This window comes from Polyodon spathula, chromosome 34 (assembly GCF_017654505.1).
Source record: "Polyodon spathula isolate WHYD16114869_AA chromosome 34, ASM1765450v1, whole genome shotgun sequence".
Lineage (NCBI taxonomy): Eukaryota > Metazoa > Chordata > Actinopteri > Acipenseriformes > Polyodontidae > Polyodon > Polyodon spathula.
In genome coordinates this window covers 4,905,291-4,977,379 of record NC_054567.1, presented here as the reverse complement: position 1 = coordinate 4,977,379, position 72,089 = coordinate 4,905,291, and the positions used below count along the sequence as shown (strand labels likewise).

Genomic DNA, 72,089 nt, shown 5'->3' with positions numbered 1-72,089 from the left:
TGGCCTGGATGCCACATCACAAATTGCCAGCAGAGCAAATTTTAAGCCAAAGGATTTTGAACATCTAAGCTCCTGAGTAATATAATTCTTGGGTAATGATGTCATACCTAGGTGGCAATGCTATGACAGGGTGCCCAGTGACGCATAGTTCCAACAGTGCCACCTTCTTCCCCTGGAACTACTGTGGCTGTCTGCTAATTTTCATTGCTCTGTGGTGAATGGTTTTCCCCAGTAATATCTAGGAACTGGTCAAGAGACCTTTGTAAAATTGCAAGTCAATGTACATCATACAAAGCTGAATATAAAAGGGCAGCATTGATGCTGATCATGTTACTGAATGCTAGTTTTCAGAAATCATTACTAACTTTGTTTTACATTATGATGTAATCCCCTTACAGAAAGTTTTGGGATGCTGTTTGTTTTACTTGTTAGTTTGACCAATACTTACCAATAGCTTTAAATCTATAAATAAACAGTAAAACTAAGCGCCATACTGGTCAGTAGCACATCACAGTGCATCATTTTTAATGCACAGCATTATGAAATGCACAGAGCATATACAGTATGTGACAATATACAGATCATTGCTTCTTTTCATATCCTTTGGAATAAATTGGCATACTGTATATTTAACTTGTTTTTAATATTAGTTTTTAGGAATAAAATACAGTTTGCTATTTAGGAATCTGTTCATCTGTTTCTAACAGACAGTCTTTGCTTCCCTAATCTCCTTTTTCACAGCATTATAAATAGATTACAAATAGATAAATAGCTCAACACATGGTAAATACATAGATCATTGCATGTTAAATGTGGGGATAGACAGGCTAACATTGGAGATGAAGATGATTTCTGGTTATGAGGTATGGTATGGTTGCTGAAAAAGTAAGTATCCAGATGTGAGTAAATATGAACCTGGGGCTGAATTTAAAAAAGTGACCGCTGAGAATGGAGCACACCCAGGTTCACCACCCAGAACAAAGATCTCTGTAATCATATATATATATATATATATATATATATATATATATATATATATATATATATATATATATATATATATATTGTGACAGCTCATTGTGTGCATTTCCTCTCCCAATCAATTTGGCGTGCTCCACTTCTACTTCTTTGTTAAGCAGCCTGGTACAGGTTAAAGGCTGTGCCCTGGTTTACACTCTTACATTCCAGCTTGTTAAACACCACTTTGTTGATTCCCTGCTTTTCCTCAGCTTCTGCTGATATCTGAGCATAACTGAGGGGAGATGGATGGTGCACTAATATATTCTCCTAATCTCCAGTGACGCGCAGAGAGAGGAGTGTGATGCTGCTGCAGCAGTAGAGCTCTGATAAGGGAGAGATGAAGTCATGGAGTAAAAGAGAACACTCACTGAATATCTCTGATATCACCTAGAAAGTATCTAGATTTAGATCAACAGGGTCTATAATATTTCAAGAATGAATCATCCATTGAGGAAATGACTTCACAGAAATGCAATACGAAGAATGAAACTGCACTTTTAACTGACTTTATTTTAAAAAAAATATTTTTAAACTAGAGCCAAAAACAAGGAAAGAGCAAAGCTCTTGCAACATGAGTAAAACTGTTGTGTGTATGACAGTCCTGGTTTTACAGGTACAATGATATGATTAACTGCTTCAGGGTCTAGGTGGAGGTTTAATTGGTTCAATTAAACAATTTAGAACAGGGTTGGAACAAAGACCAGGAGTGGAAGGGCCTGGTGTAGGGTGACTCTTATTGTATAAAAGATCTTGTGCAGTTCTGTCCTTAAAAAAAAAGTTTGCCACCGTACATTTGCAAGGCAATTCTGCACAGTAATTTTGCAGTTTTCCCAGAGCCCACTTGGCCTTTACCACACAGGACGAATGAACTTATTATAAATCATTAAAACTGATATTGTAGCAAGGAACTACTATTAAAACATAAAAAGTGTGACATCTGCAGGAATTTTGACAAACCCGATTCAGCTGCCGTGATTTTATCTCCATGTTCACTCGATGTAACCTGTATTGATTAGCTACATATGTTTAAAATGTTGTTAGACAATATATTTATACATGTTTGTTATGCAAACAGTGCAAGAGAAAGTACACTCTCAATTTGATTAGAGGTACATTAGCCATCAAACACTTATACAAATATTATAAAACAATAAAATCTAAATAAAAAAAACAGATGAAAAGCTGATATTAATGTACTTAATCTGTGCGTGTAGAATTTGATGCAGTTTAAATGTTTAGATTGCTTTGTCATGGACATTCTAAGTGCGAGATCTACACTCAGCAAAATTACTAGATGCTGCTAATAGGGTTACAATGGGGATAGAACGTAATATATTCTAAACATTTTTGTTCAAAACCTGTTAGCACTTTGAAAAACAAACAATGCCTACACAGACGTCAGATTCACTTGAAAAAACAAACAAACAAAAAAAAAACAGGTTAGACCCCTTGTTGTCACCTGCTGGAAAGAGGTGGACGACTCTACTTTCCACCGACGGGAAACAAAACGAAACCACACAGCGTGCCTCTGGAACGCCCCAGATGGACTCACTCTGCATGCGACAGAGAGGGCTGCTCCAAGTAGGAACAACACTGTTCAGCAGATTCTGCCCCGTTCACAGCCAGACAGCATCAGCCAATCATGTGATGTTTTGTAGAGTCACTCTGCATTCCACAGCCCACTGCTCCCTTTGTACTTTTGTTCTCAATTTTTCAATCAGGCAGAAGACATTAATGACGGGGGGGGGGGGGGGGGGGGGGTATTTGGACCAATGAGTCCCATGGGAGTGAGGAAGCAGGGTCCTGGGGGAAGGGTTTTTTTAATGGTATATGAGCACTTGTTCATCTTACACTTCTAATGAACAGATGGCTGGTGCGCTAAGCTTCTAACACCCCCAACCCTCACAAGCTGTATCACCTGAAAAGAGCTTAGAAAGGCAGGGCATAAAACTATTAAAAGATCTGCTCTGAGGAGACTACAGTCACTCATACTGCCAGGTTCAATGGCGCTACAGTACAGCCAGGTTCAATACAGCTATAGTACAGCCAGGTTCAATACAGCTATAGTACAGCCAGGTTCAATACAGCTATAGTACAGCCAGGTTCAATACAGCTATAGTACAGGCAGGCTCAATACAGCTATAGTACAGCAATGTTCAATACAGCTATAGTACAGCCAGGTTCAATACAGCTATAGTAGTCAGGCTCAATGGCGCTACAGTACAGCCAGGTTCAATACAGCTATAGTAAAGCCAGGGTCAATTGAGTCTCTTCTCTAAAGCTCCTTCTGAATGGTGGTTCTTCCAGTTTTGTATATTGTGTTTATGAAGAGTCCAGGAGCTGCTCTTCACTTCTAGTTGCCTGTCTTAGATATCTGTAGACTAGATTAGTCAAAGTGTCAGATGTACCATGTGAAGTTCTAGATGGTAAACAGTACTGAATGGATTCATTTTAACACTGCTCAAATGTGTTTATCTAATCAAATACTATAGAATCTATACTATACTGTAATGGTATAGAGCTAGTATATGGACATGGTGGATATTGAAACTTACAGTAATGTCTGACTAGTTTACATGACATTGTATAGATTGTTTCACTGTTACCTAAAATCTATGACTTGTTATCTGTTTCCATTTATTTTATCAGGAGATCACTTTTCTGACCTCGGCAGGCTCAGCTACAACAAATCCCAACCTCTCAGTGCTGCAGCCCCCACCCCAGTGCCGGCATTATAGTGACTACTGAGCTACTGAACCAGAGCAAACATACAGCGTGACACGTCCCCATGTGTTGCTACAGCTGTCATTTCTCTCTTCATTGCTAACATCCTGACTTTAAAGTCTGTTTCAAAGCTCAATATCCACTCTAGTGCACTGGGGTTTGAGATCTGTCCTCTAAATCACTGCAGGAAGAGAGATCATTATTTTTTATTTTTTTAAAAAGCATAACAAGAGCTCTGGCTTTTCTGTTCTGTACCACATCATGGCCTGTTATTGTTGTGTTACCTGTTTGTCAATGTGGGCAATAATCCTTACGGTATCAATGCACGAGAGCGGACATTTTGAAAAGAGCTTTGAAACAGACTTTAAAAGTTGTAAGTGTAAAAAGTCATCAGGTTGTTAATGAAAAGAAAAATTTGAAGCCGTTGTCCACTCTTACACCCTAACCCTTAACCATCTTTATCCCTCCTTACTTGAAAGTGTGACCCCTGTTATCACTCCATTAGTCATGGCCGGTAAGAGTCTAATCAGGCAAAGGCAGTGTCACAGGTAACTCGTGTCTGACCAGGAAGTAGCGGACACAGTGTGGTGAGTGAAAGGCGCTGCTGCGCAGATTCATTATAAAACAAACAGGTTGAACAAAACAAAACACTCAAAATAAATGGCATGATGGCCAAAAGAAACAGACAAACAAATACTGACCTTTGAACAATAGTGGGCCAGTGTAGAACCAGCAGGCGTAGCAGTTGTTATTTTACACAGGGTTGGGTTCTGGCCATGGCAAGTTGCATAGGTTCTGCAGAACCTATGCAACTTGCCATGGCCAGAACCCAACCCTGTGCTCTCCTGACTGCATGACTCACCCTGCACATCAGGGGAGACACTCGGGGACGAGAAGACAACTTTTTTATTCACTCAGCTGTCAGTAATGTGAAATAGTAAGTAAGTGAAGTGTTCTATGGAGGTCGGAGGTCTGCCGAAGACTTTGAAATTTTTATTACAGTACCCTTTCAAAACGAGTATTTGATGGTTATACAACACTATTTAGTTTTTTTTGTTATTGTTTTATACACTGTATTAGTTAAAGTTTTAACAACCTGGAATCAATTCAAAAAGAAATCTTTTACAATAACAGTTTTAAAACTTTAAAAAGACAAACCACATGCACTTCTCAAATTATTTGAAACACAGGCATCCGTGCCAAGGCGATCCTATCTGTGTCAAGCTAGCACTCCAACCTGGCACAGCATCAATGTGTGTCAATCCCTAAGCCTCTGACAAACCTCACAATCAATCTAACCAGGAGGGACATCCCTGTTAGAATGCAATGATAAAATGATCATCCGCATTCAGTCTGAATGTACTCTGAATCTGAAGGGTTATTGCCTTCCCTCCACCTCTGCCTGGATCTCTTCCATTTAAAGAACCACAGAATTGGGTCACAGGCTGCGGTGCTGGTTAGATAACCCCGGTAAGAAGTCCAGAGCTGATTTAGTGTACAGGGGCCTGACTGCACAGACTGCTGCACAGGCCTGATCCTGTTAGGATCATGTGACGGAAACAGGACTGGCTGAAGGGAAAGGGATCTTACTTACAGGCCAGCAGGTGCAGTGTGTGTGATTCTGACCCGTCAGTAAGATGGGCTTAAAGCTCTCTAACCACGAAATAACGAAACAAGCTTAAAACCAGGTCCCCGGTTCAAATTCCAGTTCAGCCATTGACTCACTGTATGATCCTGAGCAAGTCACTTAACCTCCTTGTGATCTGTCTTTTGGGTGAGACGTTGCTGTAAGTGATTCTGCAGCTGATGCATAGTTCACACACCCTAGTCTCGTAGACAAGCAGCATTCTCCCTAAAACGATTGTGCGAAACACTAATTTAGGTCCGGAAAGGTGTGATGGAGGTCCACGATCTAGATAACTATGGAAAGGTGCATTATATATATATCTATAATAAATATATAGTATATATATATATATATATATATATATATATATTATATTTATATCTTATAGAATCCACAGAACAATATGAGGTAGGACTGTTTTCTATTTATTTCTTATTTAGTGTAGTTAAAAACCTAAGTGACCTTTTCTCAGAAGAATGTGACAAGCAGCAGATTCAATGTTATTCTCAGCACACCGTTTTTATGTTCTAGTTTTGCACACACGAGTGTCAAGCTGCAGTAGTTTTTAAAGCTCAGTTTGTGCTGAATTCCAATGTCTGCTGGTTTTCAAACCACTCAATTACAAAGAACAAGTTATGTGGTCTGATTCCCCCTGTGCTACAAGGACTAAACTAAATTAAAGATCAACAACCCTTTCAACACAAACAGAAACACTATGGGGTATTTTATACTCCAGTCTAATTAACTCCTGTTTTTTTTAAACAGCAAACACCTCATTTATGTCCTGAGCACCTTTTTAAGTTGTTTTCCTCCCCACCAGAAAATATTGTCCAACAGTTTATAGATGCATTTATATTTGTAAATTGTGGAGGTGGGGGGTAGAGTATATTTGGCTTTACTGGTAACGTTTAGATTAACCTTTTGCTTTCCAAATATTGAAAAGCCGAGAAAAATGAGCAAAAAAGTTATTTAGCAAAAAACACAAGAGGGGCAAAACTGGTAATGAAAGGGTTAAATCCGAGCTAACCGAGGTTTAGAAAACCATTTCAACTACGCAACCTTTTATTGAGCTAAAAAGGTTTTTTATTAGGATTTCTCAGTTAAGAGTGGCTTATATTTCCAATCTAATGCTTTGGATAAACTGTTGCATTCTGGTACCTTTTCATCTACAGTGTGGCGGTCAAGAAGAGCTACTTCTTTGTAGTGACCCCTGGGCAACGTCTCCGACGGCAAAAAGCTCTTCAAATCGAACTTACCATGCAATGCTTAAGCAAAGCAATGTTGGGCTTGGTTAGTACTTGGATGGGAGACCACCTGGGAATACTGAGTGCTGTAGACTGCAAGTTAAGCTCATATGAATATATATATACAGTGTAACATTGTCTTTGAAATATCTGGATATTCCTAATTGAAGAATAAAATACAAGCAAAGAACCTAAAGATCAGAAAATCAGAAGAAAAGGGGGATCTGTAATAATAGTTTGATTTTAAAACCTTGCTTAGCTCTCCATAATTCAAGTATTTACATTGCTTGTGTCTCACAACTGAACAAGTCTGGCTACAAGCGGTTCTGTCAATACAATTAGCTATGGCTGGCATGTGCCTGTAAGCCGATCCTAAGCCAGTCCTGTAGGAGCTCCCTTGAAATGTTATTCTACCGGAGCCCTCTGTGACTTCAAAGCTAGCATGGGCTAGGAATCATATATAAAACAAAAACATTGTCCTCGCCCATCGATACTGCGGCAGCCCGCCAGACAGAAAGTGACAATAACAGCAACGTCTCAAGTAAGAACAGCCTTGGAGTGCCACGATCCTGCATGCTTTGTAGGTATCTCTTAATCATCAATTGCTAAATACCTGGAACACATGGTAATTCAGACCAATTAAGCCAATCCTTGAATCAATTAGGGCTTGGTTAAAACAAAAACCCGAAGTGTCTGTGGCACTCCAGGACCAGGGCTGCCTACCCCTGGTCTACAGGGTGTGCCGCCTGATTTAACAGACAACATCCTACTTGGTAGAATGTATTGTGTGATACTGCCTATGATGCCCTTCTTCATCCTATCTGAAATCAATACCTTTGGTGCTAGATCAGTTTTACAGCTATTACCAGGACAAACATACATCTGTACAAGCTGTACAGACTTAATTGTGAATTATTTGTAACCATAGTTATAGGAACCTGATAGAGAGCAGATCATTAGGATAGTCTCTGCATCAAAGCCTTCGTGTCTTTGTTGAACACAAACCACACTTGCTGGTGTACCTGTGACTTCCATCTCCTTCTGACAGTTAGTGTGATAAGTAGCCAGTGCCTGCTCTCAGAGTGCAACACTTAAAATTCCATTGGCTGGTCGTCAGCCTTAAGGTTATCAAGACTCATCTCACAAGCTTCCTTCATTCTTTAAACACCTTCTCGGAAGAGCAAGGTCATCCAGACATACAGCAGCTCCTCCGCGTTCCATCAGCTGAAACAACGGGTCGCTTTCAAAACGAGCGATTCAAAGAATGTTTGTGTTTATAGTCAGAGTGATAGATATTCAAGTTTGCGTTTATAGTCTTAGTGAAAAATATTCAGGTTTGCTTTTATAGTCAGATTGATAGATATTCAGGTTTGTGTTTACAGTCAGATTGATCGATATTCAGGTTTGTGTTTACAGTCAGATTGATCGATATTCAGGTTTGCTTTTATAGTCAGATTGATCGATACTCAGGTTTGTGTTTACAGTCGGACTGATCGATATTCAGGTTTGTGTTTATAGTCAGATTGATAGATATTCAGGTTTGTGTTTACAGTCAGATTGATCGATATTCAGGTTTGTGTTTACAGTCAGATTGATCGATATTCAGGTTTGTGTTTACAGTCAGATTGATCGATATTCAGGTTTGTGTTTACAGTCGGACTGATCGATATTCAGGTTTGTGTTTATAGTCAGATTGATAGATATTCAGGTTTGTGTTTACAGTCAGATTGATCGATATTCAGGTTTGTGTTTACAGTCAGATTGATCGATATTCAGGTTTGTGTTTACAGTCAGATTGATCGATATTCAGGTTTGTGTTTACAGTCGGACTGATCGATATTCAGGTTTGTGTTTATAGTCAGATTGATAGATATTCAGGTTTGTGTTTACAGTCAGATTGATAGATATTCAGGTTTGTGTTTACAGTCAGATTGATCGATATTCAGGTTTGCTTTTATAGTCAGATTAATCGATATTCAGGTTTGTGTTTACAGTCAGATTGATCGATATTCAGGTTTGTGTTTACAGTCGGATTGATCGATATTCAGGTTTGTGTTTACAGTCAGATTGATAGATATTCAGGTTTGTGTTTACAGTCAGAATTGATCGATATTCAGGATTGTGTTTACAGTCGGATTGATAGATATTCAGGTTTGTGTTTACAGTCAGATTGATCGATATTCAGGTTTGTGTTTACAGTCAGATTGATCGATATTCAGGTTTGTGTTTACAGTCAGATTGATAGATATTCAGGTTTGTGTTTACAGTCAGATTGATAGATATTCAGGTTTGTGTTTACAGTCGGATTGATAGATATTCAGGTTTGTGTTTACAGTCAGATTGATCGATATTCAGGTTTGTGTTTACAGTCAGATTGATCGATATTCAGGTTTGTGTTTACAGTCAGATTGATAGATATTCAGGTTTGTGTTTACAGTCAGATTGATCGATATTCAGGCTTGTGTTTATAGTCAGATTGATCGATATTCAGGTTTGTGTTGACAGTCGGATCGATAGATATTCAGTCTGCTATTCTAACTTTTTGGCTTAAACAACAATCTGGAAAAGTTATGTACACTTTAAATAAGATTATTTAAGTAGTGTGGGTGTTAAAGCTTTGTGTACAGGCTTCCTTTTGGACTAACTGGACCTTCACTCTCCAGTGAATCTTCCTCTTATAGTTTATCTTCCAGATTGAATACGACAAGACACATATTAGGATACATAAAATTGTGTCTATGAAATATTCAAATATATATATGTGATCTATTGTTCCCCCTATTTAAAGAAGTGTATTATTTATTAACTAAGAACTTTTTTGAAGGCATAAAACTGGTAATCCATCAAAGTTTAACATTTATTAAACGTACCTAGACTGCTGTTAGACTGTTTCATTATTATACCAAACTGGTATTTTATTTGTAAACTAACTTATTACTTAAATCTTTTTAAATAGGACCCATAATCAATAATCAAACATACCAGCATGAGGTCTATTGATTTCAGTTTTTTCAGTAGCTAGATTCTTAATTGCATCACCATTTATACAATCATTATAAAGCCATGTTAAGCCTTTATATTTGATCATGGTTTAACAGACCCAAATACTTTTCTGCTTGCCATGTTCTCAAATTGAATTCTCCAATATCCACGGTTGATTATACACAAGCCTATGGAAAGTCAGCAAGCATCAAGCCTTTGATCCACTGATTTGTACCCTGAACCCCTCCCCTTCACCCCACATACCAGCATCCTGTCAGAACTCTAAGCCTGGATGCTAGCCCCCCCCCTCCCCCTAACCTGTGACTGATAACCCTGGTCCTGGCCTCCGAGAGAGGGACTCCCTGACAGGCTTCTCTTTCTGACTGAAGCTGCTGTTCTACCTGAAAGAGTTCCACCAAGGGCAGCATCTCCAGAAGAAGTAACAAAGTCAAGGAGACAAACACAGCGGCAAGTACCTTCTTGAACAATGATTAGAAGTGTGCAGGTTGAACTCATATTGGTGAGATCCAGAATCCTATAACGTTATTCAAGCTGGAGCTTTATTGGCAAGCGCATGGATAAAAACACAATATTACTTCTTCTTATTCGTAATTGTGTTAAACTAACAAACAACAGAGTATTGCTTTTCGAATTCACTACTTATGCCTTTCACCTCTGTAGACATGGGTTGGAATGAAAGTTTTGTAGATTCAACCACCTCCCAGTGGACACAGCTCAAAAGAACACACAATTTGGCTCAACAGACACCTTCAACTTGGAGGTTAGAAGTGAGTAGCGATGTGTTCAGGTCTGGATTGAGGAGGCTCACTTGCACAGTGCTTGAGAGAGGTTAGAAGTGAGTAGTGATGTGTTCAGGTGAGGATTGATGGGACTCGCTTGCACATTGCTTGAGAGAGGATAGAAGTGAGTAGTGATGTGTTCAGGTCTGGATTGAAGTGGCTCACTTGCACACTGCTTGAGAGAGGTTAGAAGTGAGTAGCGATGTGTTCAGGTCTGGATTGAGGAGGCTCACTTGCACAGTGCTTGAGAGAGGTTAGAAGTGAGCAGCAATGTGTTCAGTCAGGATTGATGGGGCTCGCTTGCACACTGCTTGAGAGAGGTTAGATGTGAGTAGCGATGTGTTCAGGTCTGGATTGAGGTGGCTCACTTGCACACTGCTTGAGAGAGGTTAGAAGTGAGTAGTGATGTGTTCAGGTCTGGATTGAGGTGGCTCACTTGCACACTGCTTGAGAGAGGTTAGAAGTGAGTAGCTTGAGAGAGGTTAGAATGTAGCAATGTCAGGTCTGGATTGAGGTGGCTCACTTGCACACTGCTTGAGAGAGGTTAGAAGTGAGTAGCGATGTGTTCAGGTCTGGATTGAGGAGGCTCACTTGCACACTGCTTGAGAGAGGTTAGAAGTGAGTAGCGATGTGTTCAGGTCTGGATTGAGGGGCTCACTTGGCTCAGGTGAGGATTGACTTGCACACTGCTTGAGAGAGGATAGAAGTGAGTAGTGATGTGTTCAGGTCTGGATTGAGGAGGCTCACTTGCACACTGCTTGAGAGAGGTTAGAAGTGAGTAGCAATGTGTTCAGGTCTGGATTGAGGTGGCTCACTTGCACACTGCTTGAGAGAGGTTAGAAGTGAGTAGCAATGTGTTCAGGTCTGGATTGAGGTGGCTCACTTGCACACTGCTTGAGAGAGGTTAGAAGTGAGTAGCGATGTGTTCAGGTCTGGATTGAGGAGGCTCACTTGCACACTGCTTGAGAGAGGTTAGAAGTGAGTAGCGATGTGTTCAGGTCTGGATTGATGGGGCTCGCTTGCACAGCTGGGAGGGGAAGCTCTCATGGTGCCTGCTTGACTGTAGCCAGACAGGTTAAAACACATGGCAGACTTTTAATAAGCATGGCAAAGCATGCTAAAGCACAGTACATGCATAAATGCAAGCATGGCAAAATGCAAAATGCCTGCAAATGTACTATAATAAGCTTTTTTTCTTCCTGTTATTTAATCACTAGTGGCACAAACACAATAGATAGTGGACCCTTATTCCAAAACTGTTTTGTTCAGTTTGCAATTCATTCAACCTTATTTAAAAGCTTTAGAGAGAATATTATTCTAATTTTTCAAGGAACTGTTTATAAACAGTGGTCACGTTTTGGGAATAGGGCCCGCTGTAACTTTTCCTGATACTGGAACACAGAAGTCTATGTTAATGTATTAACTCAGACTGCCTGTGTTAGTATTACACTATCTGCCCCAGTGAAACTCTCATCCCCTCTGTGTTCTCTAAAACACCTGTAAATGGTTTCTTGAAAGGCAAACTTGATTCAATTAATAAAAAGGGAATTTAAAAACAGTCCTTAAATTATTCCTGAAAACGTCCTCTCTCAAGCTGCAGACTTCCAATTACGAGAGTTACTGTATACTGGATTGCATCCATAACCAATTCTGAGTGTTACTGTATACTGGACTGTATCCATAACCAATCAACCCTGAAACTGGATTTACAAACAGATTTGAAACAAACTTGGAATTAAAATGTAAAAATCAGGCAAACGTGGTACAAAATAAAACTATGTCAGAATTAGTAATAAACTAATTCAAGGTCTTGTTCTGCTAAGCTGGAAAAGGCATTTGGCATTTTCATATAGGGTGTAAATGGGTCCTCAGCCTATCTAAATTAAAAACAGTGGATCATTTTTTGCCTGTTTACAAAATAAATATACAATAGTAGCTTGCAAATGTTAATAAGATTAGTAAGTTGTAAGTAAGTTGTTTAAGAGACAGGGGGCAATACTGTCTTAGAGTTTTACTCTAAATTGTTGTTAGAAAAACAAATTCTAAAAGAAAAAACCTGCTACAATATTAAACTATTAAGAAACACCTCAAGACTGCTTTCATGCCCAAATTATTATTAGTTTCTTCCTGAAAATACTGTGCTAATGATGATTTGGAGTAATTGTTTCCGCTAGTCCTTCCTTAACAATTTTTTTTTTTTTTTTTAAATGAGAATAAAAAATTTTTTTTTAAAAATTATCAATATAACTGGAAGTCTATTATCACTCTCAAGTTTTCCTATTCTAAAATCAGCATGTATTTTTCCCTTTCAAAAAATATCCCCCATTGTTACCTCCAGAAGAAAACCATTTATAAGTAAAATGCCACTGCATTTACAGCTTTCTCCAGATTCACTTTCTTCCATTTCAAGCAACAGAACAGAATGCTGAATGTTGACTTTTTATCAGTAAACACTAATAAACCAATAATTAAAAAACGCTCCAAGGAGGTGGGTTACCATGGCAGCGTACTGTTGTGTGCTTGGATCAATAGAGCCCCTGATCTCCTGTGTTTCCCTCTGCACCTGGTCTGTGTGAGGGATTAGTGCAGGGCTCAGTAGAGCCCCTGGTCTGTGTGAGGGATTAGTGCAGGGTTCAGTAGAGTCCCTCGTCTCCTGTGTTTCCCTCTGTCCCTGGTCTGTGTGAGGGATTAGTGCAGGGTGCTAGAGACAACACTGCCAATCACTAGCGTCTCCGATGGGTTCAGACATGCTATGTCCTGTCACTACAGTCTGACTAACCCTGCCAGCACACCCAGGGGCATTACGCATTATAACAGAACAGTACTTAGTAATCTAAGAAACGCAAAAACTAGCAGCAGGACAGCATGTCCACTGTGTGTGCCATAAGTGAAATATGAAAAATAATGGGCACTCTTTTGTAAAAAGTGACAAATCAAGGAATTAACTACTTAAGTTTAACCCTTTCTGTTTCTTTTATTTGTGTGTTTTCCTTTCACAGGAAGCGCACTCCTGGTACTGGCACACTGGAGAAAATAGCTTTAACAATTAGGACTGTTTCAGTGCCTTTTGTCATTATCTGTTCTTTTTTGAAAGCCAGTTATAGGCTGTAGATCAGCATAATACAGCATTATTGCAACAGAAACAGACTGAGATTAACCCCCTCTGGCATTACCCTGTAAACCTGTAAAAACAAACAAGCTTGTGTGTGACAAACATATCATTAAACTGGAACAGGTGGGGCTAAACGTTCTCCAACAGCAATGGGGAAAGACTACCAGAGATATAGCCCACTCAGACCCCTTGCTTACTAAATATCTTTATCAGATACATTCTGCTGAGCAAACAGGCTCACGGGGTTAGAGAAGAATGTCTGTGTTTCTGTTAGCGAGGTAGACAGTTCCAACATGCATTCATCCATTTATTATTTTCCCTGACAGTAATATATAAATCAAAGACTTCACATTCTGCCTACACACATTTATTTTCTGCAGTGGGAGATTTAGAAATCTCAACTCTTACATCCTTTGCATTGGAGGCTCATTAGGTAACTTCTTCCATCAGCGTGGGCTGGAGAGATCGTGTTCTGCCAGCCTGCAATCCTAACTGGCACCGAAAGACACACAGACAGACAGACAGACTATAAGTTGAAACTGATTTGATGTCGATCGGCTGCTGATGGAAATGAACAAGTCAGATTTCAAATGTCAAGAAGACACAACTAGAGTCATCATAAAAACTGGATGAGATTTCGAATTGCCACTACACTTGTGAGATGCTCGTAGAAACCTTTTGTAAAAATCTGTTTGGCGGACCGTTATCTATTCAGGGGTACCAAGGTATTTAGTAAGAAAGAAGTCCAAGTAGGGTAAAACTGGCTCCAAATATCCCACCCCCAGTCTTTCTGCATCCATTCATCTGTCCCATAAACGAGCGACACACTCGCATAATACAGCTCCACTTTCCCCCTCAAATTAAAATGTGTTTGAGAATGGTGCTTTGATCCAGTGCACAAGTGTCTAAGCTTCATTTGCATGCCAATTAGAAAATGTCTAAAAATAGGAGAGTCTGAACCTGGTCTGAGGAGGCAGTTTTGAAAGGAGGGCTGGTGCTTTGTTTGCAATGGATATTTTTATTTTACAAACAATAAAGAAGAAGATGAGCTCATACTGTGGAGCCAAACGCAGCTCAGACAAGCGGGAGGGAAGGAGGGCTGTGGGATTCCAGTCACATTTAGACATCCACAAACAGCTATATTGAGCCAGCTCCCTCACTTCAATGCACATGTCTCTCCAGTCAGCAAGGATATGGATGCATCTGGAAAATGAGTTGTTATTCAGTATAACCCCACAACTTCAGTGAATGAAAAAGGAAATGTATAGTTAATGGAAAGGCTGGACATGAGACACACAAGTATAAGAGTAACGAAACGCAGACTGCTGGGTTATTCTAATAGAACCAACAGGGTGTACAACCTTTCCAATTCTAGTTTTGTTTCCATTTTTCATCACATCCTTGCAACTTGTGTTTAAGAAGTTTGAGTTCAGCAAGGTTCAAAACAGTGTGCTCTCTTCTAAAGACTATGACTTCTAGTAAGCTTCCCAAAAGGGTGTTTTGAGTTATCAATGTTTATTACTCTCACCTTATATTACTGAGCTCAGATAGTTTCAAGTATATAATGAAAAACAGGAATTGGAATTTTCCAACTTTAATAGTGTAGATGGTAAATTAAAGGAGAGCGGAAAAATGGTTTTGCCAGATAACCAACATTTTAAAATCGTGTGCTCTTGCTAAACCTGCAATCCCCCCAAGTTTCTTGTATAGACAAATGAAATGTGTGTACACCCCAGCACAATACTGCACATCTAAATATGTCATTAGAAATGAAATGTGCGGACACCCCAGCACAATACTGCACATCTAAACATGTCATTAGAAATGAAACATGTGGACACCCCAGCACAATACTGCACATCTAAACATGTCATTAGAAATGAAACGTGTGGACACCCCAGCACAATACTGCACATCTAAACATGTCATTAGAAATCAAATGTGTGGACACCCCAGCACAATACTGCACATCTAAACAGTTAGAGGTAAACTGCTCCTTCTGAAAGCAATCATCCATATGATCACTTCAAATCATATGAAGAATTGCATTGAATCATTCCAAAACAAAACCCTCAGAGCATGCTGCATTGAAGCTTAAACCCCAATGTGTGCAAATAAATTTTGGTCCTAGTGCTTGTTTAAGCAACACAAGAGAGTATTGATGCAGTACCCCAACCCAAAGCTTTTCAATGACAATGTGATAATTTTCTCCCAATGGCAACACAAGGGCAGTTATAGGATAGTTGTTTAGAGTTAAAGTTTAGATTATTAGTAAGATTTGTTTTTTCCCTGGTTGCTAGGTTACTATTATCAAAAACTGTATAGGTTTGACTGAAAAAACCCCAATGTATTTCTGGATCAGTGCACAGAATGCATGTAAAAAGTCAACATTTTACAATAACCCTGTTTGTTTTTGTATTCACAGTGGTTCGACCTCTTTGTGTTACACTCAATCTTATTCACATTTGGAGGTTGGGTAAATTGGAAGAAATTACATGCCAAACATTTATTGGTGGTTAACATAACATTATTATAAAATATCCCAAAAACATTATTCATGCAGAGTTTAAATCTAATCTTAACTCATATTAGCTTTACTAACATCATTATGTGTCTCCCTATTATTGTGCAGAGCACAGTTTGCCACTTATTTAAGTTCATTTGGGATATTCAAATATTTCAAATCCAAGATAGATTGCTTTGCTGTACAATAAGTCACATCGCCTGCTTCCAGCCAGACCACTTGAGTGAGTTTAAACTACAAGACATGAAGTGACTGAGTACCAGGAAGCAGCAGTAATTATGACTCCTATATTTCCAATTGAAGTAGCAAAAAATACAGGCAAAGAACTGAAAGGAACGACCAGTGCAAGCATTACCAGTGCTGACAGGAAGAGGCATGAAAGCACATTTTAAAACCATGGCTGGCACTCCTTCAATGGGACAGGATAATCCACTTATTTAAAACTCTCAAACAGACACCAATCAGATCACACTGCTGTTGTACCAGACAGAAATGTCACAGCTATTGCAAGAACAACCCTAGACAAAACACAGCCCAGCATTTAGCTGACCCTAATTTCAATATTTACAGCTGTGTCCTGACCCAGAAAGCACAACCCAAGCATCCAGCTATGAAATCAAGAGAAAGTCTTTTATGCTCGGCTGAGGCAACACACATGAACAGTCTCCACAGGCAGTAATAGAAGCTACTGCTAACTTAGAAACATGCCCTGGAAGGACACTTCAACTGCACAATAAATAAACCAGTGCAGGCACATACAGAGGGTCCACATAATCACGCACAGTACCTGAAAGGGTTATCGGGTTTTAGCCAAATGCAATACGTCTATAGCAGGCTACGGCTCTGTGACTAAGGGCTGGTGAAGATCAGGGCAGTTCTGATGTTCACCATGTAGAGTTTGATAGACAATGGAGCATCGTCTCAGGGTCCACATGGTCTAATGAGGCTCCTAAAAAGATGAGTTATTTCAAATACAACCATTTAAAGAACTCCACTATAAGCATGAAGCCACTTAGCTAGGAGTCGAAACACACACACACACGTTTAAACTTACAGGGCCATATAATAGCCACAATAGAAGTAAGGTGATCACTTTTTTACTGGAAGTCTGTGGGGGTTGAACAGCTAACTGGCCTCGCCCTACCCAAGCAAGTTAACCAGGACTGATTGCACAAGCTGTTCCTTTATCTCAACCAATGTTTGAATACAGGGATGGAAATAAGGCTCTAATTGCATAGTAGTTTGATCCATTCCTGGTTTTACTATGAGTTTAAAAAGGCACACCTGAGCTTGTTACCTGTACACTGTGGTGAATCAAGCTCCTAGTAAAACTTGGGATGGTTTCATCCACCATTTCACCTTGCGGTGCTGTGTGTTCCTTTCTGGTCAGACATCACCACTAAAGCCAGCTTGTCACACGGACTTACTAAGAAATCATTTCTTTACAATTTTCCAAATTCATTTCAGGTACACAAAGTAGCTTCAAAGGTCATTTTGATTTCTATTTTCCATGGACCTTGTTTAGTGCATGGTGTTTGCTGTCGCTGGGAGTGGTTCTGGGTTGTTCTGCCACTATTTTAATTTTTCTCTAAATCTGCCTTTACCCGGCTTTGAACTTGCACTGTCACATGACTCGAATGGAATACTCTACAGACAAGCTTAGTCAGACCAAGGCAGATTGGAACAAAAATGACGATAACTTAAGATTATAATAATAGAACCTGTCAGAATGATTGCAAACGCCACACAATATTAAAGGAAATGCAAAAAAAGAAATGAAAATAACCTTTAAAGCTGCTTTTTAACTAACGGATATATTGCACGCTAGGTTAATAAGGCATGCCACATTAAGCTGTAAATGCACTAACAGCATATCAGTACCATATAAATACTCTATGTAAGGTAATAATTAAAGCTGCTCTTAATAAAATTATACCAATATCTATGGCTGAAGCGATTCTGTTGGGTGCTTGTGACTGTGTTCAGAGCTGTGGCGGGCGCTTTTCTGTGGAGTGGTTGTGCATCATGTAGCAAGTGCAGCTGTAAATCTGCCTGGATCAGCTAGTCTGTGTGGGCTCAGCTTTCATGAGGGCAAAGATATGTTTATTGTGTTAAAACACCAACCATCCTTCCAATACCTCCATTATCACACGGCTGCAATGAGCTTACACCCCCAACTGGATTCACGACCACATGTCCGCTTTCTTATTTCTACAAAGAGAAATAGACCTGTGTAATCCTTGCCTATGGGTTTTCAGTACACTGAAATTAAGCCAGCATACATGTTGTTCCTGTGATTCTATGTTATATTTGAATATATTCAAAAAAAAAAAAAATTTTTACAACAATTGTGTAAGGATTGCCTCCTCTAATATCAAAAGGTTGATGTGGGTGTGAAACAGAAATCTCAGTACTGAAAGGGTTCATAGGTTTTAGCAGTTGTTGACACTCACTCATTGGAATTGCTGATAGTTACTAAAACACAGTTTTCATGTTTCAGGACCACAGGTTGCTCTCATGCTCCCTGCTCATTACCCTCCAGTCCATCGTTTAACGGCATGGCCAGTGATTCAGACTTTGTATGCAGCCCCAGTCCATGCAGGCCCTGTGATTCATTTCCACCTGCAGAAAACCCCTGGCAACCGAAGAACTGCAGGAATGAGGAGTGCACTTTATCAACGCACATGCGAATTCTGAACTGCAGGAATGTGGAGTGCACTTTATCAAAGCACATGTGAATTCTGAACTGCAGGAATGTGGAGTGCACTTTATCAACGCACATGCGAATTCTGAACTGCAGGAATGTGGAGTGCACTTTATCAAAGCACATGTGAATTCTGAACTGCAGGAATGAGGAGTGCACTTTATCAACGCACATGCGAATTCTGAACTGCAGGAATGTGGAATGCACTTTATCAAAGCACATGTGAATTCTGAACTGCAGGAATGTGGAGTGCACTTTATCAAAGCACAAGCAAATTCTGAACTGCAGGAATGTGGAGTGCACTTTATCAACGCACATGCAAATTCTGAACTGCAGGAATGTGGAGTGCACTTTATCAACGCACATGCAAATTCTGAACTGCAGGAATGTGGAGTGCACTTTATCAACGCACATGCAAATTCTGAACTGCAGTCAACTTATCTCTCAGTTTCTTAACGGTCTCAACACTTTGTTTAGATGCTGCAGCACGAAAGCAGCTGTCCTTACATCAACCTCAATGGAATAGTTTGGGGGAGTGTACTAGTCACACAATGTGTTACTTTGTGAGTCATCTGAAAAATGTTTGATTAGTTCAATATAACATAGTCATTAGTTCAATATATTAGTTCAATATAACATAGCCTTTAAATAATAAGCTTTGTAAATAGGACATAAAACAACAAATAAAAGTCATTAGCCAACTCAGTTTCTTATACATTTCTTGTACATTTTATCACATTGATGAACAAGCCCTGGCTTGTGTAAAAGAACACAAATACAGAATTAACATTCTGTAACGGTTATGAAAACACTACACTGGCTTTTTCCCCAAATAAAATATGAAGTAATAAAATGTCTGTTCCCTTAGAACTGGTCGCTATGGTAACTGGTAACAATAGACCCTGCATGCTGCTTCCCCCCCCCCCCTTAACTTGCATCCATTCTGAGCTAGCGGGAAACAAGTGGAATGTTTAAATAGGTCAGAGGTTATCATGAAGTGTCTTTAAATCAGGGGACACCATCACAGCGTACCCCGAGACAGCCATCACACGTACCCCGAGACAGTTTGGTACTATGGAGAAGCTGTTCCAGATTGGGAAGAAATATTAGGGTGGGGAAGTAAATACAAAACAGTGGACACTGAAGTACTGCTTTTATACTCTCAAGACCATGCTCGCCTCTTCCTATAGTAGAGCTTGACTTCTCCCTCACACATACCAGTTCAACTGTGTAAGAAAGGCACTATTTCTCTAACTAACTACGTTTCAGTAATAGTGAAGATTTTATGATTGAGTTTAAAGGGATTATATATTAAAATGTAGTATGCAATACCAGGATACAAGATACACAGTTTGGAAATATTCAACCAAGTAAAAAAAGATTTCCTCAAGCAGTGTAATACTGTTCTCAGTGAGCTTTAGTTCTAGCTTGCAGGAAAAAAATCAATTAAAATTGAATTATATATTTGACAACTTCCAACTTTAGAAATTACCTAAACCATTCCCTTCTAACTAACTAGATAAAAGCAACTGAAATGCTCATTTTCACTGCCCTTGATGCAAAAACCCAAGTATATTTAAAACCGCCTTCTCATTTATACTTCTTGAGCAATACTGAAATGTACAAAACAATGAACTGCAATAAATGCCATATTTGAATCTGTGCATTTAGCAATGAGCAGACCCCATTTACAAGAAGCCCTGAAGTAAAGAAACACTTACCCCATTTGAACATCATCATGGTAATAAGTACTGTTTTACAGTAAGAGCTGAAATACTTTCTCCCAAACTCCATGGCAACTAGAAGTGGCTGTGCTAAACGGTCCGTGAGAAACCCGAAGTTATTCCAGCAGACTGTGTGTTAGGCATGCTGCTTTGAGAGTCCTTTCCCTCTAGTCAGTAGGAGGCATGCTACAGGCACACTATGTTTTGTCACTTTGTGAGCAGCACTGCTGCGGTGGACAGAGACCCTATCCACTCTGAATCACTGCGCTCAGCCTTTCACAGAGAGCTGGCAAACACGGCATGGAGCACTGGGATCGGATGAAATATAGTGGTGGATCATTTTCACTCCTTTTTTTTAACTCCTATACACAGTTTTTGAATACTTTTTTTAAATGTGATGACAAACTTTTGCTATCTTGATTGTGCTATGTATTTTAGCTTTGCTTAAAGAGTAAGTAGCTAGGTTATGAAAAACATAGGCTACTCTAGTGCACTAGGGTTTGAGATATGTTCCTAAATCACTGCAGGAAGAGCGATTATATAATTAAAAAAAAAAAAAGCATAACAAGAGCTCTGGCTTTTCTGTTCCGTACCACATCATGGATCGTTATTGCTGTGCTACCTGTTTGACAATGTGGGCAATAATCCTGACACTACCAGTGCACTAGAGTGGCCACTTTGAAAAGAGTTTTGAAACAGACTTTAAAGTTCTAAGTGTAAAAAGTTGTCAAGATGTTAACAATGAAAAGAAAAATTACAGGATGTTAACAATGAAAAGAAAAAATACAGGTACATTAACAGCTGTAGCCACATGTGGAGACGTGTCACACTGTATTTAAACAGCTGTAGCCACATGTGGGGACGTGTCACGCTATATTTAAACAGCTGTAGCCACATGTGGAGACGTGTAACACTATATTTAAACAGCCTTAGCCACATGTGTCACGCTGTATTTTTCGTAACCTTGCTACTTACTCTCTAAGGGAACTGTTTAAAGACTTTAAGTACAACTTCATATATATTAAAATATATTTTATTTATTTATTTTTTTAACAATTCACAATTTGTTTTTATAAGAAAGCTCTTCATCCCAGAGCGCTTTACATTAAAAACTCTTGTAGCACACATATATGTTTTTCAATGTGATTGAAAAGATTCGACTGGGCCAGCAATGCTGACATGACTCGGGGCGGAGTTCCAAAGGCAGGACTGTAGCAACTAAAGGCCCTCGGCCCCCCTGATTTTAGACGGCTTCTAGGAACTACCGAAAACGACCGGCGTGTGCGAGGCAGCACTCTGGCTGCTGCATTTTGCACCAGTTAGAGCCTGACATGAAATCAGAAATCAGAAAGGCCAGCAAATAAAGCATTACAGTAATCTAGCTGAGAAATAACAAAAACATGAACCAACATCTCAGCATCTTTATCACATATAATTGGTCTCAATTCAGCAATGTTCCTCAAAGTAAACCTCTACTTCATTGGATCATATCCCTTCCTTCACTGTAAGCTGACTGCTATATCATGCAGAACACAGGGCACAGTTATTGAGTTTGTATGTGCGCACCAGGTAAAGGGAACACACAGTCCAGCATAATGTATCATGCTCGGAGTGTTCGACTGCAATCACGCTGCAACATTGTCATGCTTTATCTGAGCATAGCCACAATCGTACTGTTTTCAGACAATAAAGAAACCCAAATGGTGCACAGCCTGGGAAAAAGGTTGATTTTCAAACCCAGCCAACAGCAAAAAAAATAGAAATGCTTTTCATCAGTAGATGTGCAGGTACCAACCACGGCTTTCAATGATGCTAGCAATATTATCACTGCTCCCCCTTTACTTCTGTACAAGGCTCTTTGCATTTTTTACTTCTGTTTTAGTATGTACATATTTCAAAGACACTGCTGCTTACTCACACACCTGAACATCTTGGGTTATGCTTGGCAGACATTCTGCTCTGTGTGTTGAACAAACACTTACAAACTGTACTGCGATAGCTGTCTGATGTTAATATCATTTGAAGAGCTTGTTACATGAAGAATAACCTTTAACTACTGGGGCACATGACGTCAATACTCTCACATGACCTGCCTGGAAGACACTGTAGGAAGTGTCCAAGATAACTCATTCACTCCCACACATAGATAGATGTGAATAATGGAGTAATTAGTCCCCCTCCCCTCACAAGCAGACACACAACCACGAGAGAGCTCGGAGTTCAGTGTCCTTCTTTTATTCAGCTTGCCATTGCTTTAGTCCTCAAACTGGAGGATGTATTATTAAACTTGTTGAGTCATGTCTGACTCATGTGGTCAAAGACAGCAACTGCAATAGTTCCAAATCACTCAGAACGAAAGCAGGACATGATAAGAAGCATGGTAACACTTTGAGAGGTAGTCTCGCTACACAGAGTTAGAAAGAGAGCTGAATGTTTCCAAGCAACACAATAGGAAAAACAACCAGTACAATTGAAACTAAAACTATTTCTGACATCCTCCCTCTGCGGATTAATAACTAAGTAGGTCACAGAGTTCAAATGGGATTGTGGGAGATTTTCCAAACTTGGTTCTATTGCTATTGAAGTAAATCCATGAAACATTCCCAAAATTCATCAAATATTGGCCCATCTTCTAGTTTCGCCTTTTTCACATATCCTGCTCCATTGCTGCTTCGAGGTTTTGAAACAATCTGCCCTCCCCCATCCCTTACAGTTTAACAGCCCTATTTTCAAATCAGTGCAACTTTTACAGGGAATACAATAATTGTACTTGTATAAAACTAGCAAGCGACAACTTCATTTCAGTACAGAGCAGTTGTTCCATGCAGTTTCTTGTTGCTGCATTCCATTATAATCACTGCACATCACTACAAATAGCTCTTCATTTTTTTCATGTCTTTGTTTTTAAATGTGCAATACTGTATTGCAGTTTTTGTTACGCAAACTGATCTTTCTGGAAAATGCTATACAAATGAATTTGAGTAGTGTAAACATTCTTAAGCAGTACTAAAAAATACAAGGGGTTGATTTGATCAACCACAAGCTCACCGTGATGGAGTACTTAACACCAAAGAACACCTGGACTGTTTCAGCCACTTGTTGTTTTTATATTCCCAGGAAAACCACAGAAAGGTAGCTGATGCAATCCAGAGTGGCTGTCTCTTGGTGTAAAGTCCAGCTCTGGCTTATCCCAGCAGATAAACCAAATTAACCCAAATTTTGGTAAACACATATTTTGACAAAATGATCATCAGTATTGATATTTGTTTACTGGGATCATAAACTTCAAAATGCACTGCTGTAAAGCGCAGACCCAGGAGATGATGGCACCACACACGAAGCAGTATAACCTTCCCGTTATCATCTGCACTACGCCTTTAGCTAATCACAGTGCCATTATATGACAATTACCTGAAGCGCTGGGGTTTCCTGCTGCATGGCGGGTCACCCATCAGCACCTTCTTTCCCTGTGTTAATCTTGGCTTGCTCTGCTTTGCCCTGTCTACAGACACAAGATAAGTAGTGTGGGGGACAGGCATTGGCCCATATTCTTAACTTACCGTCTCCTGTATCGTGCCAGCAATAGTGTTTAGCTTGACAGCATTTCATCAGGTGATGTATAAATGGCATTTACCGTCAAAAACATCACTCATCGTGACGTTAGAATCATGGGATTGTTGTTAGTTCAACAAGTTGTACTTTACTAACTACAAGTAAATTGAAAGAAATATGTAGCATTTCCCAATGCTACAACCCGAGTAGTACCGATTGACAGACAGTATTTTTCAATCCAGCTGTATTAATTTCTTAAAATAAGCTTTCTGTATGGTAAAGTGCAGTGTATGAGCAACAGATCCAAGATGTATAATTATTATATGTACTGTATTGTATTTGAATGAAATGTGCAGGCATTTGCAAACTGAAGGAATACAGTAACTAATAGAAGTGTAGAGGCTTTTTTTCTGCCATTTAAGAATTAATTGTGTTTTAGTGTAACTGGGCGGTGCTGTCCGTCTGTTCCATTTCTAATTCAAAGGAAAGTTTGAAACATTTAAAATAATAACTAGAGCTTGCTGACACTCCAGTGCCTTCCATACTTTCTTGTGCGCTGGAAAGGGAATGTGTGCTAATATTAGACGATCCTTTTTTTCTCAACCAAAAGTAAAAAATCATGAACTGTGACAATTTCTATTATATATAAGCGATGTAAAAATGCCACAATGTTTTAAATAAAAAAGCATACACTGCTCCTAACCTAACCTCTCACTCTGGTAATCTGGTAATCTTTAATTACCAGAATTTACCGCCATCTTTTATGCACATGGCACCTTGTGTTTAGGCAGAATCACTGTACATGGAGTGGCTCTGGAGGAGGGTTGGGTTTTATGAGTCAGTGAAGAGTACACAGACAACGTAGGCTCTGGCACAGCTTTGGGTAATGCAATGTATGTTTACTTTGCCAGTACGATTGGTTTCCTCTAGGTAACCACAATGCATTGTTTATACTGGCTCTCTGTCCCTGCGACCACTACTCTGGCTGCCCTCCATCTTTCTGGGGGTCTTGAAAAGGATCCCACGTCACTGTTACCCTCAAAAGCCTTTACGCACTGGTCCTCGACGCTACCTTCTGTAAGCAATCATTACACGAGAAACAAACAGCGGTTAAAAAAAAGAGCAGTGATTATCTATGTTTAGGCAATACGTCAATGTAACTAGTATTTACAGCATCATTATTCACTTTTGTGGCTTGAGAAGGAAAGAATGGAGCATGTACAGTTTGAAAACTCACCGAGTCATATTTTAGCATTTACCCCCGTCCTGAATTAACTCCTAGTTCTTTTTAATGTAATGAAATGAGACCTTGAATTATATGACTTAGTTTTTGGGTACTAGTTTTGTAAAATGAACAGGTCTTTCCAATAGGAGGAGTTGTTTCAAGAGAAGAGTAAATGCATGGACACATAAGCCCCAAACGCTATCGCTCAGTTATTGGCTGCTAGTGTGTTCATTACCCTACTTACACAGCTTATAATGTGGAATCATTACCTTGTTTAAATTGGGGGTACAGTATCCACCACTCACACCATACAGGGCTATTTCAGGCAGCAGTTTATATCGGACAAATAGTGTTTGACAATCCCATTATTTCAATAACAAAGGCATAGTTTAAGCACGTTGTACATTTCGGGCAAACTCCGCTGTTTGGATCTCGTTATGTACCATGTACTTACATTTAAATAACAAACGCACTACTTACACTGTGGTAACCGCTCTTACTAATCCAGCAATTAACTGTTTTCACCTCGTTACCTTGCCAGTCACATACATTTCAATACAGTTTTAAAAGGTCCAGCACATATCACTGTTACAGTAATAAAGCTGTGCTGTACATATCACAGTGTTACAGTTTTAATCAGTCTGTCCTGTGCTGTGCATATCACAGTGTTACAGTTTTAATACGCAGTCTGTCCTGTGCTGTACATATCACAGTGTTACAGTTTTAATACGCAGTCTGTCCTGTGCTGTGCATATCACAGTGTTACAGTTTTAATACGCAGTCTGTCCTGTGCTGTACATATCACAGTGTTACAGTTTTAATACGCAGTCTGTCCTGTGCTGTGCATATCACAGTGTTACAGTTTTAATACGCAGTCTGTCCTGTGCTGTGCATATCACAGTGTTACAGTTTTAATACGCAGTCTGTCCTGTGCTGTGCATATCACAGTGTTACAGTTTTAATACGCAGTCTGTCCTGTGCTGTGCATATCACAGTGTTACAGTTTTAATACACAGTCTGTCCTGTGCTGTACATATCACAGTGTTACAGTTTTAATGCACAGTCTGTCCTGTGCTGTGCATATCACAGTGTTACAGTTTTAATACGCAGTCTGTCCTGTGCTGTGCATATCACAGTGTTACAGTTTTAATACGCAGTCTGTCCTGTGCTGTACATATCACAGTGTTACAGTTTTAATGCACAGTCTGTCCTGTGCTGTGCATATCACAGTGTTACAGTTTTAATACACAGTCTGTTCTAGTTTACTGTTTCAATTTCTATTTTTTTTTTTATTAGCATTTTATTTAAATAAAAAAAGTCACATTACAACATTACATCTCAGTTTTCAGAGGGTTTGTCTTAAAAAAAAAAGCGATTAATAGTTTACTGTATGTTGGTCTTATTATCAAAGTAATTTAAGTGACTGCAGATGGTTACTGAAAGGAAAGACTATGGGGTCAATGATCTAAACAGTAGAGGACCTAATACCCCCGCCCTGAAATGTATGAAGCCGATTCTCAACCCTCTTTCCATTGCATTGCCATTGTGCTTGGTGATGTTAGCCAAAGTATTTAGCCAAAGTATTTGTCTTTTAGAATCACTTCGTACAGTTTGTTATTTGCACCCCTGTAGTCTGCAAAGGGCTCTCCTGCATGTCTCTGTGGAAGTACAGCTAACACCCCAGAATGGAATCACGCTGGATTCTTACTGATGCATTTCTCACACTCATTAGGGGCACAGTGTTTCAGGGGACAGGAAAGTCTGCTGGACCAGCTGAATTTAGAGAGAAGACGTGCTGGAGAGGCATGCGAGACCACCGGAGAACTATGATGTCTGAAACAGAAGAATACATTAGTGAGGATAACTGTGGCAGTTCAAACCCGAAACAAGCTGCTCTTTAACGTGTTGGTTAATAGAATCACCCCTGGGAAAACACAGGCACAATTAATAGGTTAAAAGAGTGGCAATATTTCAATCTGCACTGTTAAGCGTGAACCACATGACTGAATGGCTTGTTAAATATCCCTTTTGAAGAGATACATTTAGTACAAATAGTACAAAATACCAAGGTTCCCTGATAGTGGGAATTTCACAATGAGCTTATTTCACATCAGAAGGAGACCAGACAGAAAGCTGGCTAAAGACCAGGCTCTTTCTCATTCCAGTTTCAGTCAGAGATGAAACAGAGGTCAAGAGAAAGGGCAGGAGTTTCTGTGGAATTTCTTAGCTTTAAAAACCATACAGTTCCTGGCCCCGGAATCTGAACTGCATAATCGGAATGCTCCTCCCTTCATGTTTTGAGAAAGTGTTCCAGTAGGCAAACAAACTGGCTAATGTCTTCTGTCAGTCATATCTTGCAGGTGAAGGCATTAGCTGCTGTGTTTGCCAAAACATCTCTAACATAGCCTCTTGTTTCTTGCTAGTTTTGCTATTAGAAAATATGCAGTACATTTTGCGCAGGAGGGAAAAGGTTTGAAACTCATTCCAGAAAGGGTTGAGAAAAGCTGCCTTTCAAATAGAACTGGGGAATGTGTTAAGCTGATTGACTTGGTGTCCTGCTGATGTTTAACGGGCAAAAGGCAAGACTTTTTTTTTTTTTTTTTTTTCTGGCAGGGGAATTTCATTACAGAAAGTGATTGTTTGGATCTCAGTGAACACTGGTTTGTGTTTCATTCACAAAATTGAGAAGGAAAAACATGCTTTTAAGAACAGAAACCCCAAGCTTTGTTTGCTATGACCATACAGATAACTACAGCATTACTGCAGTATTTATTTCAAAGTTCACAACACAGTATATTTTGGTGTCACTAACAAAATTACTCCAGAAATCCTGCCTGCTGTGCATTTCCATTTGCTATGTATCTCTCAAATGTAGAATTGTGAAAGAAACACATTATAGCAAACATTTATTTTCATTTTAAAACAAGCAGCTGTTTTCCCCTAAAGACAGGTGCTTTGCAGAGCGCAAAGACACTGCTGAAGCGATCGAGGATATGTAAGGCAAGCAGCTTACTGTAAAATGTGTTCCTTTCAAAACTGCACACTTGAGATCAAAATAGAAAATAGAAATGCATGGCGGGTACAATGCAGAATTATCTGTCAACTACAACCACTTTAGACATTTCTAAAGCACAGCACAGCAGTCACCAAGGAAGAGCTCTCCAACAGCTGAATCACTCTTCCATGCCAAACATGTTTTTCCAACAATGTGGAATGAAAAGAAATATGAGGGTTTATGTGGTCAGAGAATACAAATGATTAAATTCTTTCTTGAAAGGTTGAGATAAAGTGCAGGAACAAATCAAGGAATAGGCATTTTATCTCACAGAAGAATGTGAGAATACCACTGCTAGTCACACACTATCAGAGAGTTCATATAAAAATATCCAACCTCATAAGAATAGTATCTGTGCACCCACCCACAACATGTGGAAATAGCAGAAATATTTATACTCATCTACAACAAAGATCAGGGCAGATACATTCACAATAAAATGCAACTGGGGCATTTTCCTCTGATATTGCTCTAATTTTTCTAGATTTTTACATACAAACATCCAGAGCCCTGTATAGTAGGACAAGGGCAAACTGTGAATAAAATAATTTTAACAGTAAAAAAAAACAACGAGGAAATGGTCAGAACATGGTTTGAATTCGGCACATGTCAAGTTGCCAAGGGAAATCAGATGGGGCAAGTCCATTGAATCACTGCTCTACAGCGACACCTACTGGTCAGCACCCAACAAGTCCAGGCAGAGACTTCCCAGGTAAGTAGAGTTTCAATCTATGTTCACAGCACATGACAAAAGAGCATTGAAAAGGAAAACCTTGGCTATCGCACCAAAGAATGTAATTAACCTTACAGAATCGAAAGTACATCCCAGAAACACACTAACACATTAGTCAAAACTGAAAAGAAGAGCTCAATAAAGATTAATATCACCCCGTTTATTATCACAATTTTTTAAATACCACTCACCATGCACCATAGGTTCTTTGAGAAATTACCTCGCTTAATATCTCACAAACCAGCTGCATAGGCAATCTTAAAGGGATGCAGTTCAATTACAAAACACCAACATCGCCAAATTGTTCTTCTTTAACTTAATCAGTCTTATATAAATGCGCACAAAAAACGCCAAGTGCACTGTGCAGCTTCATCACTCAAAACCTCTTCTACACTGTGCAGCTTCATCACTCAAAACCTCTTCTACACACTGTGCAGCTTCATCACCCCAAACCTCTTCTACACTGTGCAGCTTCATCACTCAAAACCTCTTCTACACTGTGCAGCTTCATCACTCAAAACCTCTTCATACACTGTGCAGCTTCATCACCCCAAACCTCTTCTACACTGTGCAGCTTCATCACTCAAAACCTCTTCTACACTGTGCAGCTTCATCACTCAAAACCTCTTCTACACTGTGCAGCTTCATCACCCCAAACCTCTTCTACACTGTGCAGCTTCATCACTCAAAACCTCTTCTACACTGTGCAGCTTCATCACTCAAAACCTCTTCTACACTGTGCAGCTTCATCACTCAAAACCTCTTCTACACTGTGCAGCTTCATCACTCAAAACCTCTTCTACACTGTGCAGCTTCATCACTCAAAACCTCTTCTACACTGTGCAGCTTCATCACTCCAAAACCTCTTCTACACTGTGCAGCTTCATCATCCCAAACCTCTTCTACACTGTGCAGCTTCATCACTCAAAACCTCTTCTACACTGTGCAGCTTCATCACCCCAAACCTCTTCTACACTGTGCAGCTTCATCACTCAAAACCTCTTCTACACTGTGCAGCTTCATCACTCCAAACCTCTTCTACACTGTGCAGCTTCATCACTCAAAACCTCTTCTACACTGTGCAGCTTCATCACTCAAAACCTCTTCTACACTGTGCAGCTTCATCACCCAAACCTCTTCTACACTGTGCAGCTTCATCATCCCAAACCTCTTCTACACTGTGCAGCTTCATCACTCAAAACCTCTTCTACACTGTGCAGCTTCATCATCCCAAACCTCTTCTACACTGTGCAGCTTCATCACTCAAAACCTCTTCTACACTGTGCAGCTTCATCACTCAAAACCTCTTCTACACTGTGCAGCTTCATCACTCAAAACCTCTTCTACACTGTGCAGCTTCATCACTCAAAACCTCTTCTACACTGTGCAGCTTCATCACTCAAAACCTCTTCTACACTGTGCAGCTTCATCATCCCAAACCTCTTCTACACTGTGCAGCTTCATCACTCATCAAACCTCTTCTACACTGTGCAGCTTCATCACTCAAAACCTCTTCTACACTGTGCAGCTTCATCACTCAAAACCTCTTCTACACTGTGCAGCTTCATCACCCCAAACCTCTTCTACACTGTGCAGCTTCATCATCCCAAACCTCTTCTACACTGTGCAGCTTCATCATCCCAAACCTCTTCTACACTGTGCAGCTTCATCACTCAAAACCTCTTCTACACTGTGCAGCTTCATCACCCCAAACCTCTTCTACACTGTGCAGCTTCATCATCCCAAACCTCTTCTACACTGTGCAGCTTCATCATCCCAAACCTCTTCTACACTGTGCAGCTTCATCACTCAAAACCTCTTCTACACTGTGCAGCTTCATCACTCAAAACCTCTTCTACACTGTGCAGCTTCATCACTCAAAACCTCTTCTACACTGTGCAGCTTCATCACTCAAAACCTCTTCTACACTGTGCAGCTTCATCATCCCAAACCTCTTCTACACTGTGCAGCTTCATCACTCAAAACCTCTTCTACACTGTGCAGCTTCATCATCCCAAACCTCTTCTACACTGTGCAGCTTCATCACTCAAAACCTCTTCTACACTGTGCAGCTTCATCATCCCAAACCTCTTCTACACTGTGCAGCTTCATCACCCCAAACCTCTTCTACACTGTGCAGCTTCATCACTCACAAACCTCTTCTACACTGTGCAGCTTCATCACCCCAAACCTCTTCTACACACTGTGCAGCTTCATCACCCCAAACCTCTTCTACACTGTGCAGCTTCATCACCCCAAACCTCTTCTACACTGTGCAGCTTCATCACCCCAAACCTCTTCTACACTGTGCAGCTTCATCACCCCAAACCTCTTCTACACTGTGCAGCTTCATCACCCCAAACCTCTTCTACACTGTGCAGCTTCATCACTCAAAACCTCTTCTACACTGTGCAGCTTCATCATCCCAAACCTCTTCTACACTGTGCAGCTTCATCACCCCAAACCTCTTCTACACTGTGCAGCTTCATCATCCCAAACCTCTTCTACACTGTGCAGCTTCATCATCCCAAACCTCTTCTACACACTGTGCAGCTTCATCACCCCAAACCTCTTCTACACTGTGCAGCTTCATCATCCCAAACCTCTTCTACACTGTGCAGCTTCATCATCCCAAACCTCTTCTACACTGTGCAGCTTCATCATCCCAAACCTCTTCTACACTGTGCAGCTTCATCATCCCAAACCTCTTCTACACTGTGCAGCTTCATCATCCCAAACCTCTTCTACACACTGTGCAGCTTCATCATCCCAAACCTCTTCTACACTGTGCAGCTTCATCATCCCAAACCTCTTCTACACTGTGCAGCTTCATCATCCCAAACCTCTTCTACACACTGTGCAGCTTCATCACCCCAAACCTCTTCTACACTGTGCAGCTTCATCACCCCAAACCTCTTCTACACTGTGCAGCTTCATCACCCCAAACCTCTTCTACACACTGTGCAGCTTCATCACCCCAAACCTCTTCTACACTGTGCAGCTTCATCATCCCAAACCTCTTCTACACTGTGCAGCTTCATCACCCCAAACCTCTTCTACACTGTGCAGCTTCATCATCCCAAACCTCTTCTACACTGTGCAGCTTCATCATCCCAAACCTCTTCTACACTGTGCAGCTTCATCATCCCAAACCTCTTCTACACTGTGCAGCTTCATCATCCCAAACCTCTTCTACACTGTGCAGCTTCATCATCCCAAACCTCTTCTACACTGTGCAGCTTCATCATCCCAAACCTCTTCTACACTGTGCAGCTTCATCATCCCAAACCTCTTCTACACTGTGCAGCTTCATCATCCCAAACCTCTTCTACACTGTGCAGCTTCATCATCCCAAACCTCTTCTACACTGTGCAGCTTCATCATCCCAAACCTCTTCTACACTGTGCAGCTTCATCATCCCAAACCTCTTCTACACTGTGCAGCTTCATCATCCCAAACCTCTTCTACACTGTGCAGCTTCATCATCCCAAACCTCTTCTACACTGTGCAGCTTCATCACCCCAAACCTCTTCTACACTGTGCAGCTTCATCACCCCAAACCTCTTCTACACTGTGCAGCTTCATCATCCCAAACCTCTTCTACACTGTGCAGCTTCATCATCCCAAACCTCTTCTACACTGTGCAACTTCATCATCCCAAACCTCGTCTACACTGTGCAGCTTCATCATCCCAAACCTCTTCTACACTGTGCAGCTTCATCATCCCAAACCTCTTCTACACTGTGCAGCTTCATCATCCCAAACCTCTTCTACACTGTGCAGCTTCATCATCCCAAACCTCTTCTACACTGTGCAGCTTCATCACCCCAAACCTCTTCTACACACTGTGCAGCTTCATCACCCCAAACCTCTTCTACACTGTGCAGCTTCATCATCCCAAACCTCTTCTACACTGTGCAGCTTCATCACCCCAAACCTCTTCTACACTGTGCAGCTTCATCATCCCAAACCTCTTCTACACACTGTGCAGCTTCATCATCCCAAACCTCTTCTACACACTGTGCAGCTTCATCACCCCAAACCTCTTTTACACTGTGTAGCTTCATCATCCCAAACCTCTTCTACACTGTGCGGCTTCATCACTCCCAAAACTCTTCTACACACTGTGCAGCTTCATCACCTCAAACCTTTTCTACAAACTGTGCAGCTTCATCATTCCAAACCTCTTCTACACTGTGAAGCTTCATCACCCAAAACTTCTTCTACACTGTGCACTGTCATTACAACAGCTTTAAACACTTTGGAGGATCAATTTAATGAAGCACTGTGACAGAGTGCAGCCTGTCGGTGTGTTTTGTGGTGTTTAGAGTGGATGTGAGTCTGCTGTGTGGATCTGAGTGAATGAGTTTGTGTGGGGAATGTGTGAAAGGTGCTGCAGCTGATGAGGTGTGAATTGCCCAATTAGCTGCAGCACCTGTATAAAAGGGAGTGGTTGGGCGTGTTTGTTCATGAGTGTTTGTAAGCGTGAGAAGACCTGTGTGAGAGAGTGTATTTTGTGTTTAGAATTTATTGTTAACAGTGTTTTATGTTTGTTTGTTTTATTTGGCCAGCATGCCTTTTTTGTTTGGTTATTATTATTTAATTTAAAGTATTTTATTTATTTTTGTTCTTTAATAAACGGTGCATGCGCCATTGCATCTGTGTTCAGTTCCTCCTTCTGGTATTATGTCACTGCAACGCCATTTCCTGCCACATGCGGTGTTCATCGTGGGATCACCAGTGCCTCCAGAAGAGGTACTGAAGAAGAGGTACTGCACAATGGTACTGCAGTTTCGTTTTTATTTTTTGTTTTTTATTTATTTTATTCTTTTGAAGAAAAGATGGGAGGAAGAAGAGGAAAGGTGTGAGGAAAAAGGAGACAGCAGCTGCTGCAACAGCCGCAGCAAGTCTGCCTGTGGGGGGAGGAGTGGTGCTTCAACTGTGGGGTGCCCTGGCACGTATCCCCTGGCACCTTCCCCATATAGCAGGAGGAGGAAACTGAAGGAGAGGTGAGGAGGCGTTAGAGAGGAAGGAAGGCACAGGAGGAAGAGTGGTGCACCAATTGCATGCGTTACGGGCAGTAGGAGCACCACTGCCTGGAGGTCTTCCAGGACACGGACCTCGAGTGGGAGCCCAAACGTCCTGTGCCTGTGGGAGGAGCCCGCATGTCCTGCGCCTGAGTGGGAGGAGCCTGAACTTCTACAGCCCAAGAGGGGGGAGTCGGTGCATCCACAACCCAAGAAGGGGAAGTCGGTGCGTCCACAGCCCAAGAGGGGGGAGTTGGTCTGTCCACAGCCCAAAAAGGGGGGGTCGGTGCGTCCACAGCCCATGTACCCACCAGCAGAAGGAGAATGCGTGCCTGTTCCACCTCCATCTCAATGGGAGGACTGTGTGCAGCAGCTCCCACCTCCACCAGCAGAGGGAGAATACCTGCTAGTTCCACCTCCACCTCAGTGGGAGGACTGTGTGCAGCTCCCATCTCCACCAGCAGAGGGAGAATATCTTCTGGTTCCACCTCCACCAGCAGAGGGAGAATACCTGCTGGTTCCACCTCCACCTCTGTGGGAGGACTGTGTGCAGCTCCCACCTCCACCAGCAGAGGGAGCATGCCTGCTAGTTTCCCCACTGCAGCCAGAAGGGGAGGAGCCCCTGCCACCTTCACCGCAAGAAGGGGAGAAGCCCCTGCTGCCTTCGCCAGGAGCGGAGCAGCAGGAGCTGCCTCTGTCTCCACCACCACCAGGAGAAGAGCAGCAGGAGCTGCCTCTGTCTCCCCCACCACCAGGAGCAGAGCAGCAAGAGCTGCCTCGGTCTCCCCCACCACCAGGAGCAGAGCAGCAAGAGCTGCCTCTGTCTCCACCACCACCAGGAGCAGAGCAGCAGGACCTGCCTCTGTCTCCAACCCCGCTAGAGGGAGAGAAACAGGAGCTGCCTCTCCCTTCAGCATTGGAGGGTCCAGGGCAAGATGCTGCCAGACCTCAGCAGCCCCTGCATAGGTTGCTGAGGGGAGGATGGGGGAAAACCGCCCACATACACTGAGTTCAATGTGAAGTGTGTGCACAAGCTGCAGGGCAGGCAGCACATACACTGAGTTCATACGTTCTCTTGTTTGTTTGTTTCTATGAAAGTCTGACACTCTTCAAACTACTGAAAGCCTTGTTGGATTGACCTGGAATGTTCTATAAAGGTTTATAATGGTGGACACAGCTACTGTACAGATGAGTGTTTCTCCCTTTTCTTTGACAGGTCATTTGATGGGGCACGTTTTTCACTCACGAGAGATTATTTTACTGTAATATTCGGACATGACAAATGCATGTTCGTCCCAGCACTATACATTGAATGCGTTACAGGTTTGGATAAACCGTCTTCACTATATCAGAAAATCAGTCATTAACCTGCTTCTTACTCAGTGTTACTTTAGCTGAAAGTAATACAATAAAAATAGGATCTGTCGCTTTCCAGCCACTAAGACAAGGGTGTAGGGACCACATAAGACTTTGTGACCCTCTAGTCTAAGATCAATTAACCCACATATAGAATAAACTTAGTCCAAATAAAGGCTCTTAATATGACTCAGATACAAACAGCCTCCCTAAGAGGATCGATGAAGCCAAGTGGACAGCCTGTGACACGACATGTGAATTCAAAATCCTAATCATGTTAGCAGCAATGATGGAGAAATAGATTAGCACAGTACAGAGAGCTGGGCACAGACACAGAGTTTCAGCTCCATATAGCTCCTCCTGTGGAATCTCATTAGAAACAATGTCGTAATATACAGGAGATAGACAGACAGGAAAACAGAAAGATGCAGCGTTTGTATACTGCAGAAATAATTCAATGACATCTGAGTGTTTGAAGACATTGAAAAATACTTTGAAAAGTTTGTCATTGAATTTACTGTTTCTTTTAGCATCTCGTAACAGTGTTGAGTGTTTTATAGTTATAGATGAATACTACAGAATGTCGTGTGTGAACTCATTAATAGTCGCTTTGAAGGGATGTTAAAAAGGTTTAACAGTAGATAAAAGTACGTACTACATATTGTAGGTGTCCACAGTTCCTTGTCTAGACTCTGTAATTTGCTTTTAGGGGGAGATGGTTAATTGCGATTAATTTGATAACTGTAATCAACATTTATTGCCTCATTTCCACTGTCTGTATGCAGGTAGCTGAGCTGTATGGTCTGAGTGACGTGTAGCTGGAGGGTGTTACCATTGTAACAGTACCTGACCTTTTGTTTCCCCATTTAGAGACCCCAATCACAAATGTTACACCCAGTAGAGGAATGATGAGACAAATCAAACCCAAAACAACCCAGCTGACTAGTTGAGAAAGCTACAAGCTTGTTCATATTTATTAATATTGCTAGTGCAGTAGACTTCAGTATATAAAACAGCCTATATCTTCATGTTTGTTGCATACAATGGAAAATAGAAGCCACAGCAGTAATGAAAGAAGTTTTAGAATGCAGAAACACAGAACAGCCTCCAGAGGGAGCCATTGTTCTATATGTGGAATAACTAGTTTTTTTTTTTTTTTTTTTCCAGATGGTTAGTGGTTAAGACTGTAATTTCCATTCAGGAGCAGATGGAGTGGTTTTAATGGAATTACACTATTAACGTGCAGTTTCAGTGTATTTTCCTTGGTATTAGTCACGGTAACAGTCAGCCCTTTAATCACCAACAAAGTTCTTTATTAAACTTGTCCTGAGCTCAGAACACAAAAAAAATAATAATAAAGAAACTAGATTTCCTCATACAAATGTATCCATTTATAGGCGCCCCCCCCCCCAAAGAAATCTTGACGTTTCACTACATTTACTTAACTACATTTACACTGAAGAATCCACGTTTAAGGACACTCAATGATATAAGTTAATAAATGTCAGATTTGTGTCAATCAATACAAAGCTTTAGAAATACATCACCAAAATAAAATGGATATCTTTAATCACATCATCTTACACAACCTGCTGGATCCACAGACTCTGACTAGCACTAATCTACCTAACGTGATCTTAGTCTCACACGTTTATTAGTGATAGCCCTGTTTAACAGCTCATCACCTTTTTTAGTAAGCATGGCCACGTAACGTTGTTTATCCACAAGGCAGTTTGATTAAAACAGTTCAACTCCACCCGGTTCCTCTCCAGCTGCAGCTCTGCTGATCCAGTCCTTCAGTACATAGCCTTCAATTCTTCCTTCTGTGAAACGCTGTTTGTCTTCTGGCTCCCGCCCTACAGCTGTGTACACAACACATTGAGCACACATAGAGCTAGCTGTTAAACTCCCCTAATTAAGCCTAATTGATCTTGATGATAGAACATGTTTTGCTGGTTTTAAGAAACTTCAATATGCAAAAGCAGAATTGTAAGGTAAAACTATAGGTCTTAGCTTGTAGCTTCTTATAGATGTATCTTGATTTTAAATACACACTATAATTACAGTACATATTTTATAAACATACTGCTACACCAGATCAAAGCAGGGGTTTTCAAGGGTCCCTCACCTATTTGTTTGTAGGTTGCATGCTGTTACAACCTTCATGTTTAACAATATATGAATTAAAAGACCTCTCCTCCTTTCTGTGTCCACCAGATTTATTATGAAAAGCTGAGGTTGGAGAATTGAGTGTTCATCATAGATTCAAACTCCAGTTAAGTCGCTGTGTTGTGTTGCAATACTAAACCCCTGGATTGTGGGTCTCCAGGACCAGGGTTGGCCACCCCTGGGATAGTCCTCTGTGCTTTAAAACAGTCCAATAAAATCCAGCTGTGGCTTAACCCCAAGGGTTAAAGGTTGATCAAGTATGTTTTATAAAGGATGATTATGGTTATTATTGTACACAGTATTAGTATATTGGGTTATCATACTAATAAGTATTTCATCTTTACAAAATATTATTACAGTACTTCAAGTAAAACAAACTGCCCAGTTCAACCATGTTCAATAATAGAAAGACAGGAATTCATATAATTACTGTAGCGTTAAAAAGCTGGAACTAGATTGTGATTTCCAAAGTCAGTTTGTGTTTTTGTGCATGATGTTTTAAAACACGATTTCTGTCGGATTACTTAACATGTTAAACACTGTTTTTGGAATGCTGTTTTGTAAATTGCCGAATACTGTATTACAGTGGTTTGTTTTGCAATAATGTTCACTCATTTTCTTTGTATGGTATATGTGCAGTAAACCTGACATTGTTCATTTATAATGTCCTGATGTTTATAAAGCAACTACAATGTAGTAAAACGACTCCTTCCGAGATATGATATTTTTACATATCTGATGGACCAATTAAATCAGATATGACAAGTTCTCCTGTATAGAAAATGAACCTTTCCATTAAATGGTTATTCTGAAGTATCCTTTAAGACTTAAGTGATTGCTATGTATCTCCATTGACTATATAGGTCTCAACTCTGTAGTTTTGAAATAAATCTTTGTTTTAGCAACAGGTATTTTCACTTTAAAACACGACATCTGGGACTACACTGGAGTCAGGTTACTGGGACTCACTTGAAAGCAGTTTGAAATCAGCAGCAGACCGAGATCAAACCGATTTCAACTGAGACTCCCTCCACCCAGGATTGCAGCTGCATGGTGGAAGTTACCGAATGAGTTTCCACACATTGAACACGAGAGGCGGGTTTGAAATCTCCGACTGCAAAAAAATAAAAGGTTGGCTGAAAATGAAGGCTGTGAAAATATTGGAAGCTGGTGAATGAATTAATAAACAACAACAGCAAGCATCCCAAAAATGTCAGGAACCAAGCGGCTTCCTGTCCTGATGACTGGCATGCTTTGCAGCCAGCAAGATGCTTGACCCCCTTGACCCCTAACACACCGCAAGGTGAAATGACCCAGCAAGTGCAAGTGTAACATACTTCCTGGAATGCAAGGCCAGCAAACTGATAACTTTACTGATAACAAACAAATCTCGGGCACTATCCTCTATTGCTTCACAGAGTGTCGTAAGCTCCCACTTCATGTCAGAAGTCGTCTCTAAGCTGCTAAAACCACTCTGTTTTATAGCCCAGCATTTGCAATCATAAGTCCCCTTCCAACATCACCCCCAAGGGTCGTGTCAGTGCTTATGTTGTAACAGGTTTCCCTCGCGTGTAACAAGCAGGCTGCAAAAACTGCATCACAGACAATATCCTGAAGGAAAACAAACAACAGCATCAAAACTTCTGATTTACAAAGAAATTATGGGAAAATACAAGTGAGGAAATCAGAATTATAGGTAAGCACTGGGTTTGGTATGTTAAAATAATCCAGCTGTTTTTACTACATTTAACACAGAATGGTTTGGTAGCGTGCGACGCTGCAGTTGTTTTATACGCATTTTAATATAAGGTAAAAAAGAGCGCTGCGATAGTTCTAGGTCTGTATGTACGCCCGGTATTGCTAGTGTTAAACAGAAATTACATGTTTGCTTTAATATGTGCAGCCTTCAAAACAGCACATTTGGGAATAATGTAGCCAATGGAAGCGCTATCCAAACCCCTTTGAAAATATGTCAGACTGTGCCATTACTTCTTGTTCTTTTCATATTTCATTGCTTTTGTGGGGTTAAGCACTGGAATTGTGCATTAAGATAAGAGTAGTGTAGAAAAACATGATGGCAACACACACACACACATATATATATCAGAGTTAGAAACTCCCAAGATAAATATGCACACCTGTGAAACCAAGATGTGTAGGAGAGGTACTGATTGCAAGCACAATAATTGAACTCCTGTTCGCTCTTGGCAAAAGAAAAAAATATTTCAAAAGTAAAAATAAGATGAAACAGGTGCAGTATAAAGCTGAGGCATTTTCACTGCCATTGTATTAACATTATTGTTAATCCCCTTTAATGGGATAAGAAACGCTCTTGACGTGGGTTTTTAAAGTCACATCAGGATATTTGAATATTTCAAAAGCGACGCTAGAGATAAACTGCAGATTCCAGGTACTGTAGGTGACGAAACACACTCAGGTGGTCGGCGTGGAGACCACTGGAGTGAGTTTGACCTACAGCACATGTATTGATTAGGTACCTGGAAGCAGCAGCAGCTTGCCATCAATAACCTGCTCATTATAGAAAAGGGCAAAACAGTGGCAATGCTGTTAGTGCTGATTTGAGGTTAGCAAATAGATTCTAATGTATTACAAAAATGAGCTGTAAAAGACTAGCAATCATTTAATGGTCTGCAAAGTGATACCTGCCTGGGATTTTAATAAAATGTAACGTCTTCATGAAATACTGAGAACAGCGCATTAGTGAAGAGCCCGCATACAGGAAAATACATGCCATCATTACCACTGAAAACAATCAAGACAAGGCTGGGATGTATATTATATAACATATAACATATTAACCAAGAAAGCAGAACTAGGTCAATGTAGCTGCAATATAATTGAAAGAGATACAGCTGCTTCAACATTTGGATGTTGTGTTTTATTGCTCTAATAATGGAGCGGTTCAATGTGTTGTTGTACAGCCTTGAAAAACTCATCATTACTAACCTCCAGACTCACACACTGCAATAAACCCTGATCAATGGATGTCAAAAAGAACAACATGCTTCCAAAACAAACATTTAGAAATTTTACAGCTCACCAGTCCTGGCAGTGAGAAATGAACAAGTAAAACTACACATGAGAAGCAGCTCTCATGTTTCCATAAGTTGCTAAGGAATACTTCAAACAATCAGAGTTATACAACATATTTAAAGAGATACTGCAGGTCACATTTTAACTCAGCTCTATATTGTCCACCCATTTATCTGGTCAATAACTACAGACTTGTAAGATTATATATATACAGTACCTGTCAAAAGTTTGAGTACACCTGTTTGAAACCAGGTTTTTCATGATTATCTATGCTTTTAACTGTATAAACTTGTCTATAAACACTTAATATTTAATTATATGATATGTGTACTTATATAAGCTGATAATCATAAGTGAACTGCATTCAAAAATTTAATTTTAAATTGACAATCTTGTCAATTTCAATGAAATGGTCACCCAAAGCAAGGGGATTTCAGTCTGAAGCCCAAGTCAGTTAAAAGTCTGAAATGTGTATAACACGGTGTTAGAACACTGGCCTAAGCATAAAAGTGTCTTTGTTAGATGTTTTCTGAGTTAACTAGCATGTTACCTAATTAACCTTTTGTCACCAATTATTGTTAACAGGTGAGGGTCCATGATTACTATAAATATATGTAGCATAGGCACAAGTTTGTCATTCCTGAATGTAAGGCACGAGAAAATAGCAAAATACGCTCAGTTAAGCAAACTGCTGTACTGTCCATGGGCCTGAGATACAGTGTCACTGCTGTACTGTCAATGGGCCTGAAATAGTGTCACTGCTGTACTGTCAATGGGCCCTGAGATACAGTGTCACTGCTGTACTGTCAATGGGCCCTGAGATACAGTGTCACTGCTGTACTGTCAATGGGCCTGAGATACAGTGTCACTGCTGTACTGTCAATGGGCCCTGAGATACAGTGTCACTGCTGTACTGTCAATGGGCCTGAGATACAGTGTCACTGCTGTACTGTCAATGGGCCTGAGATACAGTGTCACTGCTGTACTGTCAATGGGCCCTGAGATACAGTGTCACTGCTGTACTGTCAATGGGCATCAGATACTACCCGTTGAGAAACAGAGAAATACAGTGTTTCACCTAGTGCTGGGACAAACACAGGATTTTTATGTTCAGATATTCGCTCAAAATTTAAATATTCGTTCCGATATTTGTTAGTGTTTCAAAAAGTAATAAAAGCCATTAAAGTGCTCTGAACGCAGACAGAGACAGCATAGCAGCAGGGGCAGGGGGCTTGGCCTCTGTGTGTGTGCCTTTATTTTACAGTAAGACCTTCAATATGTAGCACGCTAAGGAATAAGTTGTGTGGACTTACTTTACCCCACTTACTAAAAAAAAAAAGGGATGCCAAATAACAGTTCAAGTTAAATGCTGTTTTGTTTATTCCTGAAATAAACAGTACATACAGTTGACAACGCATTTTATTTATTTATTTTTCATCCCTTGCCATCAGAGAAAACAGCGGCCATCAAGACGTTTTCATAAAGTAATAACATGAGGTTTATTTGTGCCTTTTTGTAGCTGAACAAGCAAACAAACTGAAATTTAACTTTAAACACTTCAAATAAACGTGGAAATGACATTGTAAAGTGAAAGGGAAAAAAACTCACCATTTTGCTTCTCCTTTATTACATTCCACATAACAGAAAGTCACAATAAAACATATGCACTATATACAAGCTACATAAAAGTCTCTACACAACATCTTCAGCAAGTTGGGTACTGTTTAAGCAAGGCATTTCAGAATGACGTGCTTGCCTTTTTTTCTGTCCTATGAGATTTCAACTGGCTAAAGCAGCACAACATGTTTTTGTTCCAGATGGCTTACAATAGAGATCACTATGTGTGCACATGCATAATCTGGATTGTTTACTTTTTGCTGCCTAAAACTTGTTTATTTTGGAACGGGTGTAATCAACTGATGGTTGGTGGTATTATTATTTAAAATAAATGTATTGTATGATTTGAATGTATTTTGTGTTTGATTTAAAATACAATGTTTTTCTTTGTTATTGTTATTGGTTTGAATGTGGTTTGGCAGAAGCAGTGTTAGCAGTTCCTCTCTGCCAGATAGCCTCGTGCAGAATGTGACCATCTCCGTATTCAAAAATGTAGTGTTAATTCGGAGATGGTCTCAGGTATAAAAGTCTGCAGCTCTTGTTGTTCTGAGTGGGTGTTTAAAGAGGAGGAACGTGTTTGTGAGAGCCAGCGAGAGCAAGGAGGAACTGAAAGTAGAAAGAAATCAAGCAAGCAAGCAAGCAAGCAACTGCTACTTGTGCTGGGCAGACCAGTGCGGTATTTGTTTGGGGTTCTGTAGTATGTGTTCGTGGTTTGTTTTGTTAAATCTTTTATTTGTGCACTGTGAGCAGTGTTTTTGTTTAAATATTTATTTTTGTTTTCAATAAAAACGGCGCACCAGTGCGCTTTTCACCTGTCGGTGTGTTTCTTTCTGGTCTGGGAACGTCATCACTTGGCCAACCTGTCACACATCGGAACACTGGAGACATCCCGCAGGAGCACCTGCAGACCTGTACGCAGGCACACATGCTTCTGTAGTTTTGTGTGACTTCCACAGCTCGCTGCGGGGAGGAGAGACAGCACTGCGATGCTGTGTGGGGCTTGTAGTTCTCTCAAAATTCACTTGACAGGAGATCACTGTAACCGTGGTTACTCGGCGTGCTGTCGACTGGTACCTGCAGACGAGCACTGTAGCACTGCAGTAAAAGATGATGTTCCTTGCGCAGAACAGAACCCCTGCAGCATGGATGATTAAATTAAACTACAATGGCAATGTACAGAATGTCAATCAGTGTGCACAAGATTCAAACCAGTTGTGAAGCTTTTTTGATCAGGCTGAAAGTAAGCAAATTACAAACTTGTTTTCATACTAACAGGGTTGCCTTTTAGTGAATGAATACGTTTATTTTTTGTATTGACAGTATTTTGTGCATTTGAGTCTTGCAATGAATATTTGTATTTTGCTCCTTTTCCAGCGTTCTTATTTATCAATGTACACGATGTAAGCACCCGACAGGATTGTAATCCACCAGTGAATGAACATTGTCAGCGTTTATCAGTCCCATTTACAGGAGCGGTTGAGTATAATCCTATCGGTGCACCAACAACAAATTAGGCACTTTTGCCCTGATTTTGTGATAAAACTGGTACTTGTAATGATTTTATAGCTAATCTTAAAAACAGTTTGAAGCGTTTGAGTGTGTTGTGGGCCAGAGTTATCGATATTTACTGGTAAATTTTTCATCGATTGTCCATGCTTACCAATGTACACATTTTGAGGGTGAACAATAAATATGTGTTAATAAACATGACACTTATTGATTTTATTAATTTTAAAACCATGCAAACGTTCTTTAATACACGCTTGTGTTCCTATATTTACAGGTCTTTAGTGGATTTTACTATTATTATTATTATTATAATAACAGCGGTAGATGCAATTTAGCTTTGCAATACAGATTCTTCTGTTTGTTCATTTTCCAATGTTTTGCATATCCTTGTTTACCAATGTATGTTTACAAAATATATATATATATATATATATATATATATATATATATATATATATATATATATATATATATATTGTATGTTGTTCATACATCAAATGGCTTTGCTTCAGGAGTACTCAATTCTTAAGAACAGGCTGTCCTTCGGGTTGCTTTTGTTATAAACCACAATGTTCACTTGCTCTTTTATTTATTTAAAGTTAGTAGTCGGCAATTAATTTTTAGTTTTTCTCCCAATTTGTTATGTCCACCGCTGACCGCTACTCACCACAAATCGGGAGCGGCAAAGACAAACACACGCTATCCTCCCCAAAGCGTGCGCCGTGTGTGTTCAGATAACTGCAAAAATCACAAAATGTAAATTTGATACCCTACTTGAGGTGGCACATCCACACTACCTATGTGACTTCCCCCTTAGAATATGAGCTAATATTCAATATGTAACTGTGCAAATAAGTGGGCCGGATGAAATTTAGACCAGCATTTTGCTGCGGCCTAAAGTATCATTTATTCAGCGCTTGTCAGGCGCGTCAGGTCCAATTTATTTTCACACACGCTGTTTTAAATATTATTTTTTTCCCCAGTGTAAAGCAGGTTTAAAAGGTATTGAATCGCAAAAGGGCAGTCCTGCATCTCCAGCTGCATCTTCTTCGCTGTTTTTTCCACATACCTCTTTATAGGCGTAGATACTCCCCCGGTCACTCGTTTTATCACCAAACTCCTCATTCATGGATTCCAAGTCATTATTTTATTACTCTCTGCAATGTCCGTGATATTTTTTGAGCGCTGCAAGCAGAAGCAGCTATCTCTTTATGTCCCTGTTATCTCTGTGCTGAAAACCTGCAAGTTTGTCCGAGAACTTTTGGAAATACTTTAGCAGCAGGACAGAAATAAACCCACCAAGGATCTTGGATTTGATGGCACCCTACTGCGATCTCCATCCAGCCTGTTAAATAGCAAAGGGGAATGCACTGAATACAGCGACACTTTTGACCGTGATGATACGGGGTCAGTCATGAATGGTAAGTATTTCTTCATCGTACGGCTTTCATTAAAGCTATCAAACTTGCGATAGTTGTTTGCATTACGATTAGCAGGTCACTCGTGATCGCTTTGGTTCACAGCCGCAACCAGCAACTTTTCCAAGCTGTGCAGGACTGCGGGAATCTGCACTCCTGAATAAATGCCACCACTGACTACTGCATGACGAGAGAAGCGTGCTCTATTGAGCTGCGTGGGGCTTACACTGTGATGATACAATTCGGCCACTTCTTTTTCTGAAAATCCCTGTTGTCCAACAACCTACATTTAAGATGGTTAAAAATGGTTTAAACTTAATGTTAAGAATATTAATAATTGCACACTGTGTGGAAAGGACGGACAGATGAGTTACACACACCTGGACTTGCATGCAGTCTTAGCCTGTTTCTGCGCATGCGCCACGGAACTCGCCAGTGCTCAGAAAATAGCCTTTTTCATAATAATTACGTAATTAGCTGGTGATGCCGTTTTCTTGAGACCTTGCGCACATGTTAATACTACTAGAAAAGTCTGATGATTTATTATTATTTTAACAAAGCGAAATTTTGCAAAAAACAGCATTTTTTTCACGGCTTTTTTTTTTCTTTAACTGTACTTTATTATGTTTAAATTGCTGTTTCACATTGCAACCTAAAACATACAATTTTAAAATAAATTCATTATAATATGGTATCAGTCTTTCCGTTTAATTTTAAAATCAAGCCAAAAACTTAGAAAGGCTGTACAATTCATACACTGGCTGGTATAATTATTAATATAGGCCTATTTGTATTTTGAACACATCTTTTTTTTTTTTTTTTTTAAATGTATGCCTCGTGTTTTACTTTAAAATATCATCATAGAAAAAATACACTTCACACACATGAACAAACGGAACGATTAAAAACACACAGCTACCAGAAGACGTCGGTGGAAAAAAAAAAGAACAACATCCAGGATGCAGCGAGAGCGGACCGGAAGCTCCGGTGGCGCTGAGAAGTAAGTATTGTAAACGAACAATGAAAACATACTGTTTCTGTCTACATTTTGTTTTTAAGTTGATTTAATTACAGTGTATAATATACAGTAGAAGCCTTACACGGGCTTGCAAGTGATGTGTATGCGAAGTATCGTGCGCTGAGCGCCCTGTGTCTCACACAGGCCCGACCGGGAGGCCGCCATCATGTCCAAATACTACGATGGGGTGGAGTTCCCTTTCTGCGATGAGTTTTCCAAGTACGAGAAGCTCGCCAAGATCGGACAGGGCACCTTTGGGTAAGAGGAAGACGTTCTGAAACGATATTGTTGTCATTTGTACGTGACTAGTACACAAGACAATTTCAGACAGTCGCCGTGAGGGGAATGAAGTAATCAGGCTTGGTGTAAAACGAAGAAAGGTGTACGTATTAGTTACAGATTGAAAACGGACTGGATCTTGTTACCCATACTACTAGAAAAGAACACATTTAGTCTTGAGAGGCTATACATGTGTAATCTCTTCCCATTTAAATCAAATCATGTGCCCTTCTACTGTACAGCAAGTGAGCAAATAAGGAACCAAACTCATTTCAGCACAGTAATGTAAACGTGGATTTTAAAAGCCCTCGTTAACAATCCTTTGGGTAGGACAACTGATGAGCAAGTACCAGTTAGGATTAATAAAACAGGAACATTGTGTTGTTAAACTGCTTTATTAATCACAGACCGCTTCTGCCTCCAGGGAGGTGTTTAAAGCCAAGCACCGTCAGACTGGCAAGAAAGTTGCACTGAAGAAAGTGCTGATGGAAAATGAGAAAGAAGGGGTAAGGATGCTGAACTATTCACTGGACCACAGTGGTCATTCTTGACATCTTGCTGTGCTATGGTGCATGGTCAGATGCATTCTTGCTGTTTTCCATACTTTATTTCCACTGTGACTGCAAGGCTGATGAAAGTCTATGGTTTCCTCTGCCTATTTATCAATTCCCCGTGTTCCAGTTAATAGGACCTCACCTGACCCTTCATTGTTTTCCTGTGCACGTGTAATAATTGGGTAGGCTTCTATTACTTGAACGTGACTTTTAGTGGCAGGGCAAGATGATTACACTTCATTACCTGCGTCAAAGTAAAAATACATATATAAATAAATTCAGAACAAAAAGGGAGTTGCAAGAATTTTTTGAGTGGTGAGAAAATGTTGGTTAAAGCATTGGTTATTGCACCTGTTTAAAAGGGTAATTGCAGTCAGATCTATATAATAAACTTTACTGGTTAAATAATTTAAACAAAATGAGCACAGTCCTCTTATAAATCCCTGTCTGCCTGCCTCTAAACTGCTGTTTGTTTCAGTTTCCAATAACTGCCTTGAGAGAGATCAAGATCCTCCAGCTTCTGAAGCATGAGAATGTGGTGAACCTGATTGAGATCTGCAGAACCAAAGGTGGGCAATTGGCAGCACACCTTGGGGTGTGAGAGCTGACCATGTGCAGGGTCTGTGTCTGAGGTGCTGGCTTGTTGAGGATACTCTACTCTTACTGCTTTGTCTAGGTCAGTGGTGGCCAATGCACCAAACACTGCAATCTATTTTGGTGGATCTCGGCACGCTGCTATCCACCAGTAAGCTATGACCAACAATTATTTGCAGTGTTTAATGTGTCCAATATGTAAGGTAGGAGTAATAAAACAAAACAACCACAACTACAAAAACGTAACAAACACGTAATCGAAGCGTTTTTGATATTAAGCACAGGTAATTATAAAACAGAAATTTACCATCACTTTTCATCTGTCTTGAAACCTGGTGTAAGCAGGGCTCTATGCTAACATTTTTTTAGGCACATGTTCGCCTAAGTTTAAAAAAAATATATATATATATAGGGGCACACAGAAAATATACAATTTTGCTCAAATTGTTGAATACAAATCTTTTTTTTCTCATTCCTTTCTTGTGCAGTTCAATACTTTTGCATCAACAAAATTTTATAATGGACACTTTTCTTTCCAGCTTCAATGATTCTCACTGCCTGGTAGCATCTTCCTCAGAATCTGCTACTTGACTGTTTATTGTAGCAGGATGGCCTGGCTGACGTTTCTGGATGTATGCCTCTCCGCACATTGTGTGCCGTTTTGAAGCACTATGTTAATATATTTTCATGTTTCAACTCCTGGCTCCCTGTTAAAAATGCAGTCTTTCCTGCCATCACTTCCCCTGCATCCTAACAAAACGTGCAAAACATGGATTTGTTTTTTTAACATGTCAAACTTAAGCCAGGGAAGATCTTTTAGCCACTGTTGGTTGAACTACTTACAACAGTGAACACGCTTTAAATAACATAGCCCTTCTTGAAGTTCCCTGTTTGCTTTCATCTTCTGACATATCTGAATTTTGTTCATCGCGGTTTTCTTTTGTTTGGAACCGCTACAATCACATAAAAGTAATTTATTTCCTCATGTTGGTTTGACAGACTGTCTGGAAACGAGTGTCCATTGCACTGATAAAGCAGTGAAATTGGCAGGGTATAGCATTTGTAGTTTTTAGTGTTTACAGTGGGCAGTGGACACTAATAAACTACCTTCCCAGAGTACATTACAACTGAGAATTTAGATCGGACTGTGAGGTTTTTTTGTGTTTTATATTTTCAGCTGAATAAAAATCAGGTTTATTTTTTATAGTCCACCTTTAGGAATTTCTAGTCGCACACGTGCGCCTAAATTAAAATGTACGTTCGCTCAACTGTTTTTTTAGTCTCCATAATCAGAAACTCTCGGGATATTTTCATCTGTGCTACTGGATGACACAGAAGGCGTAACAAAAACTGTTGTATGCTTATGTGTTAGTGCTTGTTCTGATTTGTCCCGAGATCCACCAAAAATCTTTTGCGATCCATGTATTGGCCACCACTGGTCTAGATTGAAGTAAAAGGGGACAATAACTTAGGGCACAATACTGGGTTCGAAACAATTAACCCAACATAACGTCAAACGTTCAGGTTAGTACCACCATCATTACATTGACGAAGACACTAGAATCCCTGTGTCGTTAAAAACCAAAATCCGATCATTGTGTGTAACCTTTTCTTCATCTCGTAGCCACCCAGTACAATCGCTACAAGGGAAGCATCTACCTGGTGTTTGACTTCTGTGAACACGATTTGGCAGGGCTGCTCAGCAATGCCAATGTCAAGTTCACCCTAGCGGAAATCAAGAAAGTCATGCAGATGCTGTTGAATGGGCTGTACTACATCCACAGGAATAAGGTGAGGCCATGCTAACCAGTTTGATTCTGTGATGGGCTAGATGAGGATTGGGTTGGGTGGGGGGATAGTGTCAAACACCAGAGAAGAGAAAACCCTGCAATGAAAGCATTTAGATTCAAACAGGAATTCAGAAATCTGTATCGACCAAGGGAGTCTGACTGCGATTTATTTTTATTACACAACCTTTAAAGAAAGAAAGTAAAATGAGACCTCTTGTCAATGGCACTTTAAAGGTTACAGTGGTCTTTACAGCGTGTGTACTGTCCCCCTGCAGATTCTGCATCGAGACATGAAAGCTGCAAATGTCCTGATCACACGAGACGGGGTCCTGAAGCTGGCAGATTTCGGACTGGCCCGAGCCTTCAGCCTAGCAAAGAACAGTCAGCCTAACCGCTACACCAACCGCGTGGTCACTTTGTGGTACCGGCCCCCGGAGCTGCTATTGGGTAAGAAACATTCGTCTTACACTTAAGTCGTCAATATCAGAAGAGGTAAGACAGAGATTTTTTCATGACTGTCAACAATACACAGAAGATTGATTGTCCCCGCTGCTGTATGTTAGAGCTGTTTCTCCTCCCTCTTCAGGGGAACGAGACTATGGCCCCCCCATTGACCTGTGGGGAGCAGGCTGCATCACGGCAGAGATGTGGACCCGGAGCCCCATCATGCAGGGCAACACTGAGCAGCACCAGCTCACACTCATCAGCCAGCTCTGTGGCTCCGTCACTCCTGAGGTAGGGTAGCACACATGGGAAAGACTGCATTTTTAACAGTGTAAATGATAGTATTTCTTCTATCACACGCACTTGTGAGTTGGATGTTTTCACCCCTGTCTGAGAATGCACAGATAAAAGTGGCAGTGTACAAGGATTTAAGGAGTCCATTTTCTCCACAGGTGTGGCCCAACGTTGATAAGTACGAGCTGTACCAAAAGCTGGAGCTTCCCAAGGGTCAGAAGCGGAAGGTGAAGGACCGGCTCAAGGCCTATGTAAAGGACCCCTATGCCCTGGACCTGATCGACAAGCTCCTGGTCCTGGACCCATCCCAGCGAGTGGATAGTGATGACGCCCTCAACCACGACTTCTTCTGGTCTGACCCCATGCCCTCCGACCTCAAGAACATGCTCTCCACCCACAACCAATCAATGTTTGAGTACCTGGCCCCACCCAGACGCAGGGGTGGACACGTGCCCCAGCAGCAAGCCAATCAGAACAGGAACCCGGCCACCACCAATCAGACAGAATTTGACCGAGTGTTTTGACTGGCTAATCAGAGCAGCAAATCCTTCAGAAAACCTCTTTAGTACTATCAGTCTAAAAGTGCAATTCAACCTTGCTTTAATGAGGTACAGGTTTAAGCTGGGTTTGTGAGATACTTCTCTGTTTGGATTTCTGAAGAACTTTTCCCTCTTGATTTACTGTACCTTCTTGGTTTTAGACAAAGGGTTCATACATTTGCAAAGGATAGGTTTCCTATAGAGACTAACCTCTTAGAGACTGGTCTCACTTGCTTTGCCCCAAGGCTGTTTATTTCAGTGATCAGTTGGGTAGAGGAAGAGAACAGGAGATGAAGAGATCTTAGCTGGAGCCCTAGTGTCCACAGGACAGGGGTAGTGACTGTGGGACAGCCTGCTTCTTCTCCTTCTGCTTCTGACTCAGGAGGGTGAAATGGCCAAAACTGCCCCAAAAGTTTTTTATTTTATTTCAAATAGGACAGCTGTAACCGATTGTTCTGTTGTAATATCTGGTATTTTATAGGGATGAAGTTTAATAATCTGAGCAGATTTCAGGAACAGGGACCACTGTAGTTTGAGGGATGTGTTCAGTGCCGTAGCACTTCCAGTGCGCACCCCTTCGAAGGACGTGAAACTTCAGGTAGTCTGTTTGACACCTAGATGTGTTTTGTTTTTTTGATGGCTTTGTTGTTTTTTAACATTGTACAGCAATGTTGATACGAATGTAGTGTTATTATTTATATCGTTATAAAAAGACTAGATTGGTGTGTTCCTGTATTCCATGCTATGTATGGTGTGTATAATAATAAAACCTGCTTGTTCTGATCTCAGCTCCTTTTGACCTGTGTTATTATTCTGAATAGCCAACCTTGCAGCTTTTACGAGTCCGTGACAGCCTTGCAAGTATATGTGTACAATAAGTGAAATGCTACTGTTGCTTAATAATGACACCTGTTATGAGTCTTGATTTAATATCCATTCAAGACTCATTTGTTGAACACATTTGACAGGGCTTGTCATACAATACTATGAGGGTTTTTTTTTTTTTTTTTTTTTAAACATGCTGTTGTACTGGTATCCAGTTTAAAGGATCACAAACATATATAGTGGAGGTGGCACTTAGGAGTTTTGCTTATAATTGGAGAGCTGCCTATGCAAATGTAATGAACTTGGTTGGGACATTCCTTAGCACAGGGCAAGAGTACAGATCTGAGGCTAAATGGTGCTTGTCGGTAGGTGTATCTACATTTTTTTTTTTCATTTTGAAAATGGGCATTTTATTTCCTGGCATCGCGTGGCTAGTACCCTTGGCAGGGGGGTACGATAACTTTCAATAGATAACCCGGAAACCAGCAAACAGTTGTATGCAAAAGTCTGGGCACCCCTGGAAAAAATGTATGTTACAATGAATCTTTCAGAAGTTGACCTGACCTCTACATAGTACAAAGTTAGACATGACACCTATCTGCAAATTTTAACACAGGATTACTATTTGCATTTATTACAGATTCAAAATAATAAACAAAAGTGAACATGGCGCCTGCAAAAGTGAGAATTGCTCTAATATTTTTTATTTGTATCCTAATCCGCTTTTGTAACCCTGCCAATAGAATCTTAGTTGCAAGCTGGTGTTGAGTACTTCCTGATTCCAAAGAAATCACACGAATCGTTGACATTTCAACACTGCTGGTGGCATGGTACTATTGAAACCGTACGATGTGTAGGGCAAGCCAAATTACCATTTAACGATATCTCAGATTGCATTGAAATATTTTTAGATATCTGTGAATCATTTTTTGGAGGCTCGGTGGTCCAGTGGTTAAATGAAGGGTCTAGTTACCAGGAGGGTCAGCCACTGACTCGGGCTGTGTGACCTTGAGCAAGTCACTGAACCTGTTGCTCTGACCTCTAACCGATGGGAAGTGACTCTGCAGCAGCAGTCGTGAGGCATAGTTCACCTCCTAAGTCGCTTTGGATAAAAGCGTCTACAAATTAATAATAATAATAATAATAATAATATTTAAATGAATTTGAAATATCTGTAAATAAACCATTTTGAAGATATCTTAATTTCATTTAGAGATACCTCAAACTGATTTACACATATCTTTAAATAACGTTTTACTAGCATGGTACGCCAAACTGTCATTTAGAGTTATCTCTAAATGAACAGGAAGTCCTAAATTGTATTTCAGAAATCTGAAAAATATTTAAAGATATCTTAAAATGATTTAAGATGCATTTAGATAATTCATTTAAAGCTCCATTTAAAGATACCTGGAAATCATTTTCAGATGTCTCTAAATGTATTTTAAGTATCTTTAAATGATTAAGAGATATATTTAAGAAAAATCGAAGATATTTGGAAATTATTTAGAGTATATTAAAATACGTAGAGATATCTGTAAATGCATTTAGGATATCTCTACATAATTATTTGGCTTTCCATACGGTGTATTGTGGCCAGCAGATCTTAGCTGTCTTTATCTCATTACAAATGTAAACGTAGCTACCAACCCCGTCCCCAAGTATGTGTGTGTAATATTATCATGTGTTTCAACAACAATTAGTAAATTATACCTTACCTGTAGTAATCGAGTGCGTTTATCATTCCTTCGGTTTCACTTCACATAAAGATCAGAGCTCAACGAACCCTCTCTTTCCCAGTCACACTGTTCAGCCGGTGTGCTGAGGCAATGGTACACTCAGACCCCCCGAGTTTCCAAACTGCATTATCGGACTTGGTTACAGAAACTCAATGGGCTGGAGGGGGAGTATTTTTTTGCTTTTACTCTTGCAGTCAAGAGGACAAGTTTTGAAAAGCATGGGGGAATTAAAGCTGATACTAGTGGGAAAGAAGAATCTTAAGGTGCAGTAAAGCGGCAGTTCTATCTCCAGTGCTGGTTGGTGGGAGTTACAGACAGCAGGGGCATTCCCTTTCGTTTAGCAGATAACTTTCAATTAGAAAACCAGTTGGCACAGACTCGCTGTTAATTTAGACAGGCTGTTTAACCATTACAGGTCTTCATGGATGAAAATCATTTTCATTGAGCTGTTCCTGCTGTGAATGCAGTTCCATGCTACTTTAAATACACAAGTCTTTAATCTGTCAGCCCATGTGTCTTGCAGGTAGAAGATTTGGATCAGCTCAATATTATCCATGTGACGGGAACGAAGGGGAAGGTAAGGTTAATTTAATACTATGCATGTATACTAGACCTCTCAAGTAGAGATGCACGGTTATGAATACTGTGTGGTTGTTCTGTGATGTGAAAGACCTGTGTGGTTGTTCTGTGATGTGAAAGACAGGGGAGGCTACTGAATTAGCATGCTGCACCTCCTAGCCCTGTCTGATAGTCTGTTTCTTTTCCCCCACAAGGGGTCGACTTGCGCCTTCAGTGAACAGATTCTCAGGAACTGCGGCCTTCGCACTGGCTTTTACAGGTGAGTGTTGCAGGGTTATAAAGTGAGACCTGACTAAATCGTGTTGCGCTGTAAAGAGGAATACGTGTTCTGAGTTCCTTTTTCTTCTTGCCACTCTGAGACAAGAAGACTATTGGTGGGGTTTGTGCTGTCATGCATTGGTCTAATCTTATTACTGTTTCTTTACAGTACTACTGCATGTCTAAATACTGCTTCGCTGGTCTGTGCAACTGAATAAATATTTCAATAGCAGGAAGAAAGCTCTGAGTCTTAGATTGCGCCCCATAATCACTGGTCTTTTTTTTCAAGATTTCAAGGAAGGGCAAATATCTAACCAGTCCTGTACTTAGGTTAAGCATGAATTGAGAGGGAGATTGATTGATAGCTCTCAAGACACCTTTACACTGAGATAAGAATCTGAAGAAGTCTATCTCCAGCTTTGGTGGATATAAAGCTGATACCTGTGTTTTCACGAAGACTTAATCTTGATCAAAGCGATGTTACAAAACAAATTTAATCCGTTGTGGCACTGTATAGGAATTTCAGTTCAAATCTAAACATGGATCCATCGCAATATTTCATTTTTTACACAAACATGTCCTAACAAAATCTTGAGATATTGAGGCAACAGGTATACAAAGTGCCTTTAAAGGGAGTTCATCTTTAAATGCACCACAGGCACATATTTCATATAAATAAGATCAAGCAATTAAATAGAGTCAGCATGCTTCCCTTTGAAAAGGCAATGAGACACAGGTAGATGTTTGATCTGTCAGTTGATTGGTATTCTTCTGTCTTTAGACACACACCCTTCACATTGTTTTGATCTATTTTGTGGTAATTGTGCACTCTACTGTCACCTTGCTGGATTTCACAACAACACATATGTTATGGACAAAGCCTGAAATAAAAATTAAAATGACCCCTCTGTTCTCTCATTCCTGTTCTGAGTGACCCCATTGACACTTGCGTATATAAAAAGGACAGTATTATTAATAACAACCAATAATAATGAGTTGTATTGAACTGTCCAATCAGAGAGGTGGATGCAGTTACTGGGTGGAACGTGAATGATTGGCTGATTCACGTTTGACAGTGTTTATGACAAGCGATCTGATTGGAGAGCGTACTTTCCAACCCCACCCACTGCCGGATTCCTTCCTCCACCCTCTCTGTCACCCCTCTGGACCCCACCTCCTCCAGAGCCTCCACCCTCTCTGTCACCCCACTGAACCCCTCTGATCACTATTCCATCTCTTTTCTCTGTCTCTCCCCTCTCTCCCTACTCCACTGTAATACATTAATAATAACAATAATAACTTGAAAGGATAATAACAATAATAACATATCAGAAACTTGGGATGCTTTGAAGAACCTATACTAGTCTGGATAACAGCTGGATTGTATTATAGCATTGTACATCACTGAGGATTGCATCAGCCCCATATCTGTGCTATTGTGGGATTAGCCCCAAGAACAGATGTCTGATGCAATCCCAGGGGGGACCCTCTGTGCTGTAAACTGCTCTAATGAAATCCACTTGGCTCCATCACCAAGTCCACTTCTGTAACACAGTTGCCTGTAGAAAACATTTTTATTTTGCTTTTTTTATTTTTGCTTTTTTCATAAAGTTCTCCACATTTAGTACAAGTCCGGGAGAGAATCCGAATCAATGGACAGCCAATCAGCAAAGAGCTCTTCACCAAGTACTTCTGGCAGGTCTACAGCCGATTGGATGAAACCAAGGTAGGTGTGTATGGAAGGATTAGGTAGGAGCCAATGTTTTCTCAGATTATAGCACGTGGTATCGATTGATCTGCAGGGCAGACCGGTCTACACCCTGAAACCTTGTTTGGCCTGTAGAAGACTCCATTCAAATAATCTGTTTAGAAAATTATTTCTCATTTGGTAGTCTAGTATTAAAATTAGCTGTTGGTTCAAAATGTACCAGATTCTTATAATGCATAGAATTACCCATAACTTAGTTGTAATGCAGTATTTCTTTTAAGAAAAACGTTTTAGATTGTGTGTGTTTTTTTTTTATAGATTTAGTCACTTTAAATTAACTGTGTTGTAATTCACAGACTCAGCAACCCAGATAATTATCAAAAATCTAGACGTATAGGGGCTCCCGAGTGGCGCATCCAGTAAAAGCTCTCCGCGAGTATGTGCCCTATAGCCTGGAGATCGCAAGCTCGTCACTGTCACTGCCGACCGTGACTGGGAGTTCCTAGGGGGTAGAAGAACAAACATTTGAAAGAGATGACACTGTTGTGCTATTGTGCTGTGACACTATTGACACTATTCTGCATGTGTGTAAGTAACACAGTAACTGCATCTCAGGACAGGGAATGTTTCTGGCCTTCATTACAAGTCTAAGAAGCTTGAAGAGTCAGAGACTGTACTGAAACATATTCATCGGTGTGTGCTTCTTCCTTGACCAAAAACGCCAGCTGCTCATAGCGAGTACAAGTGTTCCAAACTCTTCAAATCCTCACAAAATGCTGCGTTTGGGGTTTGAGAGATTTCAAATGGAAGAGGGGAGGAGATTTTGGAGTGTTTAAGACTGACAGACATTCGATTGTGCTTTTAATATGGATACAGGGCATTTTCAAGTGGGGTAACGTTGCCATCCTCGTTTTGGTGTAGATGGGTGTTCTAATTGAAATGACTTGCTTCCTTTCCCAGGATGCTCACTACGGCTCCATGCCGGCATACTTCCGCTTCCTCACCATCCTGTCCTTCCACGTCTTCCTGCAGGAGAAGGTAAGGGGTTTGAGGGGTGCTTTAATAGCGGGACTCCAGGGTGTAGCAGGCTGCATCCTCAGGTAAATGACACTCTTCCACCCTCTCTCCCAGACTGCGCCAATACGGTCTGTCTTTTGTAATATGCTCATTTTGTACGTAGCTGTATTCTGTGATTCTCATGCTTTTTCATATATCCATGGCTACAAGCCATTCATTCTAGGTGCGCCTGGGGATGCTTTGTTTTTGTTCACACCCTATGTATGCCATGGCCAGGCTTGCAGTGGCAGCAGCTCACACACTGTAAGCTTATCCACAGATAATTACATTGGATTGCAATGCAAAGGAGCTATCTGTTTTAAAGTTGTGATTATCCAGGACACCCTACAGTTGTTGTTAAGAACCTGATGACCTGATCAGTCCTTTTGCCCATTCGAAACCCACACTCTCAACCTTATCTCGGAGACTGTTAAACCGATCAGTACTCGTGGTTCGCCCACGAAGTGATGCCAATCCTGAAAATTCTTCATAAACCTCAAACTTATTCGTCACAGCAAGCACAATTACTGCCATTTGACATTTTCTCCCAGTTCTGACACACGCCGCTACACAGTCATATGATTCAAACTGACATGTTTAAAGTTCAACGCTTGAGCAGGACAGAGGTTTTTGCATGCTATTAACAAACCGTCTTAACACCAGGAGGACTGGAGATCTACTCATACCTACAAGCCAGGCAGCAGTCTTTCTGACAGCTGTATTCAAAACCCTATAAATAGTACAGGCAGTCCTCGCACTTACGACACAATTGGTCGCGTCTTAAGTCGAAGAGTCGTAAGTGGAAGCACATTTTCCCATAGGAACAATGTTAGAAGTTGGGATTATGTTCCTGACTCTTTGGCCAGTTAATATAGTTTTACAAAAATGACCCGTTATGTTGTACTCCTGTAAATATTTATTTAAATCTTTACACTCAGCCTGGCTTGTTCAAAAGTAGAGACTAGGGGCTTTCCATGACGTATTCAGTGTGTGTATGCAGTACTCCTAGCAGGATCTATGTTCACAGCTTAGGTTTTGTTTTGAGTCAATTGCTCTTATCAGACCTTGTTAAGGGCAAATAAATTCTAAAAAAGAAAGAAAAAAGTTACATGCATTAAAAAACACTCGACTGAGTCGGGGTGCCCACGGCAGGTACTGCTGTTCGGACGCCGAGCTGCGCACGTGGTGCACGGCTCAGGTCTCGTCGTGTCGTAAGTGCTGTATCCTGTGGTAAAGTTGAAGCAGGGTAATAATGCAAAAGAGTCGTAAGCACCGTGCGTCGTAAATCGAAGCGTCGGAAGTCGATTTTTTTTTATTTTTATTGAGTACGTCACAAGAACATCTGAACAAATATAGTGCCTTGAAAAAGTATTCAGCCCCCATCCCTTTTTTCACATTTAAGAGTCTCAGATTCAGAATTTGAAATAGGTGAAATTAAGATTTTTTTGAACTGATCTACAAAGCCTTGAGCACAATGTCATATCAAAAGAAAAATTCCAAAAGCTTTCAACAATTTACTTCCGCACAGCTGTGGCTCATGAGTTAATTAAGCAAATAACATCCCAGCATGCTTGGGGTCATGTATAAAAGTGCCGGACAGGCCAGGTTGCCTGTAATTATGCAAGAGGAGACCTGAGTGACTTTGAAAGAGGGTTGATTGTTGGTGCGCGTTTGGCAGGAGCTTCAGGTGACCAAGACAGCTCAACTTGCTGATGTTTCACGAACAACGGTGTCTGAGGTGATTTCGGCATGGAACTCTTGAGGGAAAGACATCATCAGCAAACAGGCAACAGTGGGCGGACACACACACTCCAGGATCTTGATATCCATGCATTAATTTGAAGGCAAAACAGGCAAGCAACTGCAGATCAATTAACTGCAAATGTCAACCTGGGGCGCGATCAGCCAGTTTCATCAAAAATGGTCCACCGAGAACTCCACAGAGCGGGATGCCATAGTCGGGTTGCAGTGCACAAACCACTCATCGCACCTGGCAATGCATGTTTGTGAGTCCAGTGGTGCAAAGAGCACAGGCAATGGACTACCGAGAATTGGAGAAATGCGATATGGTCAGATGAATCATCCTTCAGAAGTGCACGTGTGGTGCCAACCTAAAGAACTCTACAGCCCTGAGTGCTTGGTTCCAACAGTGAAGGGTTCTGGTGGTTCCGTAATGTTGTGGGGCGCATTTTCCTAGCATGGTTTGGGTGCAATCATTCCCTTAGAAGGAAGGTCAGTGCTAATCACTACATAATGGTACTGAGTGATCATCTTCACCCCATGTTGCAGCATTTCTTTCCTGCCGGGGGGGGGGTGTCTTCCAGGATGACAATGCTCCCATCCACAGAGCATGTGTGGTCGCTCAGTGGTTTGATGAGCATGACACTGATGTTATCCATATGTCATGGCATTCTCAGTCACCAGATCTGAACCAAATCGAGCATTTATGGGATATTCTGGAACGACGTCTGAGACAGCGTTTTTCACCTCCATCAACCAGACGTGAGTTTATTGACTTTCTCGTGGAAGAATGGTGCCGCATCCCTCCTGCAGAATTCCAGAGGCTGGTAGACTCTATGCCATGGAGCTTACAGGCCGTACTGGCTGCACCTGGTGGCCCAACGCTCTATTAACCTGTTAAACCCCCGGCCTCCCACAGATAATTTCCGCCTGGAGGGCTATGACCTTAAATAAATCACATTATCTTCCAAACTATAGACATTACAGGCATGGTTCAGGGCTTGAATTCAAGGTAACCCCCTGGCCATTAGGACCAAAACAGATTTGATATAAGTCTTACCCAGTACCACACTGGAAGGAGATATCCAGAAAAAAACCCATAAAAAACAAGAAACGCTTTTCATTTGTTTATATTCCATCGTCATTTTTTCACCTTGTAGCACATGAAGAGCCAGATTTTTTTCCAGTGCTTCCCCAACATGTCTACTACACTGGATAAAAATGAAACTGATTGAATAAAGGGAACAAATTCTACATGAGTTTTTACAAAGCTAGGCCCAAAGGTCCCCCAACCTCTCAGAACCTCTCCAAAAATGAATATTGTGTAAATCTCTATGGCCAGTCATACACTAGTTTGTGTAATGTGTACACTAGTACACATAGCAAGTTCTAAAAGGGAGGTTACCGTCTGGCACCTCACATGCTATACATTGCCACATGAATTAAATTTTGTAATCCTCTTTTTACTTATTTGCCCAACATTTCATTCAAAAGGTGGCCTTTCTGGAAAGCTTTCGGGTGCCCGAAATGTATCCATGATGAGTATGCATGACAAATACCCCCAGTTCATATGCCACAACTGTCAGGCACATTGCTCTCACATAACTGTATGTTTGTTGAGGAGACTGTTGCTACTGAGATGTTTCTGTAGCTCTGAATTTTCAGTACCTGACTGTATTTTTGTTACTCACTTGCTTAAAAGTATGTAAATGTCAAGAAGCAAAATAATGAGATTTTTTTTTTTTTTTAAATAAAGTGGTTACACTCATTCAAGCACTGCTGACAGGTGAAACCTACACTGTCTCTAGGTGAGTAACATCACTCCTTGTAATGTAATGAAATGTAAAAAAGTTTGCTAAACACTTCCATGCAATAATCTAAATCAATGAACATCAATGAGAAAATAATAAAGATGGCAGGGAAGCAACAATTACTTCTTCTACAACTTGTATTGCATCGTAAAGATCAGGGACCGTATACAGCAGCACAGCACAGATGAGACATGGTGTTGCTCTTTACTAGCAATAAAAATTGTTAAAAAAAAAAAATTATTTCTATGTGCCCCTTGAGAGTCAAATGGTTGCATTTTCTAATAACATTTACAGTAAAAATGCATAATAATAATAAATGTAATGTGGATCCATTATACTTGCAGATCCTGCAGATGCTCCAATCCATCTTCAAATGCTGCTTCACAGACGCTGAATCAGCGCTCCCCAACCCAGAAAGTTCATTTTCGCCGTCACTTTCACTATTATCCCTCTCCTCCAAAACTTCAAAAAGACTGAATCTACTTCTTTTGGGATGCTTTGGAACACTGCTCGCCATTTCATTCGATTTTATAAATTTTACAAATTTAAAAATGATCAGAAAACAGTAAGAAACTTTGATCCTATGTGCGTAACACTGCGCTGTCGCTTGCAAATATGTGTCTTGTTTACATACGCACATCGATTACTCGTCAATGGATTAGGCTACAAACAAAGTCAAGGTATGATTGGACAGCTTGTGACCTCCCCTACAACGTGATCACCCACATTTCACCATCAACAGATACATGTTTTCCATTTTCCATATTTCTCGCTGTCTCCATTCCTAAGGAGATGGCAGGTGTGTATATTTGAACACAGAAAGTAGACCTATTTATCGGTGTTATTGTGAATAAACGCGCTGCTCGGTAAAACTGGTAACAAATTATTTTGTGGAAAATTAGATTTAAAAAAAGATCAAGTATTGCGGGCCGCAGAATGCCTCTCTGTGGGCTGGATGTGGCCCGCGGGCTGTATGTTGTGCACCACTGCCCTAGTGTGTAGTTCAGAGTTATAAATGGGACTTCTTTTTTGGTCTCTTTTTTATTGGCATAACGATATTTAATAAAAAAACAACTGTTTGCTCTGGATTTTAAATGAATAGGGGGGACGGTCCTTGCCATGTATAATATCATTGTATAATACTACAATATAGAAGTAGCAAGAACAGCAACAGAACTGCTCCTACCTGCAAGTTGTTGTTTTTTCATTAACTTTGCCCTCACCTTTGCACTTGCTTCAGTTGAGACCCTTGCTGTCTTACACAGAGGTTCCCAGATGTATTGGCAATGTACAGACTATGAGGTGGGGGCTGGCTGTGTGCACAGATGCACTAACTGTGTTTGCTGTTTCCTGGGCAGGTGGACTTAGCCCTGATAGAAGTTGGTATTGGAGGAGCTTATGACTGCACCAACATCATCAAGTAAGTACAGGGAAAGAAAAATCTAAATGCTATTGTATGTGGAGAAACTGAAAACATGCCAGCTGATCGGGCCCATATTGAAAGCACTGTAACCATGAGACAGCATCATTGTTAGCAATGCAGACAAACTGTACAGATGTTCTGTTGTAAGTGTTAGAGTTTTGCTTCAGTTTAGCTTCGTCCAAACTTAGTTATTTTAAATAAAAGAAAATGCATTATTCTTGGCCTGAACAAGCCCATTTGTTTTAAAGCATGACTGTATGCAGATGCACAGTGCTGCCTCCTGGTGGTGATGGCTCTCTTTTCTCCGGTTAGGAAGCCATGGGTTTGTGGAGTGTCCTCCCTGGGAATCGACCACACCAGCATCCTCTGGGACACCATCGAAAAGATCGCCTGGCAGAAGGGGGGCATCTTCAAGGTGAGGGGGAAGCAGGGAGATGCAGCTTTTGTATATTACAGAATACATGTGGGGATTATTTTCATAACACATTATTGTTGTGAAGACAGAAGCCAAGGACAAGCCTACATTAAGTATTGCAGACTTTCCATTCCTGTCTGGTAAAATGAGCTGTAACTCTTGTAGTGCCCAGCATGCCCCCTTGGTCTGCATGCCTGCGATCTGCTTTCCTCAGAGTGGGTATGGGGTGTGTGCTTTGTGAGTGCTTGTGAAGGTGAGTTCTCATGCTGTGAAGAACCCCATCTCAGAGGGGGGCTGGGGGCGGCAAGACTAGACTTGCCAACAGGAGATCCTCTGTAAAGCATTGACTTTAAGAAACAAGAAGAAACACATCCTTTCGTTGCATGCCTGCTTACACAGTCTCTGTATGTGATTAGAGGTGTAAAGTTAATTGTGAGTGATGGAAAGTATATACACATACATATGTGTTTGTAAACTGAAATTAAGAATTATATTGGAAAGATTGTGATTGCAAAAAAGTGCACAGCATCTGACTGTGCAGGGTGGGCAGATGAAATAGCATCCATAGTTTAAAAACGAGAAGTCAGTTGTCTTTGATACTTTCTCAATGCCTGGTGTCAAAAAACCTCACTGCAGATTGGGAACAGGATCACTATTGCTTATGTAAAACAGTTCAAACATTCCACTCCAGGATTGCTGTGTCCTGGAATATTACCCATGGTAGGGGCTCCACCTGCTGTTTAATTGTGTGGTGCTGAATGAGTTTTCCATGTGCAGCTGTGTCGCTTCCATTTGTCTCCCTCCCTCCAGCCTGGAGTGCCAGCCTTCACAGTGAAGCAGCCGGAGAGCCCCATGAAGGTGCTGGCAGAGCGAGCACAGGAGATCGGGGTGAGATTCTGAATATAGAACAGTACAGCAATCCGTCACTTATCCACCCTAACCGTTTCAGCAACTGCAGCAATGTTAGTTTATTATTGAACAGAGAAGATCAGTTCAGAGAGTTCAGAGTTCCTACCAAAGTTGTTATACACTGTATTGTATGTGATCAGTGCGCTGCCATTGCTGGTAGTGTTACGTGAGCTGTTCAGTGTGTTGATACGTAAATAAATCCTGCTGGCCTGCAGGGGGGCGTGTCAACTTCAACCTCTGTCTCGACCTCCTGCCTGTCACTCAGCAGAGAATGCACCCTCCCACACGGCAGTCAGCTGTTATAGTTGCGTTTCCTCATGTTAACAGCCTGCATACAGCTATATTTCAATAAGCCATTACTGAGGGAGCGTGTTAGTAGTGTCGCTTCAGAGGAGGAACAGAGCAGCTTTTTTAGATGGGTCCTCCAGTGTATTGAAGCGGTGCTCTTGTCCTGCAGTGCCCCCTGCAGGTGTGCCCGGACCTGGAGCAGTACGACTCTGACAAGCAGCATCTGCAGCTGGGGCTGGCGGGGGAGCACCAGAGATCCAATGCCACGCTGGCACTGCAGCTGTGCCGCAGCTGGCTCCAACGCCGGGGACGCCACGGTGAAACTGCCTTACTCGGCATCGCAGGGTTTGGAGACGTGGGCTTTTCAGACGAATACAGTCATGTGCAAATATACTGGAACACCCCACTGCTTCTGTTTAGATTTGAAAATCTTAGAAAATTTGCAAAATAGTCAAATTAGTGATTGTCTAATTTTTAATTGATGACTTTAATAGGTGACGCATGCAATTAAAAATAGTAAGAGAAAGGGAACACAGAGCCACAAAAGGTAAAATGCATGAGACTTTTTAGAAGTTGTTTAAGATGCCTAAGTAAAGCACAGAGTGGTCTAACATTTCACACACACTTGCCTTTTTGTTTCTGTCTCATTAACCCTTAGCGGACCATTTATTTAGCGCTTGTCAGACGCGTCGGGTCCAATTTTTATTTTCACACGCGCGGTTTAAAATAATAATAAAACAGATTTAAAAGGCACTGAATCGCAAAAGGACACTGCATTTCCAGCCAAGCCCCTTGTTCACTGTAATTTTCACATACCTCTTTATAGACGTGCATACTGATAAATCCTCTCCTGATCACTCGTTTTATCACCAAACTCCTCAATAATGTGATCCAAGTCATTATTTTATTACTATTACATCTCAAAGCTCTGCAGATGTCTGTGATATTCTTTGAGCCCTGGATGTGGAAGCAGCTATGTCCTTTGTTTGTGTCCGTGTTATCTCTGTGGTGCAGGGGCTATCAGATACGCCCTTTTTTATTTTCACACTCGACCATTGAAAGGTTTTCTCTGCTTTTTCCCGAAAAAAAAAAAAAAGACGACTAGAGACCTGTGCTTTATGTCTTTTTGATGGTGTCGGACAGTATCTGACATCGGACTGGAAGGGAAAAATGTAATGTCGGACCTGGTCCGATATAGGACTGCAAAGGGTTAATTACTGACCGGAAGTAAAAAAAAAAAATGTCATGCAGGTGTTATAATACGGTTGCACATTACTGTTAAAATATTCATTATTAAATTAGCTAGGGAAAAATCCTTTATTAGAAATACATAGATGTGAAATCCTGTACTTAACAAATGACTTTACAAACCATGTCAAATACTTACTGTTCCATACAGATGTCAATTAGGCAGATTAACCCTTTCAGGACCAAAAGGCAGGGATTATAATCAAGGGTGCTATGTTAAAAATGTTACAGTGATAATCAAATTTTATAAACATCACATGATCCCAGTTAGTTTGGGTAATATAGGCTTAAGACTAGGACTCCCACCATGTACCAGATGGCAGCGTACAGCACTATGATAAATGTCAGCATGCAGCATCATCACACACACCACTGGACAGGGGATCCTTTACAGCTCTTTCTTTCTGTTTAAATACACAATTCCAGCAGCAGTGTATAGTGGAAGGCTCAGTAATCTCCAGAGTATTCTCTCATTGTGAACTGTATAAACCCAGGTTCACTGCAGAACTAATGGCTTTTCTGTTGCTTTTCTTTCTAAAGAAGGTTTCCTCTCCCTCCCGAAGACGGAGCTGCTCTCAAGCCACTGGCCCTCCCTGGCTCCAGCCTTCCAGCCCAGCCCAGCCATGGTGACGGGTAAGCACAGTGCAGTACAGATGCCAGGCTTTTAAACATGACCCTCCTCTTTGAGTTACCGTCATGCCTCTGCTTGTTGCAGTGCTGTCTTCAGGTGTACTGCATTCTCAAACATCATTTATTGCAGATGTCAGCGAGCTACCGGCCTTTTGGAGGACAAAGCCAGCCTTGCTGGTTTTTACCTTTCTTTTGAAATCATATGTTGGCTGCTGTTCTGGAATTGAGTTTGTAAAATCACTGGGCCTGTGTTGTTCTGAGCGGTGCTCTGATAATGGGTACTACAGAGCTGAGTGGGTATCCCCTCTCTCTCTGGTTCCAGGGCTGCGAGACGCCGAGTGGCATGGCCGGAGTCAGACCATAAGGAACGGCCTAATCTCCTACTTCGTGGACGGGGCTCATACCACCCGCAGCATGCAGCTCTGTGTTGATATGCAGCTTCTTGGCATCCAAGCAACATGCTTCTTACTAATAGATCTAGCAATCCAGAAGTTTTGCTGGCATTTGCAGCTCTAGTGACATTTAGAAATAGTTTGTTATTCTCAGCATTGGCTTAGATTCTGGTGTAAATGCAGCTATTTTTGGTTTAAAGCTGGTTGTAGCAGAAAAAAAATCCTTGAAATGCCACTGAACCAATGCCCTATCAAGTAAAGCAATACATTACATTTTTGAGTACCTTCAAAAGAACCGCACTGCATTAGTATAGCAAAATGGAAAATAATACTAAATGGTAAAATAGTAAATGGATTTCAGTTCTCACAGCTTGTCTAACAGACCCAGGTGAGCACTGATCTTGGGCTAGCAGCCTTTAGTATTCTCCATGGAGTGAGCACAATGGAAGTGTGCACAGCCACTTGAACTCCAGCTTCACAAATCAGCAAGCACAGCTCTCTGTTGGGTTGCTCGTTGTCAGTTCAGATACTTCGGAACACTGAATCTCTGAGCCGCCACTGTTCTGTTCTGGTATGAGAATGTTTTTGATCGATGCGAGTGCTGCTCTCTCCACAGGGGGACTGTGTTGTGTGTGTTTACCTAGTTCAGTGGTGAAAGGCTGTTCTGTTACAGAGCCACGCAGCCCCTCTGGTGTTAGAGTGTTTTTGATCGATGCGAGTGCTGCTGTCTCCACAGGGGGCCAGTGGTGCGTGTGTTGCTGTTTAACGCTATGGGGGAGCGAGACTCTGCAGCGCTGCTTAAACTCCTAGTGGTGAGTGACCCGCGGCCTCTTATCGACCTTTTTAAAACATTTATATGGAATACTCAAACCATGTTAAATCCATTTAACTTTTAACAACTTACATATTGAATCAGTGCAGCTGTTCCATGTGCCAAGACTGCTTAGTTTCCAATCACACAGTATTCTCCGGCTAAAAGACCACAACCCTCGGAAAGCAAGCAAAGTGTTCTTATAGCTGAAGTGTTCTCTAAGACAGAGTTAGCTACCAGACATCAATATGAATCAATAAATAAATATGTTGTCATGACGCACATGCATCAACATATGAAATGAAAAGAATAAATAAAAGAAAAGCGATAGGCAAGTGTATGTTAATAAACTATAATAATAAAGTAACAGACAAACTAATGTTAATAAACTAACTGTCAAATGAAATCAACACAGCACCCCTACACATGTTATAAAATGCAGTAGCAATATACAAGACATGTGCATTTTTTAACAGCATGGTGAAGCAACTCACCAGAACGGGAAACACCAAATTGCTCGCTGACTTGTGTCTGATTCAGGTTTTTCAAGAGCCCGAACAATTTCCAGATTTGTGTAGCAAGCGAAGCAGCGACACATTTCACCAGTTAGGGTTAGGGTTATAATACGATGATTGAATAAACCAATCCCTGTGCTTCAAGATACTCCCGCTTTTGAAAAGACTGAATTTGAATTTAGAAAACAGTTCCTGTTCCTTTAGCCAGAGCATTTACAATGGAAAAAATCAGTTTCACCACAAGGGTGTTCCCTTAGAGGAAGTGTTCTCTTAGGAGCTGTTCCCTTACGCAGAGATTACTGCGTGTGGTTTTTCCATTTAGCTGAAGGAGGATGTAGTCCACAACCATCCTGATTTGTAATAGATTTTCTAAAATCATTTATTCACATTTTTATGTACCTACATTACCTTTTTTACAGACTACAGGGGTCACTGGTGCGCGGTGAGCCGAGGACACCCTGGCCGACCTAGACCCCTCCCCCACCCGGCGACGCTCAGCCAGTTGAGCGCTGCCTCCTGGGAACTCCTGTCCATGGTCGGCTGTGAAACGCAAAAATGAAATACACAAGCATAATAAACAAAAATAAACCAACATAATATTGAATCTGGAAATGACGAAATCAAGATAACCCTGAGACAAGCTGCCCCTTTGTGGTTTTGTGACTTTGTGTGAGAGCTGCTGGTCTGAGACATGAAAGGCTTGCGTGAATGACTTGAGCTCCCATCTTTCACTTTTAACGAGAGAAATAGTAATGCTGATTTCCCTGATCAGATGGGAAATGTTATTCAGTAGGTACGCCGTTTCTCATTTTACCATTACGAGGTGGACTTTAAAAACATTTTATGTATAAAAATGTCGTTCCCATTAAAACATAAGTAAAAGTTTTGTATATTGGCGCAGACATGGGCGGTGCTGGGCCTGCTTTCCAGAATATCATGGCACACGGGCCCTGTGCCTTTGCAAACTCTTTGAACCCTGGCTGAGTTTCAGGGAGGTCCACACACAGACGAAGCCCACAACTGTCAGGCAGGAGAAGAAGAGGGAGACCCCTACAGGCTGAGTGGGGAAAGACACGCAGGAGAGGAAGTGGTAGCTTGCACTTGGGGGGGGGGGATGCTGCTGTCCATGTAGAGGACTGGACTGTTAAACTGGGAGTGTTTTCCCATTAGAGTGCTGTGGAATATAATAGAATGGTTTAAGAGGCACTTGCCAGTTTGATTTCGCTGTCTTCTGCCCCAACATCATTGAGACTACCTCCTGTATCAACGCAGGTGAGTTCCAATGACAAATATCAGGAGATGGTCGATTTCATTCATTGTACAGGAATAGAATTTGTAGTCGTTTGCATGCATGTGTACAGTTCACATTGCCAGCTGGTCTGAAAGCCTATGGAGTGTGTTACAGCTGGGTCCTGTCCTGCAGTTTAAAAACATCAAGCAGGTAAGAGGGTTTACTGGTGATGAAGAAAGGATGCAAGTGTTGCAGTATTAGGGCTGGGAAATTTTTGACAAACCAGTAAAGTATTGTACACTACAGTATCACTTTAAGGCCCCATTCACACTTGGCTGATATTCCGTTTCCCGGTACGGTTTGTTTGAGTTTGGAACGTTTGTCCTTAAGTGTGAAAGCTCCAGACGTTCCCAGGAACGATTAAAACGAACCGTCCCGAGACGACGTGAAAGAGGTGGTCTCGGCACGGTTACATCCATTCTGGGGCAGCTCACTTATTTTTGCTTGAGTGTGAAAGAAAAATATTCTCAGTTCAGTTGCGAACATCAAGTGTACCAAAGTGTCAATTATATTTAGTTCAGTAACTGAAAGTTGGAACTGAAACCAGAAGAATCTTGTATACAACAGTATTGTTGCCATCATTGTAGCATATTGTAGAGACTACAAACTCCAGGTGAGATTTTGTGCAAACAGCAGATCCCACAAGAAGATAGTCTGAGCACGAAGTAGGCTATAATAATAATACAGGGTTTTATTTCCTTCATGCTTCTCTCATGCACTGGTTTCATTTGAATGGTAGTTTTACTTAATTTGTAAATTGTCACATGAATGCATTTTAATTAAAAGGCGTATTTGTCCCAGTGCTATAAAGAAAACATTTGCGTTGTGTTCGGTTTTGCCAAGACGGTAATATTGCTACAGCATCAGATAGATCAGCTGCACAAGGACCTTTCAACCACAGAACGGAATGTTACAAAAACAAAAAAATACAAGAGATAAGTGGCTTATGAACAGTAAGTGTAAAACGTTTTATTATATTAAATTATATTAAATTAAGGCCGCTAAATGTTAAATTCATATGTTTTTACGTATCATATATCAAACTGTACCGAGTTTTGTTTTATTTGCTGTTTATTAGCTATTAGCTGTTTTCTTGTGTTCTCAGTACAATTGCAGATGTGTAATGTGAAAGGGAAGTGTTCTCGGTACCCTTGAAAAGATGGAAGTGAACTCAGTACATTTCCAAGTGTACTCGGCACACATCCAGTCTGAAAGAGAAAAAGGAGGAGGTTTCCACGGAAAAGCACTGAGCACACTTTGGTAAGTGTACCGTACTCAGTACACTTACAAGTGTTCCCAGTGTTAAAGGTGGTAGAATCCATTCCCATACCGCCTTTATTAACATCTCTGTGCAATGGGAGTAGGACATGGCAGACATCAGCAGTAGGTCTGTGTTCACCTTAAAGTACTGCAGTACCAGTCGTGAGGTTTGGATGCCTTTGTATCGTTACACAAATAGATACGTGATTTCATAGTATTGATACTAGGGATAGTTAGACTGTAAACTTCAGAATTGTTAATACACGTTTAACCATGTCAAAAATAACAAGAAATTGGAGGTCTTCTTGTGTTTGCATTGCTGATTACTTACAAAGATTCCCACATAAATTGTTAAATGTTTTTAATCCTGTTCTCCACTCCGCAGACCAGCAGAACTTCAACATAACCGTGGAGAACATATTGACGCTTTGCCTGGACAACCAGAAAAGCTGGTGGCGTCTGAGTCAGCAGGGGGCGGGGCCGGGGGCAGAGCTTCTGCTTCCCGGGGGGCTGCCCTTGGTGGAGGGGGGGCTGCGACGGCGGGGGGCTGAGCCCCTAGTATTCCCCTGTATCGTCAGTGCTCTGCAGTGGATCACACAAGGACGGGACCCCCAGCTGCCCTGCAATAGCAAGCCCAGGGCCGGCTCTGCAGCCAGAACTCTGAGAGAGGCGGGGGCTGTGCAGGTGCTGGTGACGGGCAGTCTACACCTGGTGGGGGGGGGGGGTCTTGAAGCACCTGGACCCCTCCTTGTCTTAACCCCCTATTCTCATCCAGCCCCTCTCAGCTGCAACACTGTTTCCAGGTATCCTCCTGATGCTACTGCAGTGAACAGCCTGGATACTGGCAGCAATCTGGGTAGCAATGCCTGCAGGGGTTTGGTCTACAACTCCAAAGAGTTCACACTGAGCTTATTCCACTTCTTTCTGTGACTTCAACTGGAAGCCCCAAGCTGTTAATATGGATGTTTATGTAGAAGATACCACTGTGCATTTAGTGAGGTGTGGGGTACACTGCGACGGTGGGTTCTGTTTATTGTCCCCCACTAAACAGCAGTGCATTGTCTAGGCTCGCTCTGCCTGGACTGGGCACCATCGTCGTTTGAAACCATACTTGTGTTAGTGTTTTCTTTTTAGTGTAAAACTGGGAAGACTGTCTTAATCAAAAGTGTGTAGGTTTCCAATTTATCTCCATATAGCAACTCATAGTTTTAGAATGCAGGGAGTGTTGCATTGGCCTTCACGCTGTCACTGGATAAGGAGGAGCTGCTGTTTAGCTCTTGGGTGTAAAGAGGTCTGATTCTTCATACTGGATAGCTCCTATTTCCAGCTAGCTGCGTGTGAATGAATCGTGAAATACAGTGGGCAGTGATTCACTCTTTCAGCAGTTATTAACTAGTCTTATTTTATTTGAAATGTAATCTTACTTTCAGCAAGCATTATGACACTGGCAGTTTAAGTATGTATTGAAGGGTAGTGTACAGAATCGTTATGGAAACAGGTTTCCCTTCCACCTTGCCTTTACTTCTGATGCCCATAAGACATGGGCACAACATTCAGATTTCATATAAGAAATAATTCAGTTATGACATGCAGCCACCAGGTGGCACCCTAGGCCATACAATGTCCATGTAGTACCTGTAAACCCATCTAAGTGTGTTTGCCTGTGTCATTTGTGCCAGTGCCTAAATGTATAACAGGAATGCACCTTGTGTTTACTTTCTGAACATAGCAAACTCTTTATTCTTTAAGAATTAGAAGAATTCTAGATCGGCAGCTGGCTTAGGGAACATTTCAAATAAAACCCTGCTGTCACAGGGAGATACTGTGGAAATTAATGTAATGCACATTTGAGAACCGTCAAGCTATCTGAAAGTGTGTATTGTTGCCAAGATGCACATACTGTGTGGGATGTAAATACTGATTGCTATCAAGATGCACCAATACTGTGTAGAGTTTCTGTACTGATTGCTATCAGTATTGTGCAGAGTTTCTATACAGATTGCTATCAATACCTTGTAGAGTTTCTATACGGATTGCCATCAATACTGTGTAGAGTTTCTATACGGATTGACATCAATACTGTGTAGAGTTTCTATACGGATTGCCATCAAGAAGCATCAATACAGTCTAGGGTTTATGTACTGATTGCTATCTCTGGCCCCTCTTGTTATTCCTAAGTTTATTTTAATCTACAGTTGCAATGATTTTGAAGGGGGGGAACTGAGGGAACGGAAAAACCAGCCTTGTGTTTAAAGTTTTTCCCAGACTAGCTGTGTGTGAATCCACTACATCTCAGAAACAGAGAGCTGTCACTGTTCATACTGGATACCCCTCATTTCCAGCGAGCTGTGTCTGTTAATACAGAACTGGATTTAGAAAGTTAAATGGGTGTTACAAACTGCCCCAGACATGTTTCTCTCTGTTTGGCCCAGGTCATTCGGAGTGCTACTTGTTAAGTTGACTACACTTTCAATCAACTTGATTGGGAGAATGAATGGTGTAG

General features: G+C 41.0%; 2 protein-coding genes and 1 pseudogene across 5 annotated transcripts in view; 2 read left to right on the top strand and 1 right to left on the bottom strand.

Annotated features, from left to right (window-relative positions):
- The window catches only part of LOC121303609 (protein crumbs homolog 2-like), a 96,869-nt gene extending 76,187 nt beyond the window's left edge, over window positions 1-20,682 (bottom strand). For 3 of the 4 annotated variants that reach the window (XM_041234398.1, XM_041234396.1, XM_041234397.1), the window contains exon 1: window positions 20,459-20,682. In XM_041234398.1, coding sequence (XP_041090332.1) covers window positions 20,459-20,531 — 73 coding nt within the window. In that variant the 5' untranslated portion in view covers window positions 20,532-20,682. The remainder of the gene's footprint in view (window positions 1-20,458) is intronic. The other variant, XM_041234399.1, reaches the window with a different exon arrangement.
- Window positions 20,683-46,019: 25,337 nt separating this feature from the next.
- LOC121303630 (cyclin-dependent kinase 9) lies at window positions 46,020-51,476 on the top strand. Its single transcript, XM_041234433.1, has 8 exons — window positions 46,020-46,176; window positions 46,339-46,452; window positions 46,898-46,979; window positions 47,506-47,596; window positions 49,246-49,412; window positions 49,687-49,858; window positions 49,998-50,146; window positions 50,308-51,476. Exons 1-8 carry the CDS (start codon window positions 46,136-46,138, stop codon window positions 50,671-50,673), a joined length of 1,182 nt encoding a protein of 393 aa, XP_041090367.1. The 5' UTR covers window positions 46,020-46,135; the 3' UTR covers window positions 50,674-51,476.
- Window positions 50,753-70,585, top strand: LOC121303620 (annotated as a pseudogene).
- The last annotated feature ends 1,504 nt before the right edge of the window (window positions 70,586-72,089 follow it).

Excerpts from the sequence above, each read along its gene's own strand:
- LOC121303630 (XM_041234433.1), top strand. The coding sequence starts at position 46,136 with ATGCAGCGAGAGCGGACCGGAAGCTCCGGTGGCGCTGAGAA. Across the intron at positions 46,453-46,897 it reads ATCGGACAGGGCACCTTTGG|GGAGGTGTTTAAAGCCAAGC; the intron begins GTAAGAGGAAGA and ends TTCTGCCTCCAG. Across the intron at positions 49,859-49,997 it reads GCCCCCGGAGCTGCTATTGG|GGGAACGAGACTATGGCCCC; the intron begins GTAAGAAACATT and ends CTCCCTCTTCAG.